Source organism: Arachis hypogaea, chromosome 17, assembly GCF_003086295.3.
Source record: "Arachis hypogaea cultivar Tifrunner chromosome 17, arahy.Tifrunner.gnm2.J5K5, whole genome shotgun sequence".
NCBI lineage: Eukaryota > Viridiplantae > Streptophyta > Magnoliopsida > Fabales > Fabaceae > Arachis > Arachis hypogaea.
In genome coordinates, this window is record NC_092052.1 from 105088568 (window position 1) to 105160656 (window position 72089).

Sequence of the window (72089 nt, forward strand, 5' to 3'; positions counted from 1 at the left end):
CCAGCAAGCGCTTCTTTATTGTCTTTAGCAGGACCTTGCTGAGCTTTTAATCTAGCCTCACCTTTGAGCATTCTTGCTCAATATTGCCTTCAAGATAATGCTTGATTCTTTGTCCATTAACAATGAACTTCTTATTAGAATCAATGTCTTGAAGCTCCATATATCCATATGGTGACACACTTGTAATCACATATGGTCCCTTCCACCGGGATTACTATTTTCTGGGGAATAATCTGAGTCTAGAGTTGAACAGCAGAACCTTTTGTTCTGGTTCAAAGACTGGGTGACAGTTTCTTATCATGCCACCTTTTTGCTTTCTCTTTGTAAATCTTAGCATTTTCGAAAGCATTGAGTCTGAATTCCTCTAGCTCATTGATAAACCACTATTTCATGGTTTATCTTGTGCTTAATTGAGTGGATTTTATCAACTCTTTGCCCACTTATTCATACTATTTGCATGGTTTTACATTTGCCTTCCTAATTATGTGCTATGATTGAAAACATGCTTCTTTGACCTTTATATTGCTAATATTAATCCTCTCTTATCACCATTAGATGTCTTGATATGTGTGTTAAGTGATTTCAGAGATTACAGGGCAAGAATGGCTCAGAGGATAGAAAGGAAGCATGCAAAAGTGGAAGGAATACAAGAAGTTGGAGAAACTGCTAAGCTGTCCAGCCTGACCTCTTTGCACTCAAACGGCTATAACTTTAGCTACAGAGATCCAAACGACGCGGTTTCAGTTGTGTTGGAAAGCTAACATTCGGGGCTGCAATTTGATATATAATATGTCATAGTTTCCCAGAAGCTAGGCGACGCGACCGCGTGCTCCATGCGGACGCGTCGCAGTGACGGAAATTCAGCATGTTTGAATTCGCAACCAGCGAATTCTGGGTTGTTTCTGACCCAGTTCTCAGCCCAGAAAACATGGATTAGAGGCTATAAAGTGGGAAAATGCATCCATTCATGAAAAAGCTCTCATATTCACAAATTTAGGAGTAGATGTAGTTTTTGGAGAGAGAGGTTCTCTCCTCTCTCTTAGGATTAGGATTAAGATTTCTCTTAGTTTTAGGAGTGACTCTTAATCACAGGTTCTTTATTTTTTTTTATTTTCCAATTTAATTTATGAACTCTTCCATGTTACATATAATTTTCTTAATTAATGTTATTTGAGGTATTTCAGATTTAAGATTGCTTTGCTTTATTTATATTGATGCTTTTAATTTAATTTAGATATTTTTCTCCCTTTTGGCTTTGGTCAAGTGATTGGTAGTACTTGAGTTATCAAACTCAGCAAGTGATTGAAATTGGCAGATTCTGCTTGAACTAGAATTGCTCTAACACTAGTCTCTCTACAGGAGTTGACTAGGACTTGAGAATCAAGCTAATCAGTCCACTTAACCTTCCTTTGTTTAATAAAGGCTGACCAAGTGGGATTAAAACCCAATTCTCTTCATACCTGATAAGGATAACTAGGATAGGAATTCCAATTCTTATACCTTGCCAAGAGATTTTATTATTATTATTTTATTTTACTTGTCATATAACATATTCCCTCCTTACTTCCAAAACCCCAATTTACAAAGTCATAACCAATAATAAGAACATACCTCCCTGCAATTCCTTGAAAAGACGACCCGAGGTTTAAATACTCGGTTATCAATTTTAAAAGGGTTTGTTACTTGTGACAACCAAAACGTTTGTATGAAAGGACTTTTGAAGGTTTAGAAACTATACTTGCAACGAGGATTTATCCGCAAATTTCTAGACCACGCAAAAGTTCCTCTCGTCAAAATGGCGCCGTTGCTGGGGAATTGCAAACGTATGCCTTATTATTGGTTATTGTAAATATTTGCTTTTTACCTGTTTATTTGTTTTTATTTTTGTTTTTATTTTTGCTTTTTCTTAAGTTAAGAGGTTATTGATTTTTATTTTATCTTATCTTATTTCAAAAATCAAATTTCAAAATTCAAATTTAAAAATTTTCAAATTTCAATTTTCAAAAATTCAAAATTCAAAAATTTAAAATTCAAAATTTCAAAATTTAATTTTTAAATTCAAAAATCTAAATAACCTTTTAATTTAAATTTGTTTTTATTTTTATTTTTATTTTTTATTTGCTACTATGAACTCTCACCCCTTTGGCTATGAGTCTGGTTACAATTATGTTGCAGGAAGAAGAAATTACAATGAGAACAGGCATCAAAGTTGGAACAATCAAAGATGGGAGGAGCCACAAGGATTTGATCAACCCTCATGGCAACAACCACCTCCAATGGACTATCAACAACCACCACCATATGCCTATAAACCCTCTCCTCAACATGACTTTGGATCACCATACTCACAAGCCCCTCACCACCAAACACCACCATATGACCCTAACCCGTATCCACCATACCAACCACCCTATGAACCAAATGAACCCTCCTATCCACCCCAAACCTCCATGGAGAAAGCACTTGCCGATCTAAACTCTACTATACAAGCTCTCTTCGCCCAAATTGGACCACCAAATACCTTCAACAATCAATCCTCAAGCTCTAGTGTACTTCCTTGTCAACCACTGAATGATCTCTCCATCCCATCACCACCATCCATGGAAGAGCACCCACATCCATCAATCCAAGAGCAACATGATCTCAATGATGCTATTGACATGGAACAAGAGAGAAGGGATCATCTTCACAAATCCATACTTCATAAGGAGCTAGAGGAGGCCCTAAAGGTGAAGGTAGTAAAAACCCTTGAAGTCGAATGAGTGCTTGAAGAATTAGTGAAGGAAAAATTAAGGGATCATCTCAAGGAAGCAGCGCACCGATTTCATGCAACTCTATATCAATTAAATCAAGCGATAAGTCAATTAGGTTCCCGATGCTCGGACACTCAAAGTGCTCCCATGGCTTCATGTGGGCAATCTAATGAAGAACGTAGCATGAAGGAGATATTAGAAACTCCAGTGGACAGTACGGAGCATGAATTTGTACTGGAACAAGTGGAGGAAGCTGTAATTATTGAAAAGGAAGAAGTGGTTGAAGACTTAGGAGATGCAGAACCTCCATGGGAAAGTCCAGTCATAGAACCCCCTTTCAAGACGTTTGAAATTGATGCTGAGGAGGGTGTACAACCTCCAAGGCATATCACAGTTGAAGACTTGGAAGAGGTTGATCAAGAGATGGAGATTCAAGAAGGAGAAGCACAACCTCCCATGCCCTTGGAAAGCAATGAAGAGGTGATTGAATTGAAAGAAAGCTACCAAGAGGAAAAGGTTGAAATTGAAAAAGCTTGCAAGGAGGTGGTAATTATCAGAGAAGAGCACAAGGGAGTGGAGCTTGCAATTTCATTAAAAATATCCCCTAAGTTGCCATCATCCTTCACAACATTCAAGTGGGTAAAATTCATATCCCTTAGCTTTCTAATTCCACTTGAATATGGGCTACTGGAGACGGATGGTCAACTTAGAGCTCTTTGTGGCATTAAGAGTAAGAGGAAGATGGTCAGTGGTAAGAATTGTCCTACAAGGTTTATTATGGTTGGAAGCTTTAAGTTTAAACGCAAGGGTTGGTGTAAAGCTCAATTGAATGGGTCTAGGAAGTTGTTTGGACGCTTCAGTGAGAATTCTAAAGCTGAACCAGCCGGATGGAATCATGATAATCAACTTGAAAACGGGTGTAAAAGCAAGATTTGGAATCCTGGAATCTGTTCTGACATCCAATACCCCGGGAGCCTAAGAATCTATTTGAAGCTACTCAAAGGCTTTACGTGCCTAGTTTGGGATCCCGGAGGCTATTGAAATTACAAATATTGGTGGAGATTCCTGAATGAGTTCAAACACAAGCCACCATAACAAAGGACTCCCCGAATGTCCAACTTAAGGACTTTAACTAAAAGTGCTAGGTGGGAGACAACCCACCATGGTATGATTGTTCCTTTTTCATTTTTATTTAGTTTTATTTGTTTTCGAGTTTTATTTTATTGTATTGTATTGAACCTAGAATTTTGCATAACATTCATATTAGCATTGCATTCTGCATACTGCATTATTTAAAAAAAAAGTCACGCGACGCGACCGCCTCATTGACGCGTCCGCGTCGCAAGGAGATGGGAGACAACACTAATATGAACAGAGAGTTACGCAGGAGCAGCACTGGAGGCGTGCCAATGGCACAAATCGTCCCACACGACCGCGTCATATGGGAATAATGGCCTCCCACGCGACCGCGTGCCCCACGCGGCCGCGTGCCCTAGATTTCGACGTAAAAGGGTGCACAACCAATTATTGTGCTAGAGTGGTGCTGGATTGGTGCTGAACGCATAATTCTACCCACGCGGCCGCGTGACCCACGCGACCGCGTCACATTCTTCTAAAGCCCACTCACGCGATCGCATGCCCCATGCGATCGCGTCACTTAAAATTTGGCACTAATAATAATTTGAACAGAGAGTTGTGCGAGCGCGAGGCTGCCCTCGCGCCAGTAGCATGAATTGTGTCACGCGACCGCATGACCAACGCGATCGCATCAATCAGTATAAGCGCAAGTCGCGCGACCGCGTTGCTTGCGCCGCACAGCTTATCCTAATTTGCCAAATATCTTATCTTTTCTTCTCCAATCCTAATTTTTCCTCCCTCCTTTCTTACTTACTTCTTCTTCCCTCATTTCCCTTCTCATTCTTCTTATCTTTTATTTTATTTTACTTAATTTATTTGAATATTTCATTCATTGCATTTTAATTTAGTGCATATTTTTATTTTTCTTTCTAAATTTATTATTTTTTTTTCTTTGGTGTTGAATTTTCTTATTTCACTGTTGCATCTTCTCTTGAATTATTTTGGGTGCTTAGTGACTTGTTTTTATTCTGGTTAGGTAATATTATTTTTATCAATGCCAATCTTTCATACCTGTATTACTTTTACATTGACATGAATTTATATTATCTCTCCTTACCCACACTCTCTTCCCTTTTGTTGCAACTTTTTGCATTCTTGATTTGCCATGTACTTCTACTATTTTCTCACTTGCATGTTGTAGCTACCATGTAATTGGGACCCTTTTCATTTGGCATTAACCCAACCATACTTCATTTATTTTCTTATCTCTATTATTGGGTTACCTTTCTTCCCTTTTTTCTTTCAGGATGGCCACCAGAAAGAGAACTGAAAGACGTTTACATGGGGAGACAAACAAGTCCATCAGCACATTCCTTGATGAGAAAAGCATCAGTTGGAACAACCCGTCCACCTGCACATCTTAGCATGCAACGAGGACGGTGCAATCTTTAAGTGTGGGGACGTCGATACCAATCTCCATGGGTTAGTATTTTCTTCTCAAACACCAATATTTTATTTTTCTTGTTAGTTGTTGCATTTGCATGTTTGATTGCATGATTATTTGATTTTGTGCATATTTTACCACTTGGTTGAAGTAATATTTTCTTTTTCAAGAAACCTTTTAAGAGCATTTCACTAATTTGAAAAAAAATTTTATGTTACACTTGTTTGAAGAGATATTATACTAGAACATGGTTTAGAGCTCGAACACACAAAACTTGTAAGATTTTGAGCCTATTTGAATTGGTTGCATTTTTCAACCAATATTTTATTTTTGGTGTGTGTTTTTCTCTCTAAAATTGTGATCTTTGTCTTCCTTAATTCTATATTTCCATGGTTTGATGTATGCATGCACTTATATGATTGAGGCCTTTGTTTCACTGAGCTTACATACCCATATGGCCTAACCTTTCATTATCCTTTGCAAACCAATTTTGAGCCTATTTTTACCCCTCTGTTCTTTATTTTTAGCACATCATTAACTCTAAGCAAAAAACAATAATGTACTTAATTTGAATCCTTGGTTAGCTTAGACTAGTGAGAGTGCTCATGAATTAAGTATGGAAAAATTGGGTTTGAAAACATTTGGTCTGAGAATTGAGTATGTTAGAATTTTCTGAAAATGTGAAAAGAAATGTTTAGGACAGGTTCATGCATTCAATAATTTAATCATATGCATTGAAAGAAAAAAATAAAATAAAATAAAATAAAATAAATATATAAAAAAAAGAGAGAAAAAGAAGAGAAAAAGAGCAAATAAGTTAAAGGGGACAAAATGCCCCAAAGTAAGTGGTGAAAGCAATGCATATGTATTGTACTTAAAATTAGAATGCATAAATATGTGGAAAACATGGCTAATGGATAGTTAGATGTTGTATTATGATTACATGGATTGTCTAAAGTTAGGTGGAAAGTTTAAGTTAATTAAGGATTCAAATTTTAGTCCACTTGGCCAAATACAATCCTACCTTGACCCTAACCCCATTACAACCCTTAAAAGACCTCTTGATTTGTGTATTTATGCATTAAATTTATGTTGATTATTAGATGAAGAGCAAGCCTTAGAAAGCAAGGTTAGTAGAGAATTGAGAGAATCGAACCTAAAACACTTGAGTTATTAGAGTGTACACACTACCAGTGAGGGTTCGATGCTCAATCCCTTGTTCCCTGCTTTCATGAGCTATTTTCTTCTTGCAAGTCTATTTGTACTTCATTTTCATGATTTAAATTAGTGAAATTCAGTTTATATTTCCTCTTGAAAGATTTTTTTACTTTTAACTAAGTAGGTGGAAACATTCTGCATGTAGTTACATTCATAGGTTGCATTTCATACATTCTTCATTCTTTATAGCTTCTCTTGAGCTTAGCATGAGGACATGCTATTGTTTAAGTGTGGGGAGGTTGATAAACCACTATTTCATGGTTTATCTTGTGCTTAATTGAGTGGATTTTATCAACTCTTTGCCCACTTATTCATACTATTTGCATGGTTTTACATTTGCCTTCCTAATTATGTGCTATGATTGAAAACATGCTTCTTTGGCCTTTATATTGCTAATATTAATCCTCTCTTACCACCATTAGATGCCTTGATATGTGTGTTAAGTGATTTCAGAGATTACAGGGCAAGAATGGCTCAGAGGATAGAAAGGAAGCATGCAAAAGTGGAAGGAATATAAGAAGTTGGAGAAACTGCTAAGCTGTCCAGCCTGACCTCTTCGCACTCAAACGGCTATAACTTTAGCTACGGAGGCCCAAACGATGCGGTTCTAGTTGCGTTGGAAAGCTAACGTCCGGGGCTTCGATTTGATATATAATATGTCATAGTTGCCCTGACTCTAGGCGACGCGACCGCGTGCTCCATGCGGACGCGTCGCAGTGACAGAAATTCAGCATGTTTGAATTCGCAACCAGCGAATTCTGGGTTGTTTCTGACCCAGTTCTCGGCTCAGAAAACACAGATTAGAGGCTATAAAGTGGGAGAATGCATCCATTCTTGAAAAAGCTCTCATATTCACAATTTTAAGAGTAGATGTAATTTTTAGAGAGTGAGGTTCTCTCCTCTCTCTTAGGATTAGGATTAGGATTTCTCTTAGTTTTAGGAGTGACTCTCAATCACAGGTTCTTTATTTTTATTTATTTTCCCAATTTAATTTATGAACTCTTCCATGTTACATATAATTTTCTTAATTAATGTTATTTGAGGTATTTCAGATTTAAGATTGCTTTGCTTTATTTATATTGATGCTTTTAATTTAATTTAGATATTTTTCTCCCTTTTGGCTTTGGTCAAGTGATTGGTAGTACTTGAGCTATCAAACTCAGCAAGTGATTGAAATTGGCAGATTCTGCTTGAGCTAGGATTGCTCTAACACTAGTCTCTCCACAGGAGTTGACTAGGACTTGAGAATCAAGCTAATTAGTCCACTTAACCTTCCTTTGTTTAATAAAGGCTGACCAAGTGGGATTAAAACCTAATTCTCTTCATACCTGATAAGGATAACTAGGATAGGAATTCCAATTCTTATACCTTGCTAAGAGATTTTATTATTATTATTTTATTTTACTTGTCATATAACATATTCCCTCCTTACTTCCAAACCCCCAATTTACAAACTCATAACCAATAATAAGAACATACCTCCCTGCAATTCCTTGAGAAGACAACCCGAGGTTTAAATACTCGGTTATCAATTTTAAAGGGGTTTGTTACTTGTGACAACCAAAACGTTTGTATGAAAGGACTTTTGAAGGTTTAGAAACTATACTTGCAATGAGGATTTATCCGCAAATTTCTAGACCACGCAAAAGTTCCTCTCGTCACTCATTCAGCTGGAGCAATCTTTTCTCTCCAGCTAACTTGGCATCAAGGTTTAGGAATCTGGTTGCCCAGTAGGCCTTATGTTCCAGTTCCACGGGCAAATGACAGGCCTTACCATACACAAGCTGGTATGGAGAGATCCCTATAGGAGTCTTGAATGCTGTTCTGTATGCCCACAGAGCTTCATCCAAGCTTCTTGCCCAATCCCTTCTACGGGTAATTACAGTCCATTTCAGGATTCTTTTTAGTTCTCTATTAGAGACTTTAGCCTACCCATTTGTCTGTGGATGATATGGAGTTGCTACTTTGTGGCTAATTTCATATTGGACCATAGCAGAGTAGAGCTGTTTATTACAGAAGTGAGTGCCCCCATCACTGATTAATGCTCTAGGGACATCAAACCTGCTGAAGATATGTTTCTGGAGGAACTTCAGCAATGTCTTAGTATCATTAGTGGGTGTTTCAATTGCCTCTACCCATTTAGATACATAGTCTACTGCCATCAGAATATATGTGTTTGAGTATGATGGTGGGAAAGGCCCCATGAAGTCAATACCTCATACATCAAATAACTCAATCTCTAAGTTTTCTTGTTGAGGCATGGCATAACCATGAGGCAGATTACCAGCCCTCTGACAACTGTCACAGTTACGTACAAACTCTCGGGAATCTCTATAGAGGGTAGGCCAGTAGAAGCCACATTGGAGGACCTTGGTGGCTGTTCGCTCACCTCCGAAATGGCCTCCATATTGTGACCCATGGCAATTCCATAAGATCTTCTGTGCTTCTTCTCTAGGCACACACCTACGGAATATTCCGTCTGCACATCTCTTAAAGAGATAGGGTTCATCGCACAAGTAGTACTTTGTATCAGTAATTAATTTTTTCTTTTGTTGCCTGCTGTACTCCTTGGGTATGAATCTTACAGCTTTATAGTTTGCAATGTCTGCAAACCAGGGTGTTTTCTAAATGGCAAACAATTGCTCATCTGGAAAGGTTTCGGAGATCTCAATAGAGGGAAAGGACGCCCCTTCTACTGGTTCTATCTGGGACAGATGATCAGTCACTTGGTTTTCTGTCACTTTTCTGTCTCTTATTTCTATATCAAACTCTTGCAGAAGCAACACCCGTCTTATGAGCCTGGATTTTGAATCCTGCTTTGTAAGTAGATATTTAAGAGCAGCATGGTCAGTGTACACAATCACTTTTGATCCTACGAAGTATGATCTAAACTTGTCAATGGCATAAACCACTGCAAGCAATTCTTTTTCTGTGGTTGTGTAATTTTTCTGGGCATCATTTAAAATACGGCTAGCATAATAAATGACATGCAGAAGCTTGTTATGCCTCTGTCCCAATACTGCACCAATGGCATGGTCACTGGCATCACACATTAGTTCGAATGGTAATGTCCAGTCTGGTGCAGAAATAACTGCTGCTGTGACCAGCTTAGCTTTCAGAGTTTCAAATGCCTGCAGACACTCTGTGTCAAATACAAATGGTGTGTCAGCAGCTAGCAGGTTACTCAGAGGTTTTGCAATTTTTGAAAAATCCTTTATAAATCTCCTATAGAATCTTGCATGCCCCAGAAAGCTTCTAATTGCCTTAACATTGACAGGTGGTGGTAGTTTTTCAATTACTTCCACTTTAGCTTGATCCACTTCTATTCCCTTGTTTGAAATTTTATGCCCAAGGACAATTCCTTCAGTCACCATAAAGTGACATTTTTCCCAGTTTAAAACCAGGTTGGTCTCTTGGCATCTTTTCAGAACAAGTGCTAAATGGTCAAGGCAGGAGCTGAATGAGTCTCCAAATACTAAAAAGTCATCCATGAAGACTTCCAAGAATTTCTCTACCATATCAGAGAAGATAGAGAGCATGCACCTCTGAAAGGTTACAGGTGCATTGCACAGACCAAAAGGTATCCTTCTGTAGGCAAACACTCCAGAAGGACATGTGAATGCTGTTTTCTCTTGGTCCTGAGGATCTACTGCAATTTGGTTGTAGCCTGAATAGCCATCCAAAAAGCAGTAATATTCATGACCTGCTAGTCTCTCTAGCATCTGGTCTATGAATGGTAAAAGAAAGTGATCCTTCCTGGTGGCTGTATTGAGCCTTCTGTAGTCAATACACATACGCCACCCTGTAATTGTTCTTGTAGGAACCAGTTCATTTTTTTCATTATGAACCACTGTCATGCCTCCTTTCTTGGGAACAACTTGGACAGGGCTCACCCAGGGGCTATCAGAAATAGGATAAATAATCCCAGCCTCCAGTAACTTAGTGACCTCTTTCTACACCACTTCCTTCATGGCTGGATTTAGCCGCCTCTGTGGTTGAACCACTGGCTTAGCATTGTCCTCCAATAGGATCTTGTGCATGCATCTTGCTGGGCTGATGCCCTTAAGATCACTTATGGACTACCCAAGAGCTGTCTTGTGTGTCCTTAGCACTTGAAGTAGTGCTTCCTCTTCCTGTGGATTTAAAGCAGAGCTTATGATCACCGAAAAAGTGTCACCTTCTCCCAGAAATGCATATTTCAGGGATGGTGGTAGTGGTTTGAGCTCGGGTTTAGGAGGTTTTTTCTCTTCCTGTGGAATTTTCAGAGGCTCTTTTATTTCCTTTGAATCCTCCAGATCAGGCTGGACATCTTTAAAGATGTTTTCTAGCTCTGATTCAAGACTCTCAGCCATGTTGATCTCCTTTACCAAAGATTCAATAAGATCAACTTTCATGCAGTCTTTTGGTGTGTCTGGATGCTGCATGGCTTTGACAGCATTTAACTTAAACTCATCCTCATTGACTCTCAGAGTTATTTCCCCCTTTTGGACATCAATGAGAGTTCATCCATTTGCTAGGAAAGGTCTTCCTAGAATGAGAGTAGCATTCTTGTGCTCCTCCATTTCCAGCACTACAAAGTTAGTGGGAAAGGTGAATGGCCCAACCCTGACAATCATGTCTTCAATCACGCCTGATGGGTATTTAATGGAGCCATCAGCAAGTTGGAGACATATCCGGGTTGGTTTGACTTCTTTAGTTAAACCAAGCTTTCTGATAGTGGATGCATGTATTAGGTTGATACTTGCCCCAAGATCACATAAAGCTGTCTTGGTACAATTATCCTCTAATATGCATGGTATCATAAAGCTCCCGGAATCTTTAAGCTTTTCTGGAAAGCTTTTCAGAATGACTGCACTGCATTCTTCAGTGAGGAGAACTCTTTCAGTTTCTCTCCAATCCTTCTTATGACTCAATATCTCTTTCATGAATTTGGCATAAGAGGGTATTTGCTCAAGTGCCTCTGCAAACGGAATCTTTATTTCAAGAGTCCTGAGATAGTCTGCGAAGCGGGCAAATTGCTTATCCTGCTCCTCTTGGCGGAGTTTTTGAGGATAAGGCATCTTGGCTTTGTATTCCTCAAGCTTAGTTGCTGCAGGTTTATTTCCTACAGAGGTGGTTGGAGAAGCCTTTTTAGAGGGGTTGCTATCAGCACTTGTGTGTGTCTGATCCCTCACTGGCGTTTGAATGCCAGGGTTGGAAGCTGGATTGGTGTTGGACGCCAACTTCTTACCTGTTTCTGGCGTTTGAACGCCAGAACTGAGCTTCCATTGGGAGTTCGACGCCAGCTCCTTGCCTGTTTCTAGCGTTTGAATGCCAGAGTTATTCCTCTCTGGGCTCTTACTGTCCTCAGATGGATTTTGGATAAAATTTTGCTCATCCTCTGTCAGTTGTTCTTTTCTTGGCTTTCTGTTGCTCTGAAGTGAGGTATTTAATGTTTTCCCACTTCTTAATTGAACTGCCTGGCACTCTTCTGTTATCTGCTTTGATAACTGCTGTTTTGTTTGATTCAATTGTGCTTCCATATTTTTGTTAGCATTTTTAGTGTCTTGTAGCATCTCCTTGAATTCTGCTAGCTGTTTTGATAGAAAACACAATTGTTGATTGAGTTCAGCAACTTGTTCTGGAGGACCAAGTTCAGTAGATACTGCTTTGGCTTCTTTTTTTATGGAGGACCCACTACTTATGTATAGATGCTGATTTCTAGCAACTATATCAATAAGCTTTTGAGCCTCTTCAATAGTTTTTCTCATGTGTATAGATCCACCAGCTGAGTGGTCTAGAGATACCTGAGCTTTTTCTGTAAGCCCATAGTAGAAGATGTCTAATTGCACCCACTCTGAAAACATTTCAGAAGGACATTTTCTTAGCATCCCTCTGTACCTCTCCCAGGCGTTATAAAGGGATTCATCATTCTCTTGTTTAAAGCCTTGGATGTCCAGCCTTAGCTGTGTCATTCTTTTTGGAGGGAAATATTGATTCAGGAATTTGTCTGATAACTGTGTCCATGTTCTTATGCTTGCTGTGGGTTGGTTATTTAACCACCTCTTCGCTTGATCTTTTACAGCAAACGGAAACAGTAACAGCCTATATACATCCTGATCTACCTCCTTGTCACGCACAGTGTCAGCAATTTGTAAGAACTGCGCCAGAAACTCAGTAGGTTCTTCCTGTGGAAGACCGCAATACTGGCAATTTTGCTGCACCATGACAATGAGCTGAGGATTTAGCTCAAAACTGCTTACTTTGATGGAGGGTATACAGATGCTACTCCCATATGTAGCAGTAATGGGGTTAGCATATGACCCCAGAGTCCTTCTGGACTGTTCATTTCCATTTAGGTCCATGATGGATAAAATAGAATTGATATGAATTGCAAACAAAATATATTTTTATTTTTATTTTATTTAAGTAGAAACAAACTGAATTATTAAGAATAAATAAAAAGAATAAGATAAAATAAAACAATTAGAAATTAAAATGTAAATTTCGAAAACTAAGAGAAAAATAAATTTGAAAACGAAAATACTTACTTAATTAAGAAGATTTGAAAAACTTTGGATATGGTTTTTTTTATAAAGATTTTGAATTTTGAAATTTCAAAACTAAGATAAAATAGAATAGAAAGTTTTAAAATAAAAAATCTGAATTTTTAAAAGTAATTTTCGAAAGTTCAATTTAAAATAAAGAGAAAAGATACTTTTGAATTTAATGAGGAAAGAGAAAAACAATAAAATGACACAAGACTTAAAATTTTTAGATCTAATACTCCTTGTTTTTCGAAAATTTTGGAGGGAAAACACCAAGGAACACCAAACTTAAAAATTTTAAGATCAAATTACAAAGAAGACTCAAGAACACCTTGAAGACTCACAAGAACATAAAAAGAACACCAAACTTAAAACTTTTAGAAAACTAAAAATAATTTTTCGAAAATTAAAGAAAAATAATAAGAGAACACCAAACTTAAAAGTTTGATACAAGATTTAATCAAAGAAAAATTATTTTTGAGAAAGTTTTAAAAAGGAAGATACCCAATTACCAAGAACATAAGCACAACGCCCTAGCCAACTGAGCTATAAATTTTACATTTTTTTTTTAAAGTTATTTAATGTATAAAAAAAATTTTTTGAATACTGATAATTTGAAAACGCACAAGAAAAACAAGAAAATACACAGAACAGGAAAAACTAAAGATCAAACAAGAAAAATAGAAAGAACAACTTGAAGATCAAGAAAGAACAATGAACACAAATTCGAAAATTTAAAAGAAAATAAAAACATGCAATTGACACCAAACTTAAAATACGAATCTAAACTCAAACAGAAAAACTCAATTATTAGTTTATAAAAATTTTCAAAAAATTTTAAAAAGTGAAAATAAGGATTTAAAAAAAATTTTCAACCAAAAACAATAATAGAAGACTCTAAACCAAAAAGAAAAGTTCTTCCTAATCTAAGCAACAAAATAAACCGTCAGTTGTCCAAACTCGAACAATCCCCGGCAACGGCGCCAAAAACTTGGTGCACGAAATTGTAAATCACACTTTTTACAATTCGTACCACTAACCAACAAGTGCACTGGGTCGTCCAAGTAATACCTTACGTGAGTAAGGGTCGAATCCCACAGAGATTGTCGGCTTGAAGCAAGCTATGGTTATCTTGTAACTCTTAGTCAAGATATCAATTATGATTATCAGTTTGAATTGCGAAAAAATAAAAGAGCATGAAATAAATACTTGTTATGCAGTAATGGAGAATATGTTGGAGTTTTGGAGATGCTTTGTCCTCTGAATCTCTACTTTCCTACTGTCATCTTCTCCACGCACGCAAGGCTCCTTCCATGGCAAGCTGTATGTTGGTGGATCACCGTTGTCAATGGCTACCATTCGTCCTCTCAGTGAAAAAAGTCCATGTACATGGCTAATCATCTGTCGATTCTCACTTGTGATGGAATAGGATCCATTGATCCTTTTGCGTCTGTCACTACGCCCAGCACTCGCGAATTTGAAGCTCGTTGCAGTCATCCCTTCTCGGATCCTACTCGGAACACCACAGACAAGGTTTAGACTTTTCAGATCTCAAGAATGCTGCTGTAACACCCTAACTACCAAAGCTCACGCTTCTGGCTGCGCGACTCTGATAGCTCGGATATTACGGCGACACTTATATTATTTAATACTAAAATATGAGCCTGTTTAAAACTTTAAACCGCAATACCGTTCCCAAAAATACTTTCGTTCGATAACGTACATCCATAAATACCATATATATATATATATATATATATATATATATATATATATATATATATATATATATATATATAATATTACAAGCATTACCCAATACAATTCCTATCCCTCTTACAAAATGTATCAAGATAAAGGCGAGGGTACCATGAATAATAATCTAAGGCAATACAGAGCATTTCAACAACTAAAAGAGGAACCGTACCAGTGAGAACATCATCCTCGAAAGGGTTCTCAGTAGAGGGTTTTTGGGAATTTCTGTAATAGGATACATGAAGATAACCCATACCAGTGATTAATAACCATCTTATGCCTCTTTTCAAAAACTACAGTTTACAATAGAAGTAAAGTCGGAAATCTTTTTCTGAAAGAGGAACCGTTCAATTCTCAAAAACACCAGAAGCTTTTCAAAAAGGTTTATCTATGCTGAACCAAAATAGCCTTTCATATTTTATTCCAAACCAGAAACACAAAACCGAAATTAACCATCGGTTCATCTCATTCCAACCACGGCTCTAGGCCCAATCAATCCAACCATCAACCAATCACCACAGTCCAACAGAGTCCCAGTAGCAAACACAAATAGGAAGATGCAAGCACAAACAAACAGTTATTGCAAGTAGAACAATTAGCAATTAATCACATAGACAAACCAAGTATAATATGCACACCCAAACAATGTTACATAGATGCATATGATGCATGCCTGTCCCTAGTGGCTGATGATATCATCTGTCGGTTATATAGCCAACCCGACACGTCCTGGTAGCTAGCCATGGATAGAAACACCCATTGCGGAGCAAGTAGGTTTGAGCTACAACCCCATTGCTACTACCCGCTCAACCCAGAGCCAGTGGAATAACCACTACTGCGGCTACTACCCAGGCAGGTGTTTAAAAGCTCAACCTGGAGCGAGTGGAATCACCACTACTATCGCTACTACCCAGGCGTCACAGTCTCTGACCTGGAGCAAGTGGGACGAACCACAACCCTTGCTACTACCCAGGTATCTCAAGCATATATTCATTCAGTCCCAGCCATGGATCAACATCCATCTCAGTCATCCGGCTTAAATTCATAATTCATAGTCAGCCATACGGCCCATCACAAAACAGCACTTCCACCATCCAACATCATCAAATTCATAAAACCGGCATTTAAGCCATAAATCACTTTTTCTCAATTCGTTTCACTTTGAAATCAAGTTTCAACTCTTTTCAGCCTTGGCTTTAGAAATCTCGTTTCTCAAATCATCTCAGGCTCATAAGCCAAATTTACTCAAAGTGAGTTCCCTTTTTAAAACAAAGCCACTCTCAGCATTCTCTTTCCAAAACTTCCAAAACCATGGAAAGTTAAGGATTTATTTCAAAGTATTCAAAATCACCCATACAACAATGAGATTTTATAACAAAAGTTTCTCGGCAGAGTCCCAAGTCTTTAGGGAATGTCAACCTATATCAATTCCTTAAAATTCATTGAAACTATTAAAATCATGGATTCTCGGTTCAAGTAAATGAAACTGAATTTATTATGAAACCGACTATACAAAATCACAAGTTCCAACCCGGTCCAAAAATCAACTCATTTGAAAAGGAACCGGTTCATTTGAATCAAACCACTTTCAGGTTTCTTTTTGGAACCCATTTTTCTAACTCTTCCAAAATGACTCAAACTTAATTACTCAATCAAAAGTCTAGATTCCTTTGAAATCACTAAAAGCTCCTTTTTATATTGAAATCAATATTAGGGCATCATTCTTTCCTTCAGTGATTCAAACGGTAAAAATAGTTCATTTCTAAATAAGTCAAACTCAAGGCATAAAGTTCACTAAATAAATTAAGCTTGAAAATATAAATATTCTCTTAATAAATCAAATAATACAATTTCTCAAATCCAATCCTTTTTAAATAACTTTTTAAACAAGACTAGGATTTTGTAGAAATTTTGGCAGCACCTCCCCTAAAACTTGGACTTTTACCACCCGGTTCGGGTCCCAACTAAACCGTTTCTCATTCCTTTTCAACAGCTCAAAACCAGAAATCAATTCAAGGCAAGCTAAATCCAACATTCGCCACAGTGGCATATCTCAAGAAAACTATTTCAAAATCAACTCAATGTCAACCGATTTAACTCATTTCCAAAGCTTTAAAGAATCGGTTCAGCAATAAATCATTTATCAAAACCAAATCAATTAAATCAACCCAGGCTGAATTTCAAGAGTATTCTATCTTTCACATCATCAAAATAATCAACTCAATTCAAATCAATCCTCAACGGATTAAACTCAAATTTCAAATATTTAAAGAATCAGCTTCAAAACATTACATTTCACAAAGCCGCACAACAACTCAGCCAAACCAACATCTATAAACATTCGAGTCAATCAAATAATACATAAAGCCGATACAATCACCAAATACATATTTTCTCACATCAGTATTCATATGTAATAATTTCAACATATAAAAATATAGTTTTTGGAAAGCGCCCCTACCTCGGCAAGTAAAACTTAACCCAAGCGTGTCAACTGCACTCTTTTCGCTCTGCCCGAAATCACCGACAATCAGAACCTGGCTCGGCTTGCTCTCTCGAAAGCAGAAACAGCTACAAGCGGCATAAGCAAACCGGATTCTAACTCCTAAAACTATTAACATTGCAAATACTTTATTACACGGAACAGAGCACTAACGCAGGGCTTTCGAAACAGAAATACTTACTAAAACTAAGAAAGAGCGGCTGAATCAAGCAGTGGTAGCTCCGGCGGTGGTTCCGGCAACAACCGTGCCACACCCGGCGACCAGAACGGCAGCAATCAGAACTCGAACCTATGTTACCAAACCTCAGAGTCTTTAACCATGCATAACAGAATACCGACTAAAAGGGCTTTTCGAAACGAACATGCTTACCGAAACAAGGGAAGAACAACTACACCGAGTGGCGGCAGCTCCGATGGTGTTTCCAGCAACACCCACGCCACACCCGGCGGTCGAAAACGCAGAGACACAGCTCCTCCGGCAGCGACAACGTAACTTATGACAGCCACTTCATTAAACACAACAGTTTCGGTGATAGCTTCAAAGTAAAATTGAATTGGCAGAACTAGGAAGAACTAGAAACAGGGCAAGCTCACCAAAATGGTAGCGATTCTAACGGCGGTCTCCGACGGCAGAGGCGACGTGCAGCTCGACGGCAGACCACAATGGCTCCTCTACCTCGCGGTTCTGCCTCCCTTCCTCCACGCCTCCGGCAGCAACGACCAAGGCTCAGTGACGACTACGTTCCTCGCTCCTTCTCTCTTGGTCCATCGTTCCCTTCTGTTCGCGATTCATGGCATCGGCGAGGGCGGCTTCTGTGGCGACAGCAAGGAGGCTCGCGACGGCAATGAGGATGCACGGTGATGGTTTCTCCTCGCGCGGTGACGGGTCGGGACAGACAGATCTGCGGTGATTGGTCAGACTCGCGCCTCCCCTTCCCGCGGCTGAGCTCTCTCACGCTCGTTCTTCCTCTCCCTCCCTTCGTGCTCGCCGGCAGTGGCATAAGTGGCAGCGACAAAACCCTAGTGGTGGCGGCGGCGTCAAGTCCTTCTTCCCCTTCCCGATTCTGCCTCCATTTCTTTTTTTTCGTTGTTTTCTTTCCCTCAGGTAGCCGTGTGTGTGTGTGTGTTGCGTTCTGTTGGGGAAAGGGGGAAAAGGTCCTGCTGAGTGTGGGTGAAAGGGGACCGGGTCGGGTAATGGGTCACTGGGTTAGGGTTTCTTTATTTTGAAAATTAGGGTTAAGGGTAATTCAGTAATTTTAAATAAAATTGGGAATTATATAATAACTGAAACCCATAATTAAATCCAACACTTCTTGTATATCGAAAATACTATTTGCTCATCAATTTTATGAATTATTTTCAATAAAATGCCCAAATCAAATAATTAGAAATAATATACTAAATTTCTCTATTTTCCCAAAACAGTAGTATTAACATTTAAAATACTAATTATTTAATCCGAATCATATATAAAATTCGTATTATTTCATAACTATCAACTTTATAATGCAAATAAAGGAAGTAATCCAATAATTGTAAAATTGGATAATAATCTCAATTTATTTCAAATTCAATAAATCAAAACTTGCTTTAATTATCTTTAATAAAATAATTTCTGAAATTAAGGTTATAAATAACTATATGATTTGAGACTTGATCATAAAAAGACTTTTCAAAGATTCTGGGGTCTTACAGCTGCCAATGGATTCTAGCTTATACCACGAAGATTCTGGTTTCACGAATCTGAAAGTTCTGTTGTCAGGAGAGGCGATCAGACTCATGAGCCAGGAACCCAAGAGATACTCATTCAATCTAAGGTAGAACAGAGGTAGTTGTTAGGCACGTGTTCATAGGTTGAGAATGGTGATGAGTGTCACGGATCATCACATTCATCATATTGAAGTGCGAATGAATATCTTACATAGAAACAAGCGTGTTTGAATAGAAAACAGAAATAGTTGCATTAATTCATCGAGACACAGCAGAGCTCCTCACCCCTAACAATGGAGTTTAGAGACTCATACCGTCAGAGATACAAAGTTCAGATCTAAAAATGTCATGAGCCGCCAAATAAAATCTCTAAAAGTTGTTTAAATACTAAACTAGTAACCTAGGTTTACAGAAAATGAGTAAACTACGATAGATAGTGCAGAAATCCACTTCCGGGGCCCACTTGGTGTGTGCTAGAGCTGAGACTTGAGCTTTACACGTGCCTAGGCTGTTTTTGGAGTTAAATGCCAGTTTACGTCGTTTATCTTTGAGCAAAGTATGGACTATTATATATTGCTGGAAAGCCCTGGATGTCTACTTTCCAACGCAATTGAGAGCGCGCCAGTTGGACTTCTGTAGCTCCAGAAAATCCATTTCGAGTGTAAGCAGGTCAGAATCCAACAGCATCAGCAGTCTTTTTTCAGCCTGAATCAGATTTTTGCTCAGATCCCTCAATTTCAGCTAGAAAATACCTGAAATCACAAAAAAGCACACAAACTCCTAGTAAAGTCTAGAAATATGAATTTTGCCTAAAAACTAATAGAAATATACTAAAAACTAACTAAAACATACTAAAAACTACATGAAATCACCCCCAAAAAGCGTATAAAATATCCGCTCATCACTGTTTTTCAAGATTCCTCATATAATATATCCTTTTCAATATTATTATCTATACTTTTATTTTAGAGGTCGTAACACCACACCACCTCTGCTTTACGGCTTAAGCGTAAAGCTCTGTGTGGTAAGGTGTAACACAAACATAGCTAAATCATTTATTTAGGAGATCCATTAAGAATTGGTCAAGACAATGGTTAATGGTTATGGAAACCAAATCACTTACTGTTTACAAGTTGTATTAAAGATTTTCATTAGTCAAGTTGAATCAAATAAGCATAGCTTTATTAGTATTTATTTTAAGACATATTTTATGTTTATTTTATTTATTTTATTTTGTTTGTTTTAGATTCAATTATGATTTGACCTATTTTTATTTTAGTGAACTTATGAGTTAGAATTTTAAACTTAAGAAGTATAACAAATTCTAAAATTTTGTAATTATTTTTTTTAATTTTTAATAAATAAAAATTCTTTTAAGTTTTTTTTTTTTTAAATTTAAGTGTGAACAGAAAAGATAAAGTAATTTTTTTTAATGATTGTATCAATAGTAAATTTTTTCTTTTTACATTATAAAATTTTTCTCTTATAAGAGATTTATAATATTAATAAAATATTATTTGTGTAGTGATTCATCAATTCTAGAAGAATGTAAGAAATTTTTGAAGAATTAAAAAAGAAAGGAGATTGATTATTTTTTTAGATTTGTGTATGATTTAAATATTATTTGTCTTGGACCAAATGTATGACTAATCTAATAACTTTTTTAAAAACTCTTGTAATTTACAAAAATAATTATGATTAACTAATTTAATTTTTAAAATCCAAATTAAAAATGGCCAATTTTCATTATATTGATACAATTAATTTTTTTTAATAATCATTAAACATGTTATAAAGGATATGAGAAGTTAGTCTAGCCAACCCTTATATTAATTGTTAGTTTGAAGTTTAACTTTTTGTTATAAAATAACTAAATAAATAAATAAATAAGGAAGAGGTAACAAACATAATGTAAAGAAATATAATTAGATAACAATATTAACCATAATTACTATCTCAATATAAAAGAAATGATTAATATATTTACTAATATTATATACCAAGAGTAAGAGAGAGGAGTATTCAAAATACTTGTAAAATAAAGAAAGAGAGAAAATATAAGAGAGAGAACGTTGCTATTATTGATGCTCAGTAAAGAGAGAGAGAATAGTATTTATTATTGATTGTAGTGTGTTTCCATCCGGAGGCTTAAGCCTCTATTTATAATGAAACATTTTCAAACTACATTTAATAGAGTCATCCTTTGGTAAATAGAATTTCATTGGAAATGGGCATCCACATCAGTACTTATCACAACACTCCCCCTTGGATGCCCATTTAGGATTATTGCCTCGTTAAAACCTTACTAAAGAAAAACCCAATGGGAAAAGACCTTAGTGAAGGAAAAAGAGTACAATATCCTTTGTGATGGAGACTGCCTCATTAAAAACCTTGTCAAGAAAAACCCAATGAGAAAAAACCTGACCAAGGAAAAAAGAGTACAGTCTCCCCCTCTTGCCGACATCATTTAATGTCTCGAAATCGACACATCCCAATCTCATGTACCAATCTTTCAAAGGAGGATTTTGGGAGTGACTTTGTAAATAAATCTGCCAGATTGTCACTTGAGCGGATCTGTTGGATATCAATTATCCCTTGATTTTGAAGATCATGAGTGAAGAAGAATTTGGGAGAAATATGCTTTATTCTATCACCTTTGATGTATCCGCTTTTAAGCTGAGGAATGCATGCTGTATTATCTTCAAACAGGACAGTTGGAGCTATCTTATGATCAATCAGTCCACATGATGACAGAATATATTGAATCAGACTCCTCAGCCAAAAACACTCGCGACTAGCTTCATGAATCGCCAGTATTTCAGCATGATTAGAGGAGGTTGCTGCTATCGTCTGTTTCGTGGACCTCCATGATATAGCTGTACCACCATATGTGAACAGGTACCCTATTTGAGATCTCCCTTTATGTGGATCAGACAAGTATCCGGCATCTGCATAGCCAACTAATTGTGACTTGGATACATAGGGATAAAATAATCCCATATCAACCGTTCCATGAAGATATCGAAAGATTTGCTTGATTCCACTCCAATGTCTTCTGGTTGGAGAGGAACTGTATCTTGCTAGTAAATCCACAGCAAATGATATATTGGGTCGTGTATTATTAGCAAGATACATTAGCGCTACAATGGCACTAAGATATGGTACTTCAGGACCAAGGATATCTTCATTCTCTTCTTTAGGACGGAATTGATCCTTCTCCACATCCAAAGATCTCACGATCATTGGAGTACTTCAATGGATGTGACTTATCCATATAAAATCTTTTCAAGATCTTTTCTGTGTATGTCGCTTGATGAATAAAGATCCCATTTTTTGTATGCTCGATCTGTAGGCCGAGACAAAATTTAGTCCTTCCAAGATCTTTCATCTCAAACTCTTCTTTCAGAGTTTTTATAATTGTTGGAATCTCTTCAGGAGTCCCAATGATATTTAAATCATCAGCATACACAACAATTATAATGAATCCAGATGTGGTTTTCTTTATGAAAACACAGGGACAGATATCATCATTCTTAAATCCGTTTTTGGCCAAATACTCAGTAAGACGATTATACCACATTCGTCCAGATTGCTTTAGACCATATAAAGATCTTTGCAATTTAACTGAGTATAACCCTTGTGAATATTCACTGGATGGTTTAGATATCTTTAGTCCTTCAGGGACTTTCATATAGATATCCCGATCTAATGAGCCGTACAAATAGGTTGTTACCACATCCATTAAATGCATATGCAGTTTATGATATGCAGATAAACTGACCAAATAACGCAATGTTATCACATCCACTACAGGGGAATACGTTTCTTCATAATCTATACCGGACCTTTGTGAAAAACCTTGTGCCACAAGTCGGGCTTTGTAGCACAACTTCATTTTTCTCATTTCGTTTTCTCACAAATGCTCATCGGTATCCAACAGGTTTTACATCTTCTGGTGTACGGACTATAGGTCCAAAGACTTCACGTTTTGCAAGTGAGTCTAATTCAGCCTTCATGGCTTCTTTCCATTTTGGTCAATCATTTCTTTGTCGACATTCTTGATCTTGGCTCAAGATCCTTACTTTCATGCATGATATTCAATGCCACATTATATGCAAATATTTCATTGACAATTGTCTTATTTCGGTCCCATTTCTCTCCTGTAAAGACATAATTTATCGAGATCTCATCATTTTCACAATTTTCAGGTACCTGAACGTCTTCTGGCGTTAAAATTATATCAGAATTTTGGACAACTGCAGGTGTCTTTACTATGTCTTTTTCAACAGGAATAGTATTTACCTCTTTTCTCTTTCGAGGATTTTTATCTTTGGAACCGACAGGCCTGCCACGCTTCTAGCGTGTATTTGCTTCAGTGGCTATTTGTCCTACTGGGACATCAATTCGAATTGGGGTATTTTTCGCCCTGCCACGCTTCTGGCGTGAATTTGCTTCAGTGGCTACTTGTCCTACTGGGACATCAATTCGAATTGGGGCATTTTTCGCTGGTATATAAGATTTGGTTATCCTCTTTGTATCGAAAAATGCATCAGGCAATTCATTTGCTATTCTTTGCAAATGTATAATCTTTTGAACTTCTAGTTCACATTGCCCTGATCGAGGATCTAAATGCATCAACGATGATGCATTCCAATTAAGTTCCTTTTCAGGAAGCTTATTCTCTCCCCCTAATGTTGAAAATTTTGATTCATCAAAATGACAATCCGCAAACCGGGCTTTAAATACATCTCCCATTTGTATCTCAAGATACCTCACTATAGAGGGAGAATCATATCCAACATATATCCCCAATTTTCTTTGGGGTCCCATTTTGGTGCGATTAGGTGGTGCAATGGGAACATATATCGCACACCCAAATATTCTTAAATGGGAGACATTTGGCTGCTGGCCAAAAGCTAATTGCATAGGAGAGAACTGATGGTAACTCGTTGGCCTCAAACGAATAAGTGTTGCGGCATGTAAAATAGCATGCCCCCAAACCGAGGTTGGGAGATTTGTTCTCATAAGTAAGGGTCTAGCAATTAACTGGAGGCGTTTAATAAGTGATTCTGCCAACCCATTTTGTGTGTGAACATAAGCTACTGGATGTTCAACACTTATTCCATTAGCCATACAATAAGCATCAAAAGCTTGGGAAGTAAATTCACCAGCATTATCAAGGCGAATTGCTTTGATTGGATTTTCTGGAAATTGTGCTTTTAATCGAATAATTTGAGCCAGTAATCTCGCAAATGCCAGGTTGCGAGAAAATAATAAGCACACGTGTGACCATCTCGAAGATGCGTCTATTAGGACCATAAAATATCTAAAAGATCCACATGGTGGATGAATAGGTCCACATATATCACCTTGAATTCTTCTTAGGAATTCAGGGGACTCAAATCCAATCTTTACTGGTGATGGCCTTAAAATTAACTTTTCCTGAGAACATGCAGCACTACAAAATTCATTAGTTTTAAGAATCTTCTGGTTCTTTAGTGAATGTCCATGAGAGTTTTCAATAATTCTCCTCATCATGGTTGTTTCCGGATGGCCCAATCTATCATGCCAAGTTATGAATTCATTTTGGCTAGTAAACTTCTGGTTTACAATGGCATGTGATTTAATTGCACTGATCCTGGTATAATATAACCCAGATGACAGTGAGGGTAATTCTTTTAATATAACTTTCTTATCTGAATCATGAGTTGTGATACATAAATACTCATGATTTCCCCCATTCATTGTCTCAATATGATATCCATTTTGGTGAATATCTTTGAAACTCAACAGGTTTCTTAGAGACTTGGTAGACAATAGTGCATTATTTATTATGAATTTTGTTCCTCCGGGAAACAAAATTATAGCTCTTCCGGAGCCTTCAATCACATTGCCTGAGCCAATAATAGTATTAACATACTCTTCTTTTGGCACAAGATGGGTAAAATATATAATACTTTTAAGAATAGTGTGCGAACTTGCACTATCCGCAAGGCAAATATCTTCAGAATATGTCCTTGCCATTTTTCTTAAAAAAAAACAGATAATAATAATAATAAAATGAGCAAAAGTACATGCACAGTAGAAATTATTCACATGAATACTTACTAAACACATACACATATCAAACTATTCCATCATTGATCAAATAGCCAATATTTTCTTTAGAATCCTTAAAGAAATTAGATACATTATAATAAGTGGTGAAATTTCATCATTTGAAATAAAATTTGTTTCCTTTCCTTTGTCATCCTTTTTCAAGGATGCTTGATAAAGATCAACTGGGTGCCTTGGGGTACGACATGTACGTGACCAATGACCCTTTCCACCACAACGGAAGCATTTATCCTCAATTGATATACTTTGCCCATTATTTCTTTATCTATCCCACTTCTGGTGAGATCCTTTCTTGTGAATATAATTCTTCTTCCTTCCATAATTTTTCTTATTACCAAAATCTTGCCATTTACCTCTTCTAAGGTTATGATTTGCCGCATTTACTTTAGGAAATGGGGCGGCGCCAGCTGGGCGCGCTTCATGATTTCTTAAAAGCAATTCATTGTTGCGTTCAACAACAAGAAGGCAAGAAATTAACTCATAATATTTTTTAACCCCTTTTTCTCGATACTACTGCTGCAGGAGCACATTCGAGACATGGAAGGTTGAGAAAGTTTTCTCTAACATATCGGGCTTAAGGAAGTATCACTGTCTTTTGATGATTATACCTTTTTTCAAGGTCTTTCCACAGATCTGCAGGATCTTTTAATGTGGGATATTCATTTTTCAATCATACTTCAACATGACGACGAAGAAAAATCATGGCTTTGGCTTTATCCTTCTGGGATGCATTATTTTCAGCCTTAATGGTATCTTCAAGATCCATTAAATCAAGATGGATTTTAACATCTAGTATCCATGATAAATAATTATTTCCAGATATATCAAGAGCATTAAATTCAAGATGAGAGAGCTTCAACATAATAAAAATTTGTTACCTGGAGTCTTCCTAAAATTTCGTTAGAGCTTCGTGCTGATAACGTGTTATAAAATAACTAAATAAATAAATAAATAAGGAAGAGGTAACAAACATAATGTAAAGAAATATAATTAGATAACAATATTAACCACAATTACTATCTCAATATAAAAGAAATGATTAATATATTTACTAATATTATATACCAAGAGTAAGAGAGAGGAGTATTCAAAATACTTGTAAAATAAAAAAAGAGAGAAAATATAAGAGAGAGAACGTTGCTATTATTGATGCTCAGTAAAGAGAGAGAGAATAGTATTTATTATTGATTGTAGTGTGTTTCCATACGGAGGCTTAAGCCTCTATTTATAATGAAACATTTTCAAACTACATTTAATAGAGTCATCCTTTGATAAATAGAATTTCATTGAAAATGGACATCCACATCACATCAGTACTTATCACAACACTTTTAAGTTTTAACATTCTCCTATTTTAACCGTATAAATTTTGGAACAGCAGCCCAGTATATGTATTGCATTCTGTTTTATTGAGATTATCTCCCTACCTAAAATTAAGAGGATAAAGTGCAAAATATACACTGTTTAATTCGAGTTTTAACAATTTAAATTAATTACTGGTTATCTCATTTCCCCTTCGATGAATCATCATTTTCTAAGTTCCTGAAATTGTCAGGCTTCAATTTCTTTGTATCAAGCCTAATAAATATCTGCGTTCAGATCATACATACACCGGCACGTTAAATTCCTTTAAGAAAAAGAATGAATGGATTAGAAGTAACGAATAAATTTTTATAATGCATTGTCATTTCCCGCTTATTAACTTAAGCATCCAGTGTCGTATGTACATAAGAAACCCTTGTTAGTGTCACTTTCAGTTTGAATAAAAAACTCGCTCATATTTTTGAGCGCCAGCTTTGGAGGGACCTTCGCCCATAGCCTTATCTATATATTCTATAATCTTCGACCAAGTCTCAGAGGGCACTTCATCATAGTAAGTAGTAACAATCCACTCTCTCTTCTCACTACTCTAATCTAGATCTGAATTGAATCTGCTTTCGTTTCCGTCTTCATTCATCCACACACACAATAGCACTAGTATTTGTTAGCTCAATTGTCGTTTTCATTTACGTAGAAAATCAACTCCAGTTTGAACTTAGCTCTGTTTTTGTTCTTTAATTCGCGTGATCTTTTTCAGTTTCACCCACAGGCGAAGTTGATTTTTCTAGTTCCACAGTAAATGGCGGTTTCTTCTGAATTCGATCCTTCGCTTGCGCTTTCTCACAAGTTCCCCGATGTATCTTTCTTTTTCCTTCTTCTTCTTCTTTTGCACCATCGTTGTTCGTATATATGTCTTATTTAACACAAAAAAGGACGATAACTTGTGTCTTGGAATATTCGAGATGCAGGATCTATTATATTTGATTTCAATTTAAATAATCGTTTTCCTTGTCGCTTATTCGATTTCTAAGCTTGGGCTTTTTGTTTTAACTGCAGACTTCGCACTCTTATACCGAAAGGTAAGCCAAAACTATTAACTATTGAATCAATTTGATGTTGCGAGTGTTCAATTCAATTCAATTTGACACAGAAAGTTAAGGATCGAGGATGCCTAAATTTGAATTCAATGTTGCACAGAGATGCAGCGCTTTATGCATTAGGCGTTGGAGCTTGTGCCTGGGATGCTGTGGATTCAGATGAGCTTAAATATGTTTATCATGAAAACGGACAGGAGTTTATTAAGGTATTCCTGGTGGCGCATGCAGAGATATTACTAAGAATTCGTTTCTATAGTTTACAATTCATATTGTAAATTTTGAAACTATTCTGATTTGTGCTTCGTCTTTTTTTCTTCTTAATAGGTCTTACCTACATTTGCTGCTCTATTTACATTTAATTCCATGCCGAATGGTTTTGTTATCCCTGGCTTGGAGTGAGTGATGCCTCATTAATTTCAATACGACTCTGCTTATACCTCATGTATCATGTATTGTTATTTTAAGGGCACTTGAAGCCATCTAGTTGAAATGTTGAATGCATATAGTCTTCATGACATTTATTTTATTAGTAATGAACTCGTCTTCTATCATGTTGATCTTGATCTTTGGCTTTCTTCCTTTTGATAGTTAACTGAAAATAAAACTTTCTGTATACAGATATGATCCACGCCTTCTGCTGCATGGACAACAATACATAGAGTTGTACAAACCATTACCTTCCAACTGTCATGTAAGGTTTTCTATGAAAATTTCGCATACTAGCCATCTAATTAAATTTGTTTAACTGTTGGTTCCTTGTTCCAAATTTGGCTTGAGACCAGTTGTTTCTTTGACACATGTAAATTTCAGGAAAATGGTGCTTATGGTAGATATGAATGAATGATATGCAATAGGATCTTAGGGTATGCCATGTTGAGGAAATGAGATATCCTCTATTGAATTCAAGCATTTGACTTATCCTTTTGATACCTACGTGGACTAGCTATAATATTGCACCATAGCACTTTAACTCACCCTGTGACTAACACAGAACAATTTACTTGAGAAGCATGAATTGTTGATTTTGGTTTTATTTAACTTGAGGATCGAAAAAGCTGACATGCTTTTATGAATGAGTTTGACTTGATTAATTATAATATCGCTATAATTTTTGTCTGATTGATTTGAACATTGGCCCCTCTATTGTCATGGAAGAACCTGTAAAATTATTATAGTATGAAGTTTTGCGTCAGCTATGAGCCTATGAATATTAATTTATGATTGTGATGATTTTCTTAACTCTTCTTTGTATACAGGCTCATGAATTGTTATTTTGTTACAGGTAAATCATAAAGTCTGTCTTGCAGGATTACATGATAAAGGTTAACTTGCAAGTAGACTCTTCCGAAATGATCTTCCGTGCATGTTTGCTGTTCAGTTTCATTTTCACAATTTTGTTTGTACAATATTTAACTTATGTATGAAACTTGAATATTTTATTCTTTTATCATATATATGTGCTTCTTAGAGATGGGTTCTCATTGAATCAGCTAAAGCAGCAATTTTGGAGTTTGAAACAAAAAGTTATGAGAAAGAGTCAGGTGACTTACTAAGCGTGAACAGGTAATAATTAAAACACTCCTTTTATTATTATGATTTGTTACTCTCATACTAAACTAACAATTTGCTTGCAGGACAACTGTGTATCTACGTGGTGCTGGTGGCTTCTCAAAGTCATCTAAACCATTTTCTTACACAAACTACCCTCGCAACCAGGTTCCAACTGTGAAAATTCCTGAAAGTAAACCTTTTTCGGTGTTTGAGGACCGTACTCAACCATCTCAGGCATGTATACTATAAGATATAGTTAGGGTTCTTGAACCACACTCTGTTTGAAAGTGATATTTATCTATGATGTTCCAAAATCCTTATCTCTTACTCTGACCTAAAGAAAAAGCTCTTCCATATGGTTTGGAATGAATTGAGGACCTGCAATATGCTTAGGTGCTTCAATTTTATATCTGATACAACTTCAAAAGAAGCCAGGCTTAGACACCAATCAATTCAGTAAAGCAATACATTGACCAATTGGTTGAGCACTCGAGCTTGTGAAACAATGTGAAATATATTAAACGGTCCAACTTTTACTGACTTTTGGAAAACGGAGGTATTTTTCTCAATGTAGTTATTATTTAAAAAAGAAAAAAGAAACAAAAGGATCATTGTTCATGAAGCTTTTGCTTAATTGGTTCACCCTCCCCGTTTTCCTCTCCTATTTTCTTTTGGTTATGGTAATTTTTTCTCACTTCAGTATAACTTCTTATATTAAGCATCTAAAAACGAAAGTGAATGAGTACAAGAAATCATTCTTATTTGGCCTTTTGCCTTTTATTAAATCGTTAAATATACTTTTCAACTCTTTGGTTACTATTGATAAATACTATTCTAGCAGGCGTCGACAATAATTCCTGTTGTTATTATGCTTGTCAACGATTCTGATACTTTTACCCCTGTATTTGCTCTACACATACTAACTGTTAAATGATCTTTACAGTTTATTTTGTCTGAGAATATATCCTTCCACATTAATTTCAAATTTCTGAATCCCTTTTGACAGGCATTGGTATATAGGCTATCCGGTGACTATAACCCTCTGCATTCGGATCCAATGATTGCAAAGGTTGCTGGGTTAGTACTCGCTCCTGGCTCCTGCATTCCATCATTTGCTGCATGTCTTTATCCATATTGTCATTTTTATTCAATTATTTGGTTAATCTAATTTGTTCTATAAATCATTGCCGAAGATTCTCGCAGCCAATATTGCATGGCTTATGCACATTAGGATTTGCAGTTAGAGCAATCATAAAATGCATATGCAAAGGAGATCAAGACAAAATAAAAAGCATATCAGGCCGTTTTCTCCTCCATGTCTATCCCGGTGAAACTCTAGTTACTGAGATGTGGCTTGAAGGCTCGGGGTAAGTCACTTCTGCAACATTTATAGGGAATTAGGGACAGTATCCTTTACTGGCCACCTGGAACATATTTTTCCGCCCGCAGGCTACACCATTAATTGATCAACAATGCCACAAAATTAGAATGATATGACTCTGACTGAATCGTAGCGCTGGTTTATTTGAAATAGCTCACTTATACATAAAAGATCATTGCACATGGCCTCAATGCCTACTCATTATGCTGACAATCAATTTCCAACAAAATAAGTCTGGATGTATAACTTTTGCGTTGGTGAAATTCTGATGATTAAAAGTGGAAAATTGCAGGGTTATATATCGGACCTTGGTGAAAGAGCGAAAGCGCACAGTCCTTTCTGGCTACGTTGAACTGCGTGGATTGACATCGTCACTGTAAGAAATTTAATTACGTGTAGCTACATATTCAATAATAGGCCAATTTAAGAGGAGATTTCAATTGTAATAAAATGCATCTGATAGTCATATATAATAATCATCATGTACATTGATAGCAACTGTATATCTTAAGATTTAAGGATCAAGCTCTTTTAAAAAAAAATTAATTAAGTGATAAAGTGGAGAATTAATCACGTTTAAATTAAGATAGTGAAGTTTACATATAATGGAAGTTACAAATTCAAGTAATTAATCACTCAATTTATATGTATCAAAAACCAACTCAAACCTTCGCCGATTACTGTGTAAATAAAATCAGACCGATTAATTTATTAAAATTGGATCAGTTAGATGGTTTTATATCAATTTAGATTGCATTTCGACTTTGAACTCTATTAACCATTACCGAGTCCGATTAAGCGGGACTTATATCATGTTCTAATGGTTAGTTATAATATTAACTGTAACGTGTTTAAGAAGTTAATTAATATATTTGAGAAGACTAAATCCCCATTTTGGTTCTTGAGATTTATGTAATTACTCATTTTAGTTTTCAAAATTTAAAATTACCTATACTAGTCTTTCAGATTCAAGTTCGGGCACTAATGTGGTCCCTCGACTTTTTTCGGCGATGACTAGACAAATGGAATGTTGAGATGGCACCCTCGCTGCTACACTGGATGATAAGTAAACGACTTCATTTACCTTTGGCACTCAAACAAGTTAGAAATGTCGTCACTTTGTATATGAATGGAGAAGAAACGATGGAGACGCAAAATAAAGTATTCTTCATTTCTACCTCTACTATTCTTCATTTCTGATTTGTTTGGGCGCCAAGATAAACGACATCGTTTACTCATCATCCAGTGTGGCAGGAAGGGTGTCATCTTAGCACTCCATTTGCCTAATCATCGTCGGAAAGAGTCCTGAGACCATATTAGTGCCCGAACTTGAATCTGAAGGACTAGTATAGATAATTTTAAAGTTCGAAGACCAAATTGAATAATGACATAAATCTCAGGGACCAAAATAGAGATTTAAGCTTATAATAAAGAGTAATACTATGCATACAAATTTTTTTATCAATCAAATTTAACTAAGTTACTCTACCATCAACAAAAATCATCCTCAACACTTTCACTTACCTATTGTTCAACTTTGGTTCAAAAAAACTTCTAGTATTTTTCTATAATAAATTTAAAAAAATCTTAGGACCATTAACCCATCTGAGACTTCAGTAGTAGTAATTCAAGTATGACAATAAATTTTTAATTTTTACATGGAAATGAAATAAGAATAATAGTCTGTTTTTTTTTTTTAGAAAAGTTGTGTTAGATATTATTTTTAACTAATTTTAATTATTGAATCAGTCTTAATCATTATTTCAGTTATTCCATGCATATAAATAATATGATATGAAGGCTAATTTATCAATAAAATAAAAATTTAAAAACTGATTTGATAATTAAATTTTGTTAAAGACCTTACTTAACAAAAGAATTTTTTAAAATTTATTTGGAATATTACTTTAATAATAAACAATAAAGAATCACCTTTTAAAAAAATAAAATAAAAGAGGGATTACTTTGGTTCGGATTTAAACACCCGGACGGATTACACCACCAGTATTGATGTATTTTCATGTGGGCAAATCAAAAGTACGAAGTTAACAATAATGTCCATATTGTTATTTTTATTGTTAACAGCATAAATAAATGTTATTTAAGTCCTAGTTTTTAACATATTTTTTAAAAACACGCTTTAATGAGTTAGAAAAAATGCAAGACTTTTCCATAAGAATGATGTTAGATAACTAATTCAGTCAATATCAACCATTTTTTAAAATTATTTTATTTATCTTAGATTATAAATTTTAAATCATAAATTTTAAATTTTAAATTATATACCTAAATATTAAAATTAACTAATATTGACTAACTATAAGTTGAATTTTGTAACAGTCCAGACCACCCGCTAGCACGATATTGTCCGCTTTGGCACACAAGGCCTCACGGTTTTGTCTTTGACGATAGGGATGATAGCCTAAGCCCCCCACACTCACTCGTCAAAACGCGTCATGTTAGGGAGAGGTATCCACACCCTTATAAGGCATGCTTCGTTCCCCTCTCCAACCGATGTGGGCCTTACAATCCACCCCCCTAAGGGAGTCCAGCGCCCTCGCTGGCACATCGATCCGGGTTCTTGTAAGGCCCACATCGGTTGGAGAGGGGAACGAAGCATGCCTTATAAGGGTGTGGATACCTCTCCCTAACATGACGCGTTTTGACGAGTGAGTGTGGGGAGCTTAGGCTATCATCCCTATCGTCAAAGGCAAAACCGTGAGGCCTTGTGTGTCAAAGCGGACAATATCGTGCTAGCGGGTGGTCTGGGCTGTTACAGATGGTATCAGAGCCAGAACCCGGATCGATGTGCCAGCGAGGGCGCTGGACTCCCTTAGGGGGGTGGATTGTAAGGCCCACATCGGTTGGAGAGGGGAACGAAGCATGCCTTATAAGGGTGTGGATACCTCTCCCTAACATGACGCGTTTTGACGAGTGAGTGTAGGGGGCTTAGGCTATCATCCCTATCGTCAAAGGCAAAACCGTGAGGCCTTGTGTGCCAAAGCGGACAATATCGTGCTAGCGGGTGGTCTGGGATGTTACAAATCTCTATATCTTTTTGTCCAAAAAAAATATAAAATGTTTTTCTTTTATCTAACATTTTTGCAAAAAAGAAAAATTTTAATATTTAATTTGTACCAACTTTCTCCACATCATATAAAATAAATTTCAATTTTACTCAGAAGATCATTAGTTATCATTCATTCATTTGTCAATAATACATCAGCCGGGAATAATAATAATTTTAAACAACATAATTATATATCCAAGCATTTTTAATCTAAGTCCAACCAAGCGAACCCAAACTCAATAAAAATAACTTTTATTACATTCATGTGTACATACGCGCGTTTCATTAACGCTTTTTCTTCGTCTTTGTCTTCGCATTTTTTTTTCTTTTCGTTTTTCTCTTTCTTTGTCTTTGCGTTCCTTCTTCTTCTTTGTATGTTTTCTCTCGGTCGTCATTTTTTTATTGTTGCTGTTATTGCTGCGTTTTTTCTTTTCCTCCTTTTAATTAAAATTTATTTATATCCAAAAATGAACTAAATTTAGTTTAGATTTAGTGAATACTTAACAGTAGTATTAAGTAAACCTAATTCAATTCATAAATGAACCGAATTCAATTCAGATTTAAACAAAAAGTTAGAAAGACTTTCATACAATTTTTCATTTATACTATTGGACTAACACTTCAATCAATTATTATTATTGAAAAAAAAATTTGTTTTAAGACTTGAAGTCTAGAAATTGACTATGATCACTTTCAATTTGAAAGAATTATGTAATTTTAATGTTATTAATTTATCTGGATAATAATTGTTTGGGATCAAAATTAGTTGATAGCTTAAAAAAATAATAGGATTGTGTTGTGATAAGTATGGGACGTGGATGCCCATTTTCTATATGAGGATTACATTCTCAAGAGAGAATGAAATTAATGAAGGTTGAAAATATTCCTTCTATATGCTTATAAATAGGAGGTTAACTTCCGTTGATGTTACACACTACAATCAATAAGAATTCTCTCTCTATATTGTCTATATACAAAATTCTTCCTCTCTTTCTTTCTTTCATACATTAATACATATATATAAATATATAAGTATCATATCTTTTATATTGAGATAGTAATTGTGGTTAATATTGTTATCTAATTATATTTCTTTACTTTATGTTTGTTATCTCTTTCTTATTTATTTATTTATTTAGTTATTTTATAACACGTTATCAGCACGAAGCTCTAATGAAATTTTAGAAAGACTCCAGGTAACAAATTTTTATTATGTCGAAGCTCTATCATCTTGAATATAATGCTCTTGATATATCTGAAAATAATTATTTATCATGGATATTAGATGTTAAAATCCATCTTGATTCAATGGATCTTGGAGATATCATTAAGGCTAAAAAATAATGCATCCCAGAAGGATAAAGCTAAGGCCATGATTTTCCTTCGTCGTCATCTTGAAGTATGATTGAAAAACGAATATCCCACATTAAAAGATGCTGCAGATCTGTGAAAAAGTCTTGAAGAAAGGTGCAATCATCAAAAGACGGTGATACTTCCTCAAGCCAGATATGTTAGGAAAAACTTTCTCGACCTTCCATGCCTCGAATGTGCTCCCGCAGTAGCAATCGAGAAAAAGAATTTTAAAATTTTTTTTGAGCTAATTTCTTACCTTTTTGTTGCTAAGTGCAACAATGAGTTACTCTTAAAAGAATCATGAAGCGCGCCCAGTTGGCGCCGCCCCATTTCCTAAAGTAAATGCGGCAAACTACCCCAGAAGAGGTAAATGGCAAGGTTTTAGTAACAAAAAAAATTATGGAAGGAAAAGAAATTATGTTCAAAAGAGAGGATCTCACCAGAAGTGGGATAAAAAAAGAAATAATAGACAAAGTAAATCAATTGAGGATAAATACTTCCGTTGTGGTGGAAAGGGCCATTGGTCACGTACCTGTCGTACCCCAAGGCACCTTGTTGATCTTTATTAAGCATCCTTGAAAAAGGATGACAAAGAAAAGGAAACAAATTTTGTTTCAAATTATGAAAATTCCACCATTCATTATGATGTATCTAATTTCTTTGAGGATCTTAAAGAAAATATTGGCCATTTGATCAATGATGAAATAGTTTAATATGTGTGTTTGTTAAGTATTCATGTGAATAATTTTACTGTGCATGTACTTTTACTCATTTTATTATTATTATTATTATTATTATTATTATTATTATTATTATTATTATTATTATTATTATTATTATTTGTTTTTGAAGAAAAATGGCAAGGTCATATTCTGAAGATATTTGCCTTGCGGATAGTGCAAGTTCGCACACTATTCTTAAAAGTGATATATATTTTACCCATCTTGTGCCAAAAGAAGAGTATGTTAATACTATTATTGGCTCGGACAATGTGATAGAAGGCTCCGGAAGAGCTATAATTTTGTTTCCTGGAGGAACAAAATTTCTAATAAATAATGCACTATTATCTACCAAGTCTCTGAGGAACTTGTTGAGTTTCAAAGATATTCGCCGAAATGGATATCATATTGAGACTATGAATGAGAAAAATCATGAGTACTTATGTATCACAACTCATGATTCAAATAAGAAAGTTATATTAGAAAAATTACCCTCACTTTCATCTAGGTTATATTATACCAAGATTAGTGTAATTGAATCACATGCCACTGTAAACCAGAAGTTTACTAGCCCAAATGAATTCATAACTTGGCACGACCGATTGGGTCATCCAGGAATAACCATGATGAGGAGAATTATTGAAAACTCCCATGGACATTCACTAAAGAACAGAAGATTCTTAAATCTAGTGAATTTTGTTGTGCTGCATGTTCTCAAGGGAAGTTAATTTTAAGGCCATCACCAATAAAGATTGGATTTGAGTCCCTTAAATTCCTAGAAATGATTCAAGGTGATATATGTGGACCTATTCATCCACCATGTGGATCTTTTAGATATTTTATGGTCCTAATAGACGCATCTTCGAGATGGTCACATGTGTGCTTATTATCTTCTCGCAACTTGGCGTTTGCGAGATTACTGGCTCAAATTATTCAATTAAAAGCACAATTTCCAGAAAATCCAATCAAAGCAATTCGTCTTGATAATGCTGGTGAATTTACTTCTCAAGCTTTTGATGCTTATTCTATGGCTAATGGAATAAGTGTTGAACATCCAGTAGCTTATGTTCACACACAAAATGGGTTAGCAGAATCACTTATTAAACGCCTCCAATTAATTGCTATACCCTTACTTATGAGAACAAATCTCCCTTTGGGGGCATGCTATTTTACATGCCGCAGCACTTATTCGTTTGAGGCCAACGAGTTACCATCAGTTCTCTCCTATGCAATTAGCCTTTGGCCAGCAGCCAAATATTTTCCATTTAAGAATATTTGGGTGTGCGATATATGTTCCCATTGCACCACCTAATCGCACCAAAATGGGACCCAAAGAAAATAGGGGATATATGTTGGATATGATTCTCCCTCTATAGTGAGGTATTTTGATATACAAACTGGAGATGTATTTAAAGCCCGGTTTGCGGATTGTCATTTTGATGAATCAAAATTTTCAACATTAGGGGGAGAGAATAAGCTTCCTGAAAAGGAACTTAATTGGAATGCATCATCGTTGATGAATTTAGATCCTCGATCAAGGCAATGTGAACTAGAAGTTCAAAAGATTATACATTTGCAAAGAATAGCAAATGAATTGCCTGATGCATTTTTCGATACAAAGAGGATAACCAAATCTTATATACCAGCGGAAAAATGCCCCAATTCGAATTGATGTCCCAGTAGGACAAATAGCCACTGAAGCAAATACACGCCAGAAACGTGGCAGGCCTGTCGGTTCCAAAGATAAAAATCCTCGAAAGAGAAAAGAGGTAAATACTATTCCTGATGAAAAAGACATAGTAAAGACACCTGCATTTGTCCAAAATTCTGATATAATTTTAACGCCAGAAGACGTTCAGGTACCTAAAAATTATGAAAATGATGAGATCTCGATAAATTATGTCTTTACAGGAGAGAAATGGGACCGAAATAAGACAATTGTCAATGAAATATTTGCATACAATATGGCATTTAATATCATGCATGAAAGTAAGGATCTTGAGCCAAGATCAGTCAAAGAATGTCGACAAAGGAATGATTGGCCAAAATGGAAAGAAGCCATGAAGGCTGAATTAGACTCACTTGCAAAACGTGAAGTCTTTGGACCTGTAGTTCGTACACCAGAAGATGTAAAACCTGTTGGATATCGATGGGTATTTGTGAGAAAACGAAATGAGAAAAATGAAGTTGTGCGCTATAAAGCCCGACTTGTGGCACAAGGTTTTTCACAAAGGCCCGGTATAGATTATGAAGAAACGTATTCCCCTGTAGTGGATGCGATAACATTGCGTTATTTGGTCAGTTTATCTGCATATCATAAATTGCATATGCATTTAATGGATGTGGTAACAATCTATTTATACGGCTCATTAGATCGGGATATCTATATGAAAGTCCCTGAAGGACTAAAGATATCTAAACCATCCAGTGAATATTCGCAAGGGTTATACTCAGTTAAATTGCAAAGATCTTTATACGGTCTAAAGCAATCTGGACGAATGTGGTATAATCGTCTTACTGAGTATCTGGCCAAAAATAGATTCAAGAATGATGATATCTGTCCATGTGTTTTCATAAAGAAATCTGCATATGGATTCATTATAATTGCTGTGTACGTTGATGATTTAAATATCATTGGGACTCCTGAAGAGATTCCAACAATTATAAAAACTCTAAAAGAAGAGTTTGAGATGAAAGATCTTGGAAAGACTAAGTTTTGTCTCGGCCTGCAGATCAAGCATATAAAAAGTGGGATCTTTATTCATCAAACAACATACACAGAAAATATATTGAAGAGATTTTATATGGATAAGTCACATCCATTAAGTACCCCAATAATCGTAAGATCTTGGGATGTGGAAAAGGATCAATTTCGTCCTAAGGAAGAAAATGAAGATATTCTTGGTCCTGAAGTACCATATCTTAGTGTCATTGGAGCGCTAATGTATCTTGCTAATAATACGCGACCTGACATATCATTCGCGGTGAATTTACTAGCAAGGTATAGTTCTTCTCCAACCAGAAGACATTGGAGTGTAATCAAGCAAATCTTTCGATATCTTCGTGGAACGGTTGATATGGGATTGTTTTATCCATATGGATCCAAGTCACAATTAGTTGGCTATGCAGATGCTGGATACTTGTCTGATCCACATAAAGGGAGATCTCAAATAGGATACCTGTTCACATATGGTGGAACAGCTATATCATGGAGGTCTACGAAACAGACGATAGCAGCAACCTCCTCTAATTATGCTGAAATACTAGCAATTCATGAAACTAGTCGCGAGTGTTTTTGGCTGAGGAGCCTGGTTCAATATATTCTGTCATCATGTGGATTGATTGACCATAACATAGCTCCAACTGTCCTATTTGAAGATAATACAGCATGTATTGCTCAACTTAAAGGTAGATATATCAAAGGTGATAGAACAAAACATATTTCTCCCAAATTCTTCTTCACTCATGATCTTCAAAATCAAGGGACAATTGATGTCCAACAGATCCGCTCAAGTGACAATCTGGCAGATTTATTTACAAAGTCACTCCCAAAATCCTCCTTTGAAAGATTGGTACATGAGATTGGGATGCGCCGATTTCGAGACATCAACTGATGTCGACAAGAGGGGGAGACTGTACTCTTTTTTCTTTCGTCAAGTTTTTTTTTATTGGGTTTTTCTTGACAATGTTTTTAATGAGGCAGTCCCCATCACTAAAGGATATTGTACTCTTTTTCCTTCACTAAGATTTTTTTCCACTGGGTTTTTCTTTAGTAAGGTTTTAACGAGACAATAATCCTAAATGGTCATCCAAGGGGGAGTGTTGTGATAAGTATGGGACGTGGATGCCCATTTCCTATATGAGGATTACATTCTCAAGAGAGAATGAAATTAATGAAGGTTGAAAATATTCCTTCTATATGCTTATAAATAGGAGGTTAACTTCCGTTGATGTTACACACTACAATCAATAAGAATTCTCTCTCTATATTGTCTATATACAAAATTCTTCCTCTCTTTCTTTCTTTCATACGTTAATACATATATATAAATATATAAGTATCATATCTTTTATATTGAGATAGTAATTGTGGTTAATATTGTTATCTAATTATATTTCTTTACTTTATGTTTGTTATCTCTTCCTTATTTATTTATTTATTTAGTTATTTTATAACAGATTGTTCAATTGGTGTGGGTTTCCTGGCAAATACTGGACTACTGGTCAATCAGAAATATTAAATTAGAATAAAATTTTTTAAAAAATAATAAATTTGGCAAATACTTAAAAGTAGTATCAAGTGTTCACAAATGAACCGAATTCGATTCAAATTTAAACAAATAGTTAAAAAATTACTTAAAGAATAAAAAAATTTATCAACACTTATCAACAGCATCAAGTGAACTTCAATTAATACACAAATAAACTAAGAAATTAATCAAAATTATTTAATGATGGCATTAAAAAAATTAGAACTAATAATGATGTTAGTAAAATATTAGTGTTATTGGTGATGACAATAACGAAAAAGAAAAAAAAGGACACAACATTGAAAAAAAACATGCATGTGCAAATTTGAAAGAAGAAGAAGAAAAAAGAGGAGGAAGAAAAAGATAAGTAGGAAAGAAGAACATGCGCGAATTTAAAAAAAGAAGAAGAAAGACAAAGAGAAGAAGAATCGCGTAATTTAAAAACTTATCACAATTTGATTAGACACTTAGACTTTGTTAGGGATTTTGCTTAGACGTAGAACTTTATTCAATTTTAAAATAAATTCTAAATCCTAAACAATAAAACAAAAATAATTACAAATTTTTTATTTATAGACAATTTTAAACCACATAAATAAACAAAATTAAAACAAATAAATAGAATTAAACGTATTTCAATACATGGAATTAAAATGATGCAAGACGCCATTAAGTAAACAGTATTACATTATTACCTATGTGCCGCAAAAATAAACAAATAGCAAAGAATTTTTTTTTTCTATCTTTGATATTTTTGCCAAAAGCTTTTAAAAATATTTGCTTATATTTAATTTATATCAATTTTATCTAACGATTAAAACAAATTTTAAATCTTTTTATACATGTTAATTATGTGTCACTGATAGTTCAGCCGAGGATAATTTTAAATCATTAACTAAACATTGAGTTAAATTCTAAAGTGGTCCCTGAAATTTACGGTTTGTACCAATTTAGTCCCTGACTTACCAATTGAACCATTTATGTCCCTGACTTTGTAAAAATTGCACCAAGGTCGTCCCTAGCCACATCTCCGAGCAAATTAATGAACGCCGACAGTGACCTGGCACTGACCTGGCACTGAGAAGTCACGCCCGCCCAACCTTCTTTCTTTCTTCTCTTCTTCTCTGAAACCCAGCCCAGCCCGCAGACCTCCACACCAACCTTCCGTCCGTCCGTCCGTCCCTACCGCTGGCGACCACCGTCACTAACCTTTCCTCCTCCCTTCTTCCTTTTCTTTCTTCCCACCGTCGCTAACCTTCCCTCTTCCCTTCTTCCTTTTCTTTCTTCCCTATTTCTCCATTTCTTTCCTCCTGTACGCAACACCCCTATTTGTGGCGCCACCTCTGTCTGCACATTCCAGTTCTGGTGAAAACCACCATCTCCGCTCTTTACGCTATCTTCTTTTTTCACTCCTCAACGCAGGTTCCATTCCATCCTGTGTCTGTTTCTTTTTTTTCTAATTATTTTTTTTTATTTTAGTGCCTTTTGATTCTGCTTTTACATCTTGTTAGACTTAGGATAGTTGATTATTTGTGTTTCTTGACTAAATGTGTATTGGCTGGTTGAAATTTTTGGGTTGATTGATGCTTACAATAAACTAAAATTGCTGTTTATGAATCCTGCATACAACCTGTTCGATAAATTGTTTGAAAGTTAAATCTTATGTCTGATCATCATAGGCTTCAAATTTTGTTTTCATTAGACATTGTAACTCATATTCTACAGTTTTCTATAAGTTTTTATTATGATTGAGATTGAATTTTGGTTATGCACTTGGTGAATGTTCTTGCTTAAGACCAAATTGAACTGAAATTTTAGAATTCATTCCTTGTTTGGTGTTATATGTTAAGTGCATACAGAGTTAGCAAGTGAATTAATGATATTGCGTATCCATGTAGTTGTTGAACATAAATGATCATATACACAATCACACGAAGGTGACAATGCCATGCTAGAAATTGGGATTAAAACTAGGTATAGGGACCACATTGGGTTAAACAGTTTCAATTGCCACCTCAGCTTGCCGTTATCTACGCCAGCGTGACTTCTCAATGCCAGGTCACTGCCGGCGTTCATTAATTTGCCCGAAGATGTGGCTAGGGACGACCTTGGTGCAATTTTTACAAAGTCGAGGACATAAATGGTGCAATTGGTAAGTCCGGGACTAAATTGGTGCAAACCGTGAATCTCAGGAACCACTTTGGGGTTTAACTCACCAAACATTAAAGACATTATTATAAATTTTATATTTAAAGGCGATTTTAAACCATATTAACAAACCAAATTAAAGAAATAGAATAAAAATTTAAAAAATTAAAATTAAAATTGATATAAATTATACATTTGAAATATCTTTAAAATGTTTTAAAAAATAAGTGAAAAAAAAGTCCACAAAAATAATGTTCTAATGTCCACATTATATTAATAACTTTCACAATTCTCAACTATTATCTTTAAATAAAAAATAATTTCATGCGAATATTCATATGACTATAATCTATTATCAAATACAAGATAATAAAAACAACTATGCCTTCTCTAGTGAGGATCACAATTCTTTTTTATTTACTTTTTTTAAAAAATGTTTTCTACCTTATAATCGAGTGGGTTAATCAATCCATTGCGCGTCTAACATTTTTGCCATGAAGCTGTACCGATCAGCAGCTTCATCTATCTGCGGACATAATATATATATACATAAGAAACATGAGAGATAATATAACCAAATGGATAATGGAAAATTTTAGCAGATACGAATTTGTTACCATTTTCTGTGTTGGCCGACCGGCTCCATGTCCAGACTTGCAGTCAATGCGACCAATTATCGGGTTCGTCTGCGGACTATTCTCCAAGCTCGTACACAGGACATACTGCATGGTCTGCAAGTGATAACAATGCGAATTTATGTTGAAAGAGACGAGAAACAAGAACCCGTGTTTCAATCTATTATTAAGAAGAAGTAGACTAACCGCCAATAGCTTCAATGAGTGCAATGGCACAACACGATCATCATGATCAGCAGTCAACAGCATGGTCGATGGGTATTGAATTGACTTATCAGGCTGCTGTTCCCATGGCCGCCGCACATTATGCAATGGTGAGTACCTACGAACAGTTGATTAGAGGAACATCATATCTTCTACTCACACTTACAAACATAAATTTACCAAACATAAGAAATCACAGGAATCGACAAAGCAAAGTAGCCACATGACAATATGACCAATGCAGAAATACTAATGACTCAATCCGACACTAAAATGAATAAAACAAAATGATGACAAAAATTATTTTTTTTGCATGAAATATATATTCTATATAAAAGAATTACTTTTTGCATAAATATACGAACTTATTGTCATACTTCATGCTAAAACTCACTCACTTGATTAGCCAATGAAACTCTTTCTCCTTGTCTGAACAACCATAATCTGTGGTCCAAGCATGGCCTGAATAGCAGTTTTTATATCAATAGGTGGCACTCATAAACAAATAATTAGCCATAACAAATCCAAACAAACCTATGGTAAATTTGTGGAACCTTAGCATATCCATAACACCAACATGAGCCAGTGCACAACCAAAAAGATCAGGTCTCTGTGCGAAGTGGAGGAAACAGTTAGCATAAGTGGAGATCATGGAATGGGAAAGTGTCAAACATAGGAAGACAAACCAAATGAATCACACCTGGTTTATACAAGCCCCAATAAGAAGACCACCATTACTCCCACCTTCAATGCATAACTTTCGGGGTTGGGTATAACCAGTAGACACAAGATACTCAGCTGCAGAGATGAAGTCATCAAAGCAATTCTGCTTATTTGCAAGGGATCCTGCTTTATGCCATTCCTCCCCGTATTCTCCACCTCCACGAATATTTGCAATGCAAAAAACAGTACCTAAATGTCTTGTGAGTACTATACGACTAACAGCGAAAGATGGTGTGAGACTTATGTTAAAACCACCATATCCATATAGCAAACACGGGTGCGATCCATCCAAACGAATATCCTTTTTGGCAACAATGAATATTGGGATCTTTGTCCCATCTTTACTGGTAACAAAAACCTGAAAGTTCAAATGGAATCAAAGAACAGAACAAGTCAAGTAACACTGTAACAGCCATCCATAATCTGAGAAATACAATATCTATAACTGAAAACAATGAACTTATAGAGCCTTAAGAATATCGTGGACCTAAACATAGGATATCTCAACATCAAAAAAATTGTGTTTACCTGCTTGACCTGAAACTCAGAGCGATCAAACCCAGGGACAACAATTTCACGAAATATCTTCATATCAGGTATATTTGTTCTAAGGTCACACTGATATATGATTCTTGGCGTTAGGAAGCTTGTAAAGCTTATGAAAACCACACTATCTTTACGCCTTGCAGAAACTTCATCAACAGTGCCAATATCAATTGGTAATTGATGTAGCAACAAGCCTGTTTCTAGGTCTCTTACTTGAAGAATATACTTCACATCACTCAAATAACTCACTATCAGTTGATTACCATTCACAGCACAAGCTGACTCAAGTACATCATTTTCAGACTCTTGGAGAACCTCAGACCACACAGTTGGTTCTCTCAAATCTACCCTTACTAGTTTATATTTTGGAGCATCTTTATTAGTCAAAAATGTAAACACAGTGCCGTCATTCGCAATGTCATGATACTGTGCATCAAAATTATCAATGAGCTTGACAAATGGAAGCAGAGTACTTTTATTTCGAAAACTTTCCATCCCGTTGGGAAGTTCAGACATGTCAAAGTAGTAAAGTTTGTTAACTGGATCACAGCCTTCTGAAATATAAAGGAGAACATACTGCACATTTGACAGAAACAGAGTGAGATTCATTGGAAATTTAACATCATATGCATAAAATGTTGTGTATGCTTCGTTTTTGTACTCCACAAAGAAAAATAAAATTAGACTCATTTTTTAGAACTATCTCCAATGCTATTGTTATGTGATGTATATACCTTCTCTCGTAGCATAAGGTACCCTAACGATAATAGGGTGACTCACCATTTTGTGACAAAGCTACAAGTTTTTATAGCATGATGCTCGAGACAGATGACTATTTAGCAAAAAACCGGCAATATGCCATTGAATATCAACACCAGGCTACTTACCATAAGTATATAATGCTAAATGTAAAATTTTGCCAAACACAATAGAAGATATCCAATTATTCCCATGAAAACAAATCAAGCAAGACCAATTCCAAATGCTAACAGGAAGAGCTAAAGAAATACCTTCCAAGAAATATGTACAATAGGGCATAGAAGAAGTGGAAAACCAATGACATTGATAACAGTAAAGTCTTCAGAAGAAAAATATTGTTCCTGAACTTTTCTTATTTCATGTGTACACAGAAAGAACACAGATATGTCATATAGTTCTAAAGCAATGACAATAAAGTGTACCTTCCCATCATCAGTGACACTTCCTCCAAATAAATATTTAGGGTTTTCAGGATCTCTCCAACACAAAATATCTTCTGATTGATCTGTACCCAAGAAATGATAATAGAGCTCATGGTAAAGATTAGAATTCGTCTCAGTCCCAGCATCTACTACTTCTCCATCCCTATATAGTAGAAGCAACATAATTAAAATTTTAAATAAGGAACACATGAAACTGATCCTTCCACCATCACTCTGAATGAATAATTAATAATATCTCCATAAAAATAAATCAAATAACCACAATTCAGATTATCTTGACCAGGACAAGCAAATCCCTGGCAACGCACAACATTTTTAAACTATATACTTCGATGAATCAGTAGTCGGATAACATTTACAAATTAGAATAACAAACTTCTATCTTCCTTATGATTACTAATCAAATAGGCTATATTCTCTATTAGGGTCAACAGACAGAATTAGAATCATATTTCATGCCAGCTGTACAGTTAATTATTAAATCTGTTAGTTGTTGATTTTTCCTTATGTGCAACCTACTGTATATAAACCATTGACAGTGTTAATGAGATACTAATTTTCATTTTCTCGTAAACTTGAGTTAAATATTCTCATAATTTAACAAATACACGTGACAATTTGAAATTCAAGCCTATGAAAGCCAGAGTCGAAAATTCAGACTTCCTTGTAAGAGAAATAATATGAGAATAGGCCTATAAAAAAGAGCAAGAATAGGAGATCACTTACTTAGGTGCTGGATATCGGCTATAAAAGAAACCTTTGCTATCATGTGTCCAACTAATAGAGGAAAACTTGACCTGAAACATGTCCAAGTTTACAACAGTCAGTGGCAACTCATTTCTAAGCTGGTTGCTGTTACTAACAAGGAACACAGTGACGCTCACCCATGACAAAGTGTCAGGCTCAACATTCTTATCTGCAATACGCATTACTTTTATAGTCACCCAATCACTACCACTTGAACTAAGTCCGTAAGCCAAATACTTAGCATCTTCACTGATTGATAGCGTGTTCAACGAGATGGTTCCATCTTCGCTGAGCGCATTAGGATCAAGCAAAACCTCAGGTTCACCCTCCAAGCTATCCTAAAAGTGAACAGCAAGACAAATGAATACGCAATAAACTCAAAAGTCCGTACCAATCAAAGCATCTAGCAAACTCATCTCAACGCATAATCCGCAACCAAACCTGCACATAGAGTGTGTCTTGAGGCTGAAGCCCTGAGTTGTGGAAGTAAAAGTACTTATCACCTCGCCTAAACGGAGCATGATAACGAGGATGATCAAAAAGCTTCGTGATCTTTTCACTAAGTTTGGATCTAGTTTCGCATTGCTGAAGTACCGAGTTCGTCAATTGCACCTGTTTCTCTACAAACTCCTTCACTTCTTCCACATCTGGATCTTCGAGCCTAATCAACAAAAACATTTCGGTAAGATTTTCCTTACCGATTTTCTAATGCGCGAGAGCAATTAACTATCCTCGCAATCCTAAATTAGGTATGAAAATTTTTTAACCAACAACTTGAAATGAGAAAACAAAACGCAATCTATCTGAAACGAGAATGAAATCGAGCAGCGAAAACAGCTAAACAGGTATTAAACATTTGAATTAACAAGATTGAAATGAGAAAGCAAAACGAAATCTATACGACGCAACAATGAAATCGAGCAGCGAAAACAGTTAAGTTTGTTTTCCGTACCATCGGTAAGGATCGGCAACCTTGACGCCGTGGTAGTCTTCAACGATGGAGTCGTCTCTGCGAGCAGTAGGATATTGGAGACGGTGTGGTAGGGCGGAGAGAGAGGCCATTGGTCTCCGAGGAAAAAGGTGAGAATAAGAGAGGAAGAGACGTGAAGTAGAATAAGAAGAAATGAGGTGCGTGTGAGTGTGACTTGAAGTAACTGATTGAAGAAGAAGCGGCACAAGTTTCGAAGAAACTCTTAGCATACTCTACTTACTAGCTTGTTATTACTGCACTAGTAAGAAGAACCGAAGAAGGGCGAAAGCCGAAAGGAGAGTGTGTGTGTGTGTGGCTATCAGGCGAAGACCGTTTCATTCATTCTTAGCCACTTGTGCTTGTTGAGTTGTTGGTTGTTACTTGTTAGTCAGTTGTTTGGATAAGGACTATAATATGAATTGAATTCGTGTATAATAATCATCTTTATCGTTAATTTTTTCTTTTCTAAGATTGAAGATATTAAAATTGGGAATTATTTTTTAAAATATCTGACAATATAATTTCATCAGATGAAAGAAAAAGTATATGAGTAGTTATAAAAACTAAACAATAAAAAAAATACTCCACTAATATAAGAAAAAAATAGTTATTATATCCAATCTAAAAAAAAAACCTTAAATAATTAAAAAAAAAATAGAAAAGTGAAAAGAAAACTTAATCTAAGCTGATAAACCTTCAATCGCATTTTTGGGTGATTTTATATGTCCTTTAGTCAATCTCAACCATTTTTATAAAAGAAATGTTAAGAGACTAATATTTTTAGTAAAATAAAGAATTAATTAATGTTAATTTAAATATAAGATAAAAACAATAAAAAATGTTGATTACTTAAGATTTCTGAATAAATTCTATCGGTCTAGAATTGTCTAAGCAAATTGTTGTTATAGTTAGAGATTCTAGTATCAATTTGGATAGTATCTCTAGTTATTTTGTTGTCTTTTAAACTAGCAAGATTTGTATAAGACGAGGAAACTACAATTTATTTGGGTTGAAAAATATATTAATATATTTATATTAATATATTATAAAAATGTAGTAAGTGGTTAATTGATCGACAAGTGGAGTTTCAAATGTTCAATATGTGGTTATTTCTATTAATAGATACGTTGTACGCTTCAATATGGAGGTAAAGGTGGGGTTGAACGTGGTTATGAAGAAGAGAGGTGCTTGACCCCTGTGTGGGATCAGAACACCACAAATCGGATCATGCGAGTTCTTCATAGCTAGTCGGACGGTTCGAGTTGTGGTTCATATAGAAAAATTCATATATATATATATATATATATATATATATATATATATATATATATATATATATATATATATATATATAGAAAATGCACCGTCCGATTTGGATGCTGTGAAATTCAAATTATCACCCCTGTCAAATCGGGCTCTCCGATTTGTTAAGCAATTTTTGCCAACACAAAACTCATACGGTCCGAGTTCTAACCCCTACCACTCACATGAAGCTGTTCCACAATTTGGTCTAACACGCCTATTTTCATATCCAGGCACATCACATTCATGAGTTCCATAACGAAAAAATTGAGCCATACGTTACATTGTACCTATACTCACATTGAAAATGTAAAATAAATAAATAGTATATGTAATACCTAACTTTTAGCACTTTATGATCGTACTTAAAGTTCGAATGATACTTATCTCTATTCCTTTAATTTTATATTATATTTATTTAATATTGAGCATTTGCGAATGCGAACCAAAACTTTAATTAAGAAAATGAAACTTTTTTACTTTTAATCTCTTAATCACAAAGATATACATAAATTTATTTGAAAATTTTCAAATACAAGTCCTACATTTCTGAAATTTCCAAAACAATAAATGACGAAGGAAAAATAAAATCTAAAATTAAACCAAATACAGAAAATACAAATACATATATATAAAACACTGTGGACCGATCGCGGCTTCTCGCAAAGGATTCCTGAACCTGTCGCTGAAAATACAAGACCTGTAAAGGGTGAGAACGTCGTCCTCACATGTTCTCAGTAGGGAAAGTGAATGTCATGAGAGTAAAAAAATCAAATGCAAATTTTTACTGTATAACCTTAAAATAATTACCTTTAGGATTCTTTAAACTCACTTTAAAGATTTTAGTTAGTTTTCTTTAAATTACATTACTTTAAACAAATCACAATCACACCACTCAGTTTTGAGTTATAATGATCAGTTTTCGATTATCTTAATCCTTGACATATACAGGAACCAACAAGCATAAGCAGAGTCGCAATACAAACACGCAAACAATTCACACAAAATCAAACAGCATAATCACAGAGAAATAAAATGAGTATACACAACTAAATACAAATGCACAAACAATATGATGCATGTCTAGTCCTATCGCAAGTAATGAGCTCATTTGTCAGTTTCGACCCGCACCCGACGCAATCCAACTCACAAGTCGAATAAGGCATTCTAGCAACATAACATCTGCAAGTTTCCACTTCTTACAGCCTTGCAGGCGCTGATTCTCCAGCTGAAGTATGTCAAACATGACCTCTGCAAGTACTTGCAGACACTGATTCCTGGAAGCCATTCCACATTTACGGGCATCTCCGCACAGTCATTTACATACAAATCCCACGGCTTAACATTTTCATATCGGCACTGATGAGTGACCAAAGCATGGGTTTGGATTTTCGCACTAAAAATAGGATTGACGTTGCAAGTATAGTCCAACCCCAACCATTGATCATCAATCAAATTTAATTCCCAAAGATAATGTCACTATTCGAACCAAATTAACCGAGAGTATTTCGACTCCCGGGTCGTTCTCCCTAGGAACTATTGACCACAAGTGCATATAATTTTGGTTGTGAGGAAGTAAAGGGGTTTTTCAATGATTGAAACCAAGTAAACAAATAAAGAAATTAAAGAACAAGACAAGTTTGCAATTAACAAGCAATAAAGGGATAAAAGAACTATGTATGTAATATGGACAAGTAAAACTATAAAGTGATGGAAAAGTGATTCAAAACATAAATGAAACCTTGACTTGGGATGAGTTATAGAATCCTTTCCTTGCCATAACCACAACTATGATAATTGTTATGAGTTAGTCTCGCCTAGTCAACCCCAACCATCAAGGAGTAAGTCAAGCAAGCATAATTGACCTTAATCCATAAGTCCTAGCCAACTTACCAAACTAGTTGATAAAAGGCTAGCGTCAATGGAAATAAGAGTCAACTAACAACCCAAGAATTATCACTAAATGTTGGACATTATGACTCTAGTAATCCATAACTCATTTTTCCCAAGCCAAGGGGTGGAAATCTACCCTATAACTAGGATTGACATTTCATCAAACATCTAGTATGCATATTAACAAAACATGGCAAAATTGGTAAAATAAAGAAAGCTATGAATCATAAATGCTCAAAATCAATAGAAGCAACTCAAACAAACATATAAAAGCCATCAGCCATCAATTAAACAACTAGAAATCCAAAATTGCAAAACTATATAAATTGGCAAGAGATGAAAGTAAAAGAAAGTGTAGAACAAGTATAATAAAAGAGACAATTAAAGAGATACTTACAATGTAAATTGCAAAATCCAAGAACAAGACTTGAAGTATAAAATGCTACAAAATTCTAATAGAGAATTTCCTAATCTACACTACTCCTACTCCTACTATGTATGTTTTCTATTCTAAGATGGCTCTCTAAGCTAATGCCTTGATATGTGATGTTGCTCCCTTCATATAGCACTTGATTTCAGCATCCAAGCCTTCCAAAATGGGCCAAAAGCCTCCAAAATTCGCGCAACAAGTATTTCATTAACAAAACCACGTGTAAGGACCTGTGCATACGCACAGATGTGTGCGTCCGTACACTCGGCTAAAAATCCTCCTGTGCGTACGCACAGGTACTTGTGCACACACGTCGCTGTGTGTGCTTTTCCTTGTTTTCTTCATGTGTTCTCCCTTGTATATGCTTTCTTCCACTTTTGGCCATCCATTCTTGCCTCTAAGGCCTGAAATCACTCAACAAACATGTCATGGTATCAAATGGAATAAAAGTGAAATTAAATTGCTCATTTCAAGCACAAAATTGTATGTTTTCACATTTAGGATCAAAATAGGGACAAAACACAAAAGTATGCTATTTTGGTGTTTAAGTGTAGGTTTATGTGATGAAATCCACTCAAATCAAGCCAAAATATCTCATCAAATATGGATTCATCAGGCACCATAACTATTTACTTTCCGTCAGCCTCTCATGACCTTTCAATCATTCTCATAATCACATATTCACATGTGCCGATTTATCTTTTCTCTTTCTTCAGTCCTTCGATTTACTTAATTATCCTTAATAGTTCAAACTATCTTCACACTGTTCTCTCATCATCCACTAAATATTTTATCGAAAGATGATCATAAGATTTTTTAATTAAGTGGGTGTTCTCTAAAATTTTTAAGATCACTCTATTTGCTCTTCTCTGACTTATAATAATATTAATAATATCTTTACTAATTAATATTCTTAATAAAATAATAATAATATAAGATGGTAAATAAATAATATTTATATATTTCTTAAAAACTTAGTTTCGTAGAGCTTTTATTCTTAAATTTTTATTATCTACGTTTTAAACTTCAAACCTTTAAATGTTTCATTTTTAACTCAATATTTTTATAAAATTATATTTGAAACCTCACTTATCTCAATATTTATAAAAGTACCCCTGATCTTTTACAAAATACCTATTTTTTTTACCCATGTACTTTATTTATCACCTAAAATATCCGAAAAATTATATAATTATAAATTTTACCATAATTTTTGTATACAAATATAATGTTGCCTTTCAAAAATAAGATTTTAAGTACTACTCTTTCTCTTATACCAAAACTGAAACCATTAACCTTTTTCTTTCAAAATATTACTTGAATTTTAATCTGTTTTCGAACTTTTTCAGTTACCGATTCTTTGCAATTTTTAGTATAATCTCTCGCCAAATTTATCTCATTATGTACACAATAACAGCCCCAATATTACCATTAAAAACGCGGTCTTGGCTGCTTTCAGGCTTACCAAAACACACACAACCTCATCAAAATATCAATTTATCAACAAAATTCAACATGAAATACAATCAAATTTCAACAACACTCAATCCAAACATTATCAAATACAATTTAATCAATGAGAATTTACCAAAACCCTACCTTCGTACGAAATCAAAATAACAGAAATTTTGGAGAGGCTTTTTGATCGAGTTGCCGAAGAAGAAAATGTCAAAAATCGTTTGTGCCTCTAAGAACTCCAAGTGGCCGAACTCAAGGGGAAGGAGAGCTACGACACCGTCAACTTCTACCATACAAAATGACACCAATACGTAGAGTGTAAATCTCGCAAAATTAGCGAATAAATAGTCAATAAAGTAATTCTTAATAAAATAAATTAAAAATATAAATTTTATAGTAAAATAAGATAGAGCTCATTAAAACAAGAATTTTGACTCTAATTTCAAAGAATTTTGTCCAAAATTGGGCCGAATGGGCCGAACCGACCGAACTAGGCCCAACCCATTCAGCCATACACACTTAATGAATCTCTTTCTTCCTCATTCATTCAGCAAGGAACGCTGAAGAGAGAAAGAAGTTTATGAACCCTAACTCAAATTTACATTTAATCTTCAATCTCGTATATCTTCTTGCTCCGAGCTCCGATCGCCGCACCGTTTGTGGCCACGCATCCGCAGCGTCGAGCCTTACAAAACCCAGTATATCACAAGGTATGAAAACCATTGATGTATATCAGTTTCTTTCTCCATAAAATTCGAATTATATAAGCAATTATGTTTAAAATGGCTTGATTCCGGTGGTTAGGCTCGAATTAGCTTGAGAAGAATGTTCAATCTTGCTTCTTGGGTGCTTGTGTAACGTAAGAATTCTAGAACTCTAGCTAATTCATTGATTTTGTGTTTTGGGTATTGAATTTTGGGAATATGTTTGTGATAATTATGTTAGGTGCATGTAAATATGTGATATGAGGCAATTGGATATGTTGGAAGCTTAATTGGAAGCTTGGAGTGAGATCGAGTTATTGGATTTTGGTGATTGAGGCTTACAATTTTGCCTTGTGGGTTGCCTTGGGAAATACGTGGAAATCGGCTAAGGTATGATTTTGGTTTCTCGTATGTAATATATAATGTCTTGTGAAAACTTAGGATAGATGACCATAGGATAAGTTGAAATGTGTAGTTATGTTAATGTTTAGTAACTTTGATGGAATTATTAAATGATATTGAGAATGAGTAGTGATTGATGATTTTGTTGAAAGTGTGGTATTGGTGTTTGATGATAAATTTGATTGAGTTTGATGGAAGTTGAATCAGTGTACTTGATATAGATTAGCAATTCTTGATGCAAATGTTGAGTCATTCATGATAGTATGGTGAAGTATTTATTTTTGGTGATTATTGAATGATAGGGTTAAATGCGTATGTTAGTATGTGTGGCATGGGAACTATATATATATATATATGAGTATATTTGTTATTTATTTGGGTTGAGGAATTGTGAAGATGTATGTGTATATGCGGGGAATTATTGAATAATTGAGAGTATTGCGTGTGGTGTGTTGTAAAATGAATGGGATGTGTGGAGTTGAGTTTTGGTGATGCTTTGGTTGTGAAATGTTTAGGTATGAAGTGAGGTTTTGGTAAAAATAGGGGTTTGATGATCTTTGAAAAAACTATTTTTAATGAACTTCGGCGATCCATAACTTGAGCCTCGAATTTTGGATTTAAATGAAATCTATTTCAAATTAAACATAATTTCAAGATCTTTAAAACGGTATAAATTTTATGAAAAATAGAATTTATTAGAGGAAGTTATGGACGCTAGAAATTGGTAATATGAATTATGAAATCTGTACTTTATCAGCTTTTAAGAAAAATGAAGGTGGCACGTATGCAGAGTCCTGTTTTTCAGCAACTCAATTTTTGTATTTTAAACATGATTTTAAACTTCTAAACCTCTATTTTTATTCTTTTATACCATAAATATTAGTTTTAAGTATAGTGAAGAGATTAAGCTATGAAAGGGGGGTAACTTAGTACTGAAGGAAGATGTTGAAAGTGATGAATAAGGCAAGATTGAGAATAATGCAATGTTGATTGATATTATGAGTTTGATGAGAATTATGCATGAATATATATTTATGAATGTTGAGATGATGAGTTATGGTTTTGAGGATGGACAAGTAATCCCTATCCAAGTTATGACTTTGTGGATGGACGAGTAATTTCTATCCGAGTCATTGCCTGTGGTTAGACGAGTAATTCCTACCCGGGTTATGGTTGAGGCACCTACCTGAGTAGAAGAGTAATACCTATTCTGGGTTGGGTGAAACACTGGCATGGGAAGACGAGTAATACCGATTCCATGTTGTGGTGTTCTATCCAGTGTTAGCTATCGAACATGTCAGGTTGGCTTTATAACCGACAGATGAGACTCATCAACCATAGGGCAGACATACATCATATGCATATGTTTGCTTTGTTTGATTGTGCATTATTTGGGTTTGCTTTTGTGAATTACTATGCTTATTTTCTATACTTGCTACCTGTGTATCTGAATTCTACCTGTGATTGCTTTATATGTATTGTTTGTCTATGCACTGGTGAATTTGGAAGGTTGGAAGAGGTAGAAGGTGGATTGTAAAGTTAGAGTTTTATGAGACAGCAAGTCGATTGTAAATTAAGGGATTAGGTTAGGATTGAGTTAGACCTTTATGAACCTTAGATAACTATCCTGCTTATGGTTTACCGTGATGATTCTTTAAGTTTTAAGTTTATTAATCTGAGTATTGGCATTCTAGGATTGTCTCTGGCATTCCCATGACCTTATATCTTATGTGTGTGGCTCCTTTACCATACTGAGAACCTCCAATTCTCATCCCATACTATGTTGTTGTTTTTCAGATACAGGTTGAGAGACACCATGGTAGGCATCTGGAGTTCTGCAGCGGAGTGGTTTATGGGATGTTATTTTGGTGTATATTTAATATATAATCTTATGTATTTAACTCTCCGAAAAGCTTCTTTATTTTGTACCTCTTAGAGGTTTATGGAGAATTAGGGTTATTTTGGACTTCAGGCTATGTATATATGTATGTAAATATTCTCCGCCCAGCCTTAGCTTCGCAGGCTGAGTTAGGGGGTTTGTTATCTTGTATTCTTGACCTTCTAATCCTACTTTCGGTTTAGTTAAACTTATGAACCTTGGTTTTTTTAGTATGCAAGTTAACATTATTCCTGAGCGTTGCGCTTTTAATTTTACAGTTTTGTTTTAACTATTCCTCTAAGGCTCCTCGTATATTACTTTCTTTCAATTACTATACATATATATTTTATTTTAGAGGTGTAATACCACACCACCTCTGTTTTACGACTTAAGCATAAAACTCTGTGTGGTAAGGTGTTACATTATGGTATCAGAGCAGTTCATTCCTGTAGAGCCTGAGGGACAGACTGACTATGCTTCTGTGCATACTCTATGTTTGTGTGTGTGTCTGTGTGCTATTAGGATATCTAACTGATATATGTGGAATAAACGTTCATGAGCATGCAATTGGACTTTGAACCACTAGACTTGCGATATTGAGATTGATCAACTTGATATCACTTGTTTCGTGTGTATAGGAACCAGATGTCGACTCGCAGACGCGGTCGTGAGCGAGGAAGAGGTAGACTAGGAAATACGAACCTTGAAACGATAGGAAATGACCCTGTGAACTTTATGGCCACCCTGGAAAACATGGCTGCGGCTATGCATGCGACTGTTGAGGCGTTAGGCAACCAAACCAATAATGGGAATGGCGATAATGGTGGAAATGGGCCAATGATGCTCACCACTTTTCTGAAGATACATCTACCGACATTCGGAGGAACCACGAACCCTACTGAGGCTGATAATTGGTTTCAAAAGATTGAGCAGGCTTTACACACACAGCAAGTCCCTGAAGATCAACGTGTTGAATTTGCAACTTATCAATTGGCAGGTGAAGCTCAGTATTGGTGGCAAGGGACGCAACGCCTTCTGCAGCAGTGTGATGCTACTATACCTTGGGATGCTTTCCGAACTGAGTTTTACAAGAAATACTTCCCCAATTCGGTCAAGACAGCTAAGGAACTTGAACTGTTGCAGCTGAAGTAGGGTCAGATGACTATTGCTGAGTACACGAACATGTTTGAGGAACTATGACGATTCTCCAAAATTTGTCAAGGAGCTCCAGGAGACTTTGAGGAATGGAAGTGTATCAAATATGAAGAAGGACTCCGGAGTGATATATTGAGTTCTGTGGGCCCGATGGAGATCAAAATTTTCTCAGACCTAGTAAACAAGAGCAAGGTCGTAGAAGAATATCTAAGGAAGGCTGTTGTGGGAGAGAATGACCGTCGAGAGAGTTATCGAAAGGAGTACAACCCAAATTTAACCCCAAGGAGCCAAGAGTTTAAGAGAAATCGTTACAGACCTCGACCCTTCCAGGGTTGGAATAGTCATGAAGAAGGTGGCAGCCATAAGGGAAATGGAGAAGGGAAGCAAAGGATGAAATACTCATAGGACTTAAGGTGCCGCATGTGCGGGAATTTTCATCTAGATAAGCCGTGTCTGCTAGGTACAGGGTTATGTTTTACATGTGAAAAACAGGGGCACAAGTCTTGTAACTACATGGAGAAAAGGAAGAAGAAGGTAGAACAATCTTAGCGACATGGTCATGGATCTCTCATCCAAGGTAATGGTGAAATCGGTTAACGAACTTTAACCACCTTGCATACTATTAACATACAACACTCATTCACAACACCTGATTCAGTTGTAATAACCATGTTTCCTAGGTAAATTATTGGTAGATGACTTTGAGTTAATTAGACAAAAGAAGTTTGGTTATTATAGATGGATGGATAAGTTTTTAATGACGAGCAATCAGAGTGACGCAGGAGAAGCGGGTTGGTTTGTTTTGAAACATTCAATTTGGATTATACTTGAGAGGTAAGAAATTCCAATGGGTGCATAGAGTGATTAATTGAATTCAGTAATTGTGCTACGTAGTGGAAAGGAATGTCTTGAAGTTACCCTTTTGACTGATAAATTGTAAGTACTAAACAAGGCCTGGACCGAATCCTTTATGCGGGAGAGAGAGGATGTCAATGAATATTTGCAAATTAATCTAGCCTTCTTTTGTAAATTGTATTGAAATTCTATCTCAGAATTCTTCTTGACCATCTTCCCAATTATATTTCTTACGCGCGCATGTCCAGACATGAATTCGTCCTCTTCAAGATGAGTCTGAACTTATTTTAGTATGAACAATTAATATTTGAATATTGAAAACTCACAGTGAGTTGAGTTACCTTCCCTTGGATTCACCTCAGTTTTCTTCTTGTCCATTTCATCGTCTTCCTATAGTTTTGTCTGAAACACCAGCATGGGAAGACGAGTAATACATGTTCCATGTTGTGGTGTTCTATCCAGGGTTAGCTACCGGACATGTCGGGTTAGCTTTATAACCGACAGTTGAGACTCATCAGCCATAGGGTAGGCATACATCATATGTATATGTTTGCTTTGTTTGATTGTGCATTATTTGGGTTTGCTTTTGTGAATTACTATGCCTATTTGCTATACTTGCTACCTGTGTATCTGAATTCTACCTTTGATTGCTTTGTCTGTATTCTTTATCTGTGCACTGGTGAATTTGGAAGGTTGGAAGAGTAGAAGGTGGATTGTAGAGTTTGAGTTTTATAAGACAACAAGTGAATTGTAAATTGAGGGATTAGGTTAGGATTGAGTTAGACCCTTATGAACCTTAGATAACTATCCTGCTTATAGTTTACCGTGTTAATTCTTTAAGTTTTAAGTTTATTAATCTGAGTATTGGCATTCTAGAATTGCCTCTGGCATTTCCAGGACCTTATATCTTATGTGCGTGGCACCTTTACCATGCTGAGAGCCTCCGGTCCTCGTCCCATAGTGTGTTGTTGTTTTTCAGATGCAGGTCGAGAGGCACCACGGTAGGCATCTGGAGTTCTGCAGCGGAGTGGTTTATGGTATGTTATTTTGGTGTATATGTAATATATAATCTTATGTATTTAACCCTCTGAACAACTTTATTTTATACCTCTTAGAGGTCTATGGAGAACTAGGGTTTTATGTTTATGTATTTTGAACTTCGCGCTATGTATATATTTATGTAAATATTCTGTGACCAGTCTTAGCTTCGCAGGTTGAGTTAGGGGGTTTGTTATCTTGTATTCTTGACCTTTTAATCTTGCTTTCGGGGTAATTAAACTTATGAACCTTGGTTTTCTTAGAACACAAGTTAACATTATTCCTGAACGTTGCGCTTTTAATTTTACAGTTTCGTTTTAACTATTCCTCTAAGGCTCCTTATATATTACTTTCTTTCCATTACTATATGTATATATATATTTTATTTTAGAGGTCGTAATACCACACAATTTCTATTTTATGACATAAGCATAAAACTCTTTGTGGTAAGGTGTTACATAAAAAAGGAAGATACAGACACTTTTATCGGATTAGATTTTTTATTGGAGTTACGAATCTCAAAAAATTGGAGTCGGAAGCTTCACGGTCATGGAGGTTCTCTCTTCTTCACTCTCGGTTCCTTTCTTTCTTTTCTTTTCAAGTTCCGTGATAAATGAAGAAAAATGAAGATGAATAATAATGATTCTTGATTAAGTGTCATTGGTTTATTAAATGAAAGGATATTTGTCATAATTATATGTATGTATATATGCTTATAAGCCACACTTCTTATTTCTTTTCTTGTGGCTTCGGTTCTTTCTTTCTTCATTTTCAAATGGTTTCGTGAATGAAATGAAAAAATAAAGTGAAGATGATGATTATCATTAATGAATATTGCAAGGTGTTAAGTTCTGAGATTACTGAGTCAGCAATACAAATTATAAATATTTTGAATAGATAATTATAAAAACTGGATATATTAAAACACAAGTAATAATATATATGAGTTATTAATATAAATGATATTAGTAATCTGAAAATAAAAGATATACGGTGAAGCATTAGTAAAGTTAAGTTCATCGAAGACTACCGATATTTACTCATATCGGCATATATCTAGCTCGATAATAATATTATTAGCTAAACTTTATTTTTAAATTAAAAATATCAATTACTCAAATTAAAATATATAATTTTTATTATTTATAAATTACTAAAATTATAGTTTTAATTATATAAAATATTGTATCATAATAAAAATATAGATAAGAATTTGAATTTAATTGAACGTAAATAGTTATAAAATTAATTTAATTATTTTTAATAAAATAATTTCCAAAAATAAGGAAATCTAATTTATAAAATAAATTATAGCTTATTTATATTTAGATTTTAAAAAATGTGGGTCGTTATAATATATCAGTGCATCAACCAAGTATACATGAACTTTAAAATTCAAAAAACAAGTATAAAAGAGCAATGAAGGCAGGTTAGAGTTTACTTTGTTACCAATGAGGTTGTATTAGTGGAGAAATTTCTAAAATAAATTTATACATATTCTTCCCATCACTACATAACAATGGTTGAAGCTTATGATATGCTTACGGATGTTAATGCAAAAAAATTAGAATGGATCTTTAAGATATATGTTGTCCATTTATGAGAAGTTCCAAATAAATTCAACAATAAAAAAATTAATGACATTGAAATAGTTCTTCGAGATATTAGGATAAAAGTAATTTTGTGGATATCTTAGTGTGTGGATTATTTTTTTCTTAGTATGAGTTTCCTTTAAATAAACTTTTAATTATCTATAGGACAGGATGATCTAAACTTCTATACCAAAGCAACTGGTGAAGAAATGGAAGGGTAAACTCGTCGAGTTTAAGACGTATGTCATGACAAATTTCATTGTCATGGACAAGAGGAAGAAAATTGGGACAAGTAACAATAGATGGACATTACAGGACCACTGTTTTTTCTGTTGAAAATCCTAGCTATTCTCTTCAAACATTTTGTTTTAAAGCTCTATCGGAGTTGCTTGATGTAGACAAACTAGATGATTTTATATTAGTAGGTTAGTCTGTACAAAATTAACACTTTTTTCGCTCACATGGAAATAAGATCTTGAGCTATGTAGCTTATCATTTATGGAATTTTTTATGTGTGTGTAATAGATGTTATAGGCGAGATTGTTGGGAAAGAAGATTCTAGAAAATTGATCACCAGTAAAGGGAGAGATACCAAACAGTTGGCTATTTTGTTTGAAAACCTTTAGTAAGTTTATAAATTGATTCACTACTTTCTTGCAAAGAATTACCTTTTTTATATTTAACAAATAAAGCCTTCATGGTCGATCAGATTTTTGCATTTCTCGATGGGGAGAAGGTTGAACCATTAATCCTGGTAGCTCAATTTTTTAAACCAAGCAGATAGAATGGTGCGATCAAAACCAAAATTGTGTTTTATTTATGGTTAGTTGATAAACAATCATGGGGTCTCACAATATTTTGCTTATATTGCAAAAAAGACATCAATGCGAAGTCATTTTGATATATCCAAGCTACGTATTAATCCTCAACTGCATGAGATTAAAGAATTCTGTGAAAGGTTGTAGTCTACAATCAGAAGAAAAAAGACTATTATTTGTGTTAAATATAAAATTTGTTAGTTTTTCATTCGGATGAACTTAATATGCAAGAGGATGTCTTTAAAACCTATGATATCTGCAAGAATTTGTCAGGTTTCTTCACACAGATTGCGTTCTGAGGCTGACGAATTTGAAAGGGAAATGTGATAGTAAAGACAATAGAAGAAGCTCTGAATTCGAAAGAGGCAAAGTCGATCCTTATGTGTATTTGTTTATGAAATAAGTCATGTATGTTTTTCTTATTGTAGTTGGGTTATTTATAAGAAGGACCTATATAGATTGTTGGAACTATTGTTTCAAGCAATGCTGAAAAAGATGATTGGTATTATAAAATTTGTCAAAAGTGTTCAAAAAAAGTCGAAACTCCAATTGACAATAGATATAAATATGGCAAATGTGGACACACACATGATAGTCCATCACTAAGGTATGTCCTCAAATAGGGATAACATTTGACTCATGTGGCTTTTAATATTTTTTTTATTATTGATCATTGATTTCATAACACGTGTTCAAGGTCGAAGTTATGGAATATAATAGAACAGGATGCATAACACTTCTTTCATGGGATAGAGAGACCATGCAGCTATGTGGGAGGCAAGTTAACCAGATAAAAGATGAGGAAGTGAATGTTTTTTTTTATGTTAACAAATCTCATATTTGATCAAGTCATATCATGAAAGATTAATTATTTGATATAATCTGGAATAAGGCAAAGAAAAAGAAGGTTATCCCCCAACACTTGGTAGCATGATAGATAGGAAGTTACTTTTAAGGTTAATGTCAAAGCTGTATACATAAAGCAATATAATCAAGTATATACAATTTTGAATGTAATACCCTACCACACAGAGTCTTACGCTTAAGTCGTAAAGTAGAGGCGGTGAGGTAATACGACCTTTAAAAGTAAAAGACGTATATAAATATAGTGAAAGAATTCATAATAAGTTAGGAGCCTTAAAAGAGAAGCTAAACAAAAGCGTAACAGAAAACCGCATCAAACTCGCACGGATAAGCGCATAAGGATAAAGAAGATTGAAAAGAAGGATAATATATATATATATATATATATATATATATATATATATATATAAAGATCAAAGTTCCAAAAATATAGATATCAAGCTCTGAGATCGACCTGCGAAGCTAAGACTGGCCAGAGTATACATACATATATAAACATACCCCAAAGTTATCCCAAAACAGAAAATAAAACACTTGTTTCTCCAAAAGCAACCTTTAAGAGGGCAAAATATAAAATATTTACATAGGAGAATCTATATACATAAATACATTGCCTAAAACCAAAATACAACATCCCTAAAAAGTGATATCTTCGCTTGCAAAGAGACCTGCAGACGCTCACTGAGGTGCCTCTTGACCTGCATATGAAAAACAGCAAAAATATGTATGGAATGAGAATTGGGGGTTTTCATCATTGTAAAGATGCCAATGTAGATAATATATAAGGTCTCGAAAAAGCCAAAGACATTCCTAGAACTTTGACACTTAGATTTAAACTTAAAGAAGTATATTAAACCAGAAATTCCGGAGTCTATTTGTGGATTCTAGTTCTAATCTAACTATTCACCTTCTGTCAATCTGAACCTCCTAAACACCAGTGGAACTACCATAAGCGTCACCTCCGCCAGCATGATGAATCTCTCAGTTGCAAAGACATACAAGACAGACAAAAAAAACACAGATAGGATGCAATTACAGCAAGTAGGACAAATAGCAGATAAGCATGGCTAATAAATTAGGCAAACCAAAGTAATGCACACTCAAGCAAAACATACAAATACATATTATGTATGCCTACCCTATGGCTGATGAGTCTCATCTGTCAGTTATATAGTCAAACCCGACATGTCCGATAGCTAACCCTGGACAGTCCCTCCGTGCGCACATCCCCAAGAGTCTATGCATATAATCACAATCATTCATTTATCATCTCATTGGGGGAACTCCAGGGAGTTAAAGTGCCCGATCACATCTTGCGACGTAGGATTAACAGAGTATCGAGTCTCAACCTAGAGCAAGTGGTGGCAAGCTACTACGTCTACCCAGGTAAACTCGTATCTTAGATAATTGAAGTGCATATGCCATTAATCGTTCAATATCAATCAATCATTATCAATACATCTTTCATTCATAAAATTCTTGACATTCCGCACTTCCTCAATCAATCAAAATTAGTTTCATCATCATTCATACCATATTCAACTTCATTTAAAATTTTCAATTCAAGTTCTTCTCTTGACAAACTTCCCTTATAGGTCCACTCTTCTCTTTATGCTTAGAAATTAGGGATTGGGTCTTAGAAGGTAGTTATAGAGGATTAGAAATCTAGAGAATTGGTTAAACATCAAAAACACACTTTTTAGAAAAACAGGGGTCATGCATACGCATGTCCATGCTCGCGTACGCATGGGTGTAAAAATGCCAAAATCACGTACGTGAGCACCGTCACATATGCGAACTCATGAAACAATAGGGTGACCCCGCTTACGCAGACCTTTGGTCGCATAGGTGTGAGTGTAAATATAGCATTTTCGCGTATGCATGCACGTCCTTGCATACGCATAAGTGTAATTGTGTCATATTCGCGTATGTAGACCATGCCCGCGTATGCGAGATGTCTGGGCAGAGCCCAAGATTTGCGTCGTATACATGTTTCTTTACGCAGGGTTCCGATTTCCTCAAAAAGCTGCTAAGTTTGCAGAAAACTAGATTTTTGAACCAAACTTCAAACGCACATAACTTTTATGTTTTAAATGATTTTTTGTCTGTTCTTCGAATGACATAAATTTCACGGACCCAATTCATTTAAAACAAGTCTTATAGAATTTGGGAGTCCGGAAGCTAGTTATGACATGCCAAAATTGATCAAAACCCACTTTTTACAAAAATACCAAAACCTCTATTCTTTCCAAATCCTCAATTTTAAAGCAAAATCTTATAACCAAAATAGTGCATGCACGTCCTTGCATACGCATGAGTGTAATTTTTTCATATTTGCGTATGTAGACCATGCCCGCATTTGCGGGACGTCTGGGCAGAGCCCAAGATCCACGTTGCATACATGTTCGTGTATGCAGGGTTCCAATTTCCTCAAAAAGCTACTAAGTTTGCAGAAAACTAGATTTTTGCACCAGACTTCAAACGCACATAACTTTTTTGTTTTAAATGATTTTTCTTTGTTCTTTGAACGGCATAAATTTCACAGACCTAATTTTCATTTAAAACAAGTCTTACAGAATTTGGGAGTCCAGAAGCTAGTTATGACCTACCGAAATTGGTCAAAAACTACTTTTTACCAAAAACACCAAAACCTCTATTCTTTTCAAATCCTCAATTTTAAAGCAAAATCTTATAACCAACACACACACACACACATATATATTCAACAATTCCACAACCAAATAAACAACAACTATATTCATATACATTAATTTCATACCATAACTTGCCAATATACAAATTCATCCAATCCGTGTAATAATTTTCAATAATCATCACTAATCCTTAACAATTCACATAGTTCAACCTATCCTATGGTCAATTAGCCTACGTTTTCATGTTACATTATACATTATTTACGAGAAACCAAAATCATACCTTATCCGATTCCTCCCTAAGCCCGGAATACCTTCAATTCCACCGTTTCTCAAGCTTCCACCTCTCCAAGACCACACCAAAAATGGATTTTCAGCTCCCAAAGTCCAATGTCAAGCCTCCACTACCACTAATTTGTCTTCGAAATACACAATTCAATCTAATTCCACACAATATCGCTAAAATCAATATAAGAGCTCACTAATCAATTAATTCACAGAGGGTTTGAAGATTTTTACCTTACCCACGAACCAATTTGACACAACCCAATAATTTTCTCAAGCTAATTCAACTCTAGAACATCAAAATCACATAATATATCAAAATCCAAAACCAAACTTTCGAAATTAAGGAGAGGAATGCTGAGTGAGAAATTGCAAATTTCTAATCTCTTTGATTAGATTGTTTTTGTTCATTATCTGGGGTCCTCGGGTATTCAATGGGTCGGGTGGAGACGAGGTGAAGTGTGGGTTGGACCCTGGGTTGACGTGGAGTTGAGGATGAGGTGAGATTTGAAGTCGCCGGAGATGACATGGAGGGGGGTGGCCACTTGCAAGGACACTCCAACGATCAAGTTAGCGTTCGTACGAGATGTTGGCCGAATTAGGTAAAGTGACACATACCTTGGGGGGAGTGCTGACTTCTCCCCTTATATATGGTGCTGGGTGGGCCCATGAAATAACCTAGCCCACTGTCCAGGGAGCTTCTATGAGATGCCCTAGTTCACGTGGTCAGGTCAAGTCGTGCCGGACTCCGGGTCGGGGCTTCGGGTGCTACCCCGGGGGTACCGACCCGACTGGTGGTCTGTGCCGTACGGGTGGAGTCGGGCGTGGCCCTGGTCGGGTGCCAGAAACCGACCCGTCGGGTTCTTCAAACTGTATGGGAAGGTTTGGGCCTGGGTCAGGGGCGTTGCCCCGACCCGACGGCGAGTTGGGCTGGACCCTTGAGGGTCCGTAACAGTGCCCCCAACGTGCCTGTTTTGAGGTTTGGGGCTCATGGCCAGCCGCGTTTGTTCTACTCGCCGAGACGGGACGTGTTCATCTTCTCGGGAGCTCGTTGGTGATGTTTTGTGTTTCATGCGCGTGGTTGTCTTGTCTCTGACGCCGCCTCCTTGGCTTCTGTGTGGGGCATTAATTGCCCCCATCATTTCATGATTTGAAATTTGTGTGAAAGGACAGGTATGCCCCTGTCCTTTGGCGCTTCTTTGACGGTTACATTCCTCGTTCCTTTTTTACTTTCACAGATTCCTCATTTCTTCGCTTCCCTTTTCTCCTTCCCGTATTTTCTTGAACTGCTGCTGCTTCCATTTTCAGTCATGCTCTTGCTGCTACTTTGCTCTTTTGGATTTCTCCTTCATCTTTCCCAGACTTTGCATTCTTCTGGTACGTTGTTTATGCTTTTCTTCTTTTCTTGCTTTTTCTGGTTTTGTGTGTTCTTCTTTGTGCATTCTTTTTTATGCATGCCTGGGTTTCCGCTCGTTCTTGCTGTTTTTCTTCTTTTAGAGGGGCGCCACTGGGTTTTTCTTTAGGTTTTGCCTGGGTTTCTGGGTTGGATTTGGTGATGGGGTTGATTTAGGGATCGGAGTTGTAGTTTGTTGTTACTGTTTCCCGGGGTTCTCGACCTCTTGTTCTGACTAGGTGGTGCCCCCGCTGTAGGTATGGCTGATCGTCCCGTGCTGAACCCGGCTTAGCGACTGCTAGCCGACTTCATCGAACACTATGCGTGGGTTACTTCCGACGTGAGGGACGCCCGATCTTCGGTTACTCGGGAGAGCCTTCAAGAGCTTCGGCAAGCTGGGCTTTTGTGTGGCGGTGGTCCCGAGGAGGCGCTCTACCAAGTTTATGTTCCCACCGACCGGGAACGTGTTTGTCAAAAGAATTTGGCATCCCCACGAGTGGTTGATTGGTTGTGGGTTTATAAGCCTATGTTCACCACCTTGGGAGTTCGCTTGCCCTTCTCTCCCTTTGTCATGGGCTTGCTGAATCGTTGTGAAGTTGCTCATTCGCAGCTGCACTCGAATAGCTGGACTGCGATTCGCTGCTTTGAAATGGTCTGCGAGTTTTTGGAGATCTCGGTCTCCGTGCGTATTTTCCTCTACCTTTTCCTTCTCACCAACCCTTCTCAGGAGGGGAAGACCAAGAAGGGTCACATGTCTTTTCGGGCCCAACAAGGTCGTAGGATCTTCGGTCTCTTTGAAGATTCCTTTCATGGTTTTAAACACACCTTTTTCAAGGTCAGACCGGTTGAGGGCCATCAACCTTTTTGGCTTACGGCGGAGGGGGAAAGGTGGATCCTGACCTATTGGAGTTTTGGGGCGGGATCCGATTATTTGATTAAGGTTTCTTACGATTGGCTGAGCCCGAAAGAGCGTAATATCGCTGACATATTATTGGCTATTTTTGGTGAGAAAAATCTAAATCCCCATATGGTTATGGGAGACCGGGAGACCGGTCATTTGCATGTTGGTGAGCTCTCCTCTTTTCTTGTATTTTGTTACTTTTTGCTTTCCTATTGCTCACATTTTGCTTTGTTTGCAGTTTCGATGGCTGGCAGGAGGACTACTCTGGCCGATTTGATGAACCTCATTGGTGGTGATGATGGGGATGAGGATTCATCGGCAACTCTTCAACAAGTCAGGAGCAGGAGACCACTAGCGAGGATAGCGGTCAGGCTGCTGGGGTCGACCAGGCGAACACAGCTTAGGTCCTTCCTGAGAATGTCCCGGGGAACTAGAATGTGGAAGAAGAGGTTCCCTTTAGAGAGGAGGATCTAGGGTCTGATGATGACGACTGATAAACCACTATTTTATGCTTTATCTTATGCTCAATTGAGTGATTTTTATAAACTCTTTACTCACTTATTCATACTATTTGGATGGATTTACATTTGCCTTCCTAATTATGTGGTTTGATTGAAAACATGCTTCTTTGGCCTTAAGTTCCCTATGTTTAATCCTCTCTTATTACCTTTAGATATCTTGAAATGTGTGTAAAGTGATTTCAGAGATTACAGGGCAGGAATGGCTCAGAGGATAGAAAGGAAGAATACAAAAATGGAAGGAATACAAGAAGTTGAAGAAATTGCTAAGCTGTCCAGCCTGACCTCTACGCACTCAAACGGTCATAACTTGAGCTACAGAGGTCCAAATGAGATGGTTCCAGTTGCGTTGGAAAGCTAATGTTTGGGGCTTTGCAACGATATATAATTTGTCATATCTGTCCCGACGCTAAGCGATGCGAACGCGTGACCTGGAAAAAAATGCAATCCACGCAAACGCGTGGACGACGCCTCCGCGTCACTTTGCCGCGACCTGAACGAGCGATTTCTGGGCTGTTTTGACCCAATTTTCGACCCGGAAAACACAGATTAGATGCTATAAAGTGGGGGAATGCATCCATTCATCAACAGGCCTACAATAATTTACTTTTCATAATTTAGATGTAGTTTTTAGAGAGAGAGGTTCTCTCCTCTCTCTTAGGATGTAGTTTTAGGATTTAGGATTATTTCTTCTTCATCACAGGTTCAATGTTCCTTTAATTTAACTTCTATTCTACTTTTATTTGTTCTAGCTTACTAGTTTATTCTATTTTTCTTGTTGATTCTCTTCTTAGCCAAATTGGCTTATGAACTCTTTATGTTTAGCTTGATTTTCTTAATTAATAATTTGAGGTATTTCAGATTTATGATTCTTATTTAGCTTTTTATATTCTTGGCTTTAATTGATTAACTGGAAGCTCTTGAGTTATCAACTATCCGTGATTGGTTGTTATGTCGGCTAAATTGATTGGTATTCCACTAACTCTAGTCTTTCCTTAGGAGTTGGCTAGGACTTGGGAATCTAACTAATTAGTTCACTTGACTTTCCCTTGCTTTCATAAGGGTTAACTAAGTGGGATTAACTTCCATTCTCATAGGAGTAACTAGGATAGGACTTCCGAATTTTCATACCTTGCCAAGAGTTTATTTATTAGTTATTTATTTATTTTACTTGTCATTTAAATTACTTGTTCCTCACTTTTAAAACCCCCAATTTACAAAACTCATAGCTAATAATAAGTCATACCTCCCTGCAATTCCTTGAGAAGACGACCCGAGGTTTGAATACTTCGGATATCAATTTTAAAGGGGTTTGTTACTTGTGACAACCAAAATGTTTGTACGAAAGGATTTTCTGTTGGTTTAGAAGCTATATCTACAATGCAATCATATTTTTATATTTCTTTACTTAAAAAAAAACCGATTGTCAAAATGGCGCCGTTGCCAGGGAATTGCAAACGTGTGCCTTATTATTAGTTATTGTAAATATTTACTTTTTGCTTGTTTATTTGTTTTTATCTTTGTTTTTATTTTTTGCTTTTTCATAAATTAAGAGGTTATTGGTTTTTATTTAGTTATTAAAATTTTTTTTCAAAAATTTTTTCTTCATGTTCATCTTGACCCTCAAGTTGTTCTTAGTTGTTTTTTTCGTTTTGATCTAAAAATTTTAAGTTTGGTGTCATTTTATTGTTTTTCTCTTTCCTCATTAAATTCAAAAATTCAAAATTTAAAACTCAAATTTCAAATTTCAAATTTCGATTTTCAAAATTCAAAAATCAAAATTCAAAATTTTAATATTCAAATTTCAAATTTCAAAATTTATCAAAATTTAAATTTCAATAACCTTTTAATTTAAATTTGTTTTTATTTTCGTTTTTAATTTTTATTTGCTATTATGAGTTCTCACCCCCATCGCTTTGAGTTTGGTCCCAATGTTGTTGCAAGGAATGGAAATTATAACAGGAACATGCATCAAGGTCAAAACAATCAAAGATGGAAGGAGCCACAAGGATTTGATCAACCCTCTTGGCAACAACCCCCTCCAATGCACTATAACCAACAACCATTATGTGATGCATACCAAAATGATGACTATGGTGGACCCCTTGTAGTTACCAACAAGCCCCGCCATATGCTTATGAACTATCTCCTCAACACAACTTTGCACCACCATACTCACAAGCCCCTTACCGCCAAACACCACCATATGACCCTAACCTATATCCACCACACCAACTACCATATGAACCACACCCAGAACCACCACCTCAATATTCACCATCTCCATATCCTTATCAAGAAGAACCACCTTCCTATTGTGAACCCTTTCTCCAAAATAATGAACCCTCAAATCCACCCCAACCTCCAATGGATGACAGACTCCGTGTTCTTCTTCAAGGAGAAGCGAAGATGCAAAGGAGTATACTGGAACTCATGACTGCCTTAACCGAGGTAGTAAATATAATAGCTTCCCGACATCTGAGCACTCAAAGAACCCCCATGGCTACATGTGGAGAATCAAAAGAAGAGCAAAGCATGAAGGAGACACTAGAAACTTCGGTGGACAATGAGGAACATGGCTTTATATTGGAACAAGTGGAGGAAGCCATAATAGTTGCAGAGGAAGAAGTGGTTGCAGACTTAGGAGATGCAAAACCTCCATGGAAAAGTCCAGTCATAGAACCTCCTTCCAAGACGGTTGCATTTGATGTTGAGGAGGGTGTACAACCTCCAAGGCATACACTGGTTGAAGACTTGGAAGAGGTCGATCAAGAGATGGAGATTCAAGAAGAAGAAGCACAACCTCCCATGCCCTTGGAAAGCAGTGAAGAGGAGATTGAATTGGAAGAAAGCTACCAAGAGAAAGAGGTTAAAATTGAAGAAGCTTACAAGGAGGTGGAAGTTGTCAGAGAAGAGCACAAGGGAGTGGAGCTTGCAAGTTCATTAGAAACACCTCTCCCAAGGCCATTACCTCCCAACACAACATTCAAGTGGGTAAAATTCTTATCCTTGACCTTTACCTTCCCACTTGAATATGGGCTACTGGAGACGGATGGTCAACTTAGAGCTCTTTGTGGCATTAAGAGTAAGAGGAAGATGGTCAGTGGTAAGAATTATCCTGCAAGGTTCATTATGGTTGGAAGCTTTAAGTTTAAACGCAAAGGTTGGTGTAGAACTCAATTGAATGGGTCTGGGAAGTTGTTTGGACACTTCAGTGAGAATTCTAAGGCTGAACCACCTGGATGGAATCATGATAATCAACTTGAAGACGGGTGTCGAAACAAGATTTGGGATCTAGGAATATATGAGGATCAATTTTGGGAGCTCAAAGCTTGTGAAGAACTCCATCAAAGCTTGAGAAATTTACTTGGTATTGATAGAGCTTATTGGAAGTCCAAGCATTGGTGGAAGTTTCAAGATGAGTTCAAGCACAAGCCACCATAACAGGGAGCTCACCAAATGTCCAACTTAAGGACTTTAACTAAAAGTGCTAGGTGGGAGACAACCCACCGTGGTATGATCGTTCCATTTTCAATCTTATTTAGTTTTGTTTGTTTTTTAGTTTTATTTTATTTTATTGAACATGGAATTATTCATAACATCTGCATCAGCATCTGCATACTGCATTCTGCATTTTGTATTAAAAAAAAATGCACGCGACGCGGCAGCCTCGCTGACGCGTCTGCGTCACCAGTGCGTTTTGAAGAAAAGAGAATTGAACAGAGAGTCACGCGAGAGCGTGGCTGGAGGCGTGCCTTTTGCACAAATTGATCCACGCGACCGCGTTGCTAACGCGTCCGCGTCATATGGGAAAACTGCCTCCCACGCATCTGCGTCAACCACGCGAACGCGTGACCTGAAAATCGGTGTAAAAAGGGGTGCATGGCCGAAAGTTGTGCTGGAGTAGGGCTGGACTGGCGCTAGTTACACAAGCCCTACCACGCAAATGCGTATCCCACGCGTCCGCATCATCTTCCAATATTGGCCATCCACGCGATCGCGTCACCCACGCGAACGCGTCACCCAGATTTTTGGCAAAATGCATTTAAGACATAGAATTGTGTGACCGCGAGGCTGCCCTCGCACTAATGGCACAAATCACTCCACGCAACCGCGTGACCCATGCGTCCGCGTCACTTCATAGAAGCGCTATCCGCGCGAATGCGTGACCCACGCGTCCGCGTTGCCTGCGCCGCACAACTTATCCAGATCAGCGCCAATTATCTTGTCTTTTCTTTTCTAATCCTAATCTCTTCTATCTTTTCTTTTTTCTTCTTTCTTTCTTACTTTATTTCTTTCACTTCTCATTCTTTCTATTTTACTTAATTTATTTGCATATTTCATTCATTGCATTTTAATTTTGTGCATATTTTTCCCTTCTTTTTTAAATTTATTATTTTTCCATTGGTGTCACTTGTTCATATTCAACTGTTGTGCCTTTTCTGATATTATTTTGGTGCTCAGTGACTTGTTTTACACTGTTGGGTATTATTATTCATAAGTCAATGCTAATTTTTATAATACTGATATTCTTTTTGCATTGATATGAACCTACACTATTTTGCATTACCCACACCCTCTTCCCCATTGTTGCAATTCTTGCACTATTGAGATGCCATATGCTTCTACTGTTTTCTCACTGCATGTTGTAGCTACCATGTAATTGAGACCTTTACTATTTGGCATTACCAACCCATATTTTCTTTATTTTTCTTATCTTTATTTCTGAGTTACTTTTCTCCCTTTTCCTCTTCTTTCAGGATGGCCACCAAGGAAGGGAAAAGGAAGAACTTCTATATGGGGAGACAGGCAAGTCAATCTGCACAATCTATCGAGAAAGGCATCAGTTGGAGCAGCCCGTCCACTTGTACATCTTAGCATGCACCGAGGACGGTGCAACCTTTAAGTGTGGGGAGGTCGATACCGAT

General features: G+C 36.0%; 2 protein-coding genes across 7 annotated transcripts; one reads left to right on the forward strand and one right to left on the reverse strand.

Annotated features, from left to right (window-relative positions):
• Positions 1-26739: 26739 nt before the first annotated feature.
• Positions 26740-30951, forward strand: LOC112766271 (enoyl-CoA hydratase 2, peroxisomal). 4 transcript variants are annotated; one of them, XM_025812176.3, is made up of 12 exons: positions 26740-26977; positions 27182-27280; positions 27481-27503; positions 27622-27727; positions 27846-27916; positions 28140-28212; positions 28804-28843; positions 29012-29084; positions 29156-29306; positions 30079-30149; positions 30266-30439; positions 30746-30951. In XM_025812176.3, exons 2-12 carry the CDS (start codon positions 27224-27226, stop codon positions 30831-30833), a joined length of 927 nt encoding a protein of 308 aa, XP_025667961.1. In that variant the 5' UTR covers positions 26740-26977; positions 27182-27223; the 3' UTR covers positions 30834-30951. The 4 variants fall into 4 exon arrangements, 2 of the variants coding, with proteins under 2 accessions (XP_025667961.1, XP_072079183.1); XR_011875434.1 differs by having other exon boundaries at positions 26830-26977; positions 30276-30439; XR_011875435.1 differs by having other exon boundaries at positions 26960-26984; positions 30276-30439.
• An 11294-nt stretch (positions 30952-42245) lies between these two features.
• Positions 42246-47436, reverse strand: LOC112764637 (uncharacterized). Of its 3 annotated transcripts, none has more exons than XR_003183270.3 (12): positions 47003-47429; positions 46492-46711; positions 46188-46388; positions 46030-46100; positions 45283-45445; positions 44084-44677; positions 43533-43913; positions 43387-43442; positions 43231-43294; positions 42815-42950; positions 42611-42724; positions 42246-42519 (listed from the first exon to the last, which is right to left on the reverse strand). XR_003183270.3 is itself a non-coding variant. In XM_025810337.3 (12 exons), exons 1-12 carry the CDS (start codon positions 47248-47250, stop codon positions 42454-42456), a joined length of 2334 nt encoding a protein of 777 aa, XP_025666122.1. In that variant the 5' UTR covers positions 47251-47436; the 3' UTR covers positions 42246-42453. The 3 variants fall into 3 exon arrangements, 2 of the variants coding, with proteins under 2 accessions (XP_025666122.1, XP_025666123.1); XM_025810337.3 differs by having other exon boundaries at positions 43367-43442; positions 47003-47436; XM_025810338.3 differs by having other exon boundaries at positions 43367-43442; positions 46188-46383; positions 47003-47403.
• Positions 47437-72089: the final 24653 nt, after the last annotated feature.

Coding starts and splice junctions, on each gene's coding strand:
- LOC112766271 (XM_025812176.3), top strand. CDS start 27,224: ATGGCGGTTTCTTCTGAATTCGATCCTTCGCTTGCGCTTTCTCACAAG. Junction 28,213..28,803: donor CATTACCTTCCAACTGTCAT/GTAAGGTTTTCT, acceptor ATTTTGTTACAG/GTAAATCATAAAGTCTGTCT. Junction 29,085..29,155: donor GACTTACTAAGCGTGAACAG/GTAATAATTAAA, acceptor ATTTGCTTGCAG/GACAACTGTGTATCTACGTG.
- LOC112764637 (XM_025810337.3), bottom strand. CDS start 47,250: ATGCTAAGAGTTTCTTCGAAACTTGTGCCGCTTCTTCTTCAATCAGTT. Junction 46,712..47,002: donor GTTGCCGATCCTTACCGATG/GTACGGAAAACA, acceptor TTTGTTGATTAG/GCTCGAAGATCCAGATGTGG. Junction 42,951..43,230: donor GAGTTTCATTGGCTAATCAA/GTGAGTGAGTTT, acceptor AACTGTTCGTAG/GTACTCACCATTGCATAATG.